At 36.1% G+C, this 72,089-nt stretch overlaps 1 protein-coding gene across 2 annotated transcripts; it reads left to right on the plus strand.

The window, feature by feature from the left end:
- Nucleotides 1-17,830: 17,830 nt before the first annotated feature.
- On the plus strand, nucleotides 17,831-30,187 carry LOC132268312 (uncharacterized). 2 transcript variants are annotated; one of them, XR_009469278.1, is made up of 2 exons: nucleotides 17,831-18,403; nucleotides 27,337-27,610. XR_009469278.1 is itself a non-coding variant. In XM_059769154.1 (2 exons), the coding sequence occupies exons 1-2, from the start codon at nucleotides 18,360-18,362 to the stop codon at nucleotides 30,080-30,082; spliced, it is 360 nt and encodes a 119-aa protein (XP_059625137.1). In that variant the 5' UTR covers nucleotides 17,850-18,359; the 3' UTR covers nucleotides 30,083-30,187. The 2 variants fall into 2 exon arrangements, 1 of the variants encoding a protein (XP_059625137.1); XM_059769154.1 differs by lacking the exon at nucleotides 27,337-27,610 and adding an exon at nucleotides 29,767-30,187 and having other exon boundaries at nucleotides 17,850-18,403.
- The last annotated feature ends 41,902 nt before the right edge of the window (nucleotides 30,188-72,089 follow it).

Genomic DNA, 72,089 nt, shown 5'->3' on the forward strand with positions numbered 1-72,089 from the left:
ACCAGGATGGTCCAAGGTACTCCAGTTCGGGATCATACTTTAAAAATGATTGGTTTTCTAAATGAACTTGAGATCTTTGGATGTAACTTAGACGGTGAACTTCAGTTGACATGATTATCGCCTCATTACTGGATTTATTCAACTCTTTTAGAGTTAATTATTCAATGAATAAGCTTGAGTACACAGTGGTTGAACTTCTGAATGAGTTGGTAACTTTTGAAGGGATAATCAAAAGTAAGTGTGACGACCTTAAATTTTTCAACCCAGTGTGTCGTGTGATGACCCGAAGCGGATCCAAAATGCGAAAGCAAAACAAAAACAAGTCCTTAGAGATGTACGTCATCTTTAAGACACAAGAATGGCCCTTTGAGGAATTTCGAGACTCAACGGAAGCAAAACGAAGATAAGGGTATCAAAACCCTATAAAAAGAAGGACCAAGGGTAATATGGTCATTTTACCCGAAGAGGAAGGAATTTGATTTCCAACAAGTCAAATGAGATAAAAAATATCCAAAAAAATCCTTTGATAACTTCACATGAAGTCCCAAGGCTAAAGGAAGTGAAATCCCAAATGAACCCTATCCGGTTCGAACCAAATCTGACACCCTCTCACTAAAACAAGGATATCTTGAACTAGGAGAATAATCTGAAACTGAAATTGGTACCATTGGACATCTTACTTTGACGTGGTCCATTTAGACTCAAGAACGGACTAATTTGGAGTTGAAACGAAAAAGTTACAACAGTTCAAAGTTGGAAAGCCAAAGCTGAACCTGCAAACAGGTTTTGGAAGACTTACATCGGTTCAGCATTCTTAAACCGGTTCAACATGGTCAAAACATCCATGCTGGACCAAAATCACATCTTGAACCGGTTCAACCCCTCTGAACCGGTTCAACCCAACCAGAATTGAACCCAAATAGTAAATATGCAGAAAAATGAGTTTAAAATGCGGTTTTCGATATCAAGACGACATTTTTCGAAAAAATGCCGTGAAGAAACTTCCCCCAAAATCACATTTTCTATGTGAGGAAATTGAGACCAGAATTTATTTCCTGAAGGAAAATCCCAAAATGCCCTTAAGCAAGATTTTTCAACAAAAATGCAAAATGAGACCAAAGGATGCTCATTTTACCAAGGAAGAGGTTTTTCTTGAAAATGATCATGCACGCAGACGTAACTTACCTATTAGGATGCGCTACAATGATCTACGGCTTAAAAATACTGCCGATGCAAAATCTGACCCCTCGACGACCAAAAAGGCGAAAAAGCACATGAAAAGGAAATTTTGCAACTTAAAATTATAAAATGGTTTCAAATTACCATTTGACCCTTGGACACACTTCATGCATGATTAAGGAGATCCTATAAAAAAATCAAAATGGAATTCCCACACCCGATGTAAACATGGTGAAGCAATGACTTGACATTTTTCAATATTTTCATAATATTTCTTGAAGTTGAAAGTTACATAGGATACAAGGAAATGTCATTGGCTTCCGGCCTCATCTCATACACGTCAAATATATTACAAAAGGTGTATTTATGTACACATTACATATATGGAATCAAATATAGTTTTGACATATGAGCTATAAATAGCATTTCATGCTAACATTTGCATGAATCATGAACAATAATAACTTAAAGAACTTCAATTCGTCGAAATGATCCAGGGATATTGTGCATCCCAAACCAAGACATCTGTACCTGACAAATCACCTGATAACTTTGGGGTGAGTAAACAAGTTACTCGTAGGGAATAAGCATGCATAAACTCAACTTTTTACATGATTACTACATTAACATGAAACAATTCAAAAGGATTATGCCACCTAACGTCTATATCAAAGGTGAGATTCAGGGAGCATCCTAAGCTACCTTAGATCATTTATAATATAAATCACATCCTTCATGTAATTCCAAACAACATAAGGGCATGCTATATAAAGCAACAAGATATAGATTCTCAAAACCATCAACTTGAAATCTAAAATACGAAAACGACAAAAGTGGGTCATGCCACCTAACATCTATGTTCCAAATGAATCTATAGGATCATTTCTAAACTACGTTTGAACATTTTAACATAAATGTACTTAACAACATCAAAGATATGCGATGATTCCTTACAAATCATAATGCATAAATGTACTTAACAACATTAAAAACATGCGATGATTTCTTACAAATCATAATGCACAAATGTACTTAAAACATTAAAATTATGCGATGATTCCTTAAAAATCATAATGCACAAATGTACTTAACAATATTAAATTGCTAATAATCAAAATCACAAGTCACAATTAAACATGATTGTCAACTTTGAATTGAATGCGAAATCAAATAGTGGAAGACTTGGATATCAAATCTTGGATAAAGCCAAGACCTAAACAGTTATTCTGGGCACTAACCCTCTGGGAATACCACCCTAGTGCGTACTATAAAATAGGAAGAACTCATACCTCTCGTACTAGAGTCAAACTCTAGCCATGTCTCTGTAACAATGTCCCAAGTAACTCCAAAATAAATAAATAAGTTCACAACTTATACCTAATTTAAATAATGCACGAAATCACATTCCATGCACAAGTAGGTTGAAATCACACAATCCATGTTATAGAATTTCAATTCTAAAATGGCATATATAATGTCAAATAGAAAGTGTGTAATTCATTACACAAGTCAATCATATATTCAATAGTGGAAACAAGTTTTCATGAATATAAATTTAACAACAATGTTATTCAATGCTTAAAACACAATTAAGTGAATACACAACAAGTCCAAAATCCATGATTTAAACATAGAAACAACTTCTACGATATAATTAAATCCATGAAACAATTAGATAGAATTTAATTAAACAAAAATAATTAAATTCTCTAGATTCCAAATCAATTCCAAATAACCTCAAATTAATATATGTTAAAGGACATAACATAGTCATCACATATATCAAATCAAAAGTGCAAGATGAGCAAGATATTATCATGTAGAATTTAATTAATTTAAATTAATTAAATCTCGATTTCAAAAGTTGTTCAAATGATCCCAAATTAATATATAACAAGCACTAAGTCATGGTCATTCCATATATCAAATCTAAAATGGAATACAAGCAAAATACAATTAAGTAGAATTTAAATCAAATTAAATTCATTAAATCTCTAGATTTGAAAACTTATTTAAATCATCCCAATTTAATAGATAACAAAGATCCAGTCATGGCCATGCCATATACCAAGTCTAAAATGAGTTATATGCAAGTTATGATAAATCATTACTTTCTCAAATTAATAAAAGACATGTATATAACTTATATTTCATACAAAAGCAAGTAAAACCCTTAGATAATAAACTATAACACCCCCTACCTCAATAGAGAATTGAATCTCTATAATCCCAAACAACCAAGCTCAAAATGGAAAACAAAACAAGGGTTTTGAAGAGGAGAGTGAAAGGAAACGTTGTTTTCCCAAGGTTAATGGTCTAAAGTGAGTAGAAGGAGGCCAAAATGAAGAAATAAGCTATAAACCAAGCTTTTCTCCAATGGTGGCTAGGTTAGGGTTTTGAGAACAAATGTAATGAAAAAGATGAAAGTGCAAATGGTGAATGGATGATCTAGTATTCCTCCACTCACTATGTGCTCTTACACTACGTCTCTCACACACACAATGTAAGACTAAAATGTGAGCCTACACTTGTCACAAATCCAAGGCTCCTTCCTAGGTTTAATCCTAAGCCTACACCTGTCAACCATCTAAGCCAACAAGTGCACCTATCCTAGGCCAACAAGTGGGTGAATCTCCACCCTTCAAATGTCACAAGATGATGCATCCAAGTCTCTCCACCTCAATGCCAACAAGAGGCTCAATAAGAATGTGACACTTGTCACACTTTCCAAAAATTGCAAAAAGTCATTTCCAAAATATCTTCCAAATTAAATTACAAAATGATCCCCAAGACGAAAAATAATTATTTTTCATAATTACACTAAAATCCCAAAAATCAAGAATATTTCCAAGAAAGTATGCATCCATGCCCTTTACGAAAAAGTAAGCAACTAGCATGTATTTTCTACGAAAGTAAAAATACAATTATCATGGAAATCAAATATCATGGATTCATGCAAAGCCAGAATCAAATCCGAGCACAAAAAGTGAGGTTGTGTAAGGAAAACTGATAAATGAGAAAAAGACAAAATAGGGAATAGGTCGAAAAAATGAAATCACTGAAAAAAGAAAGGAAGGAAAATGACCGGGTCATTACAACCTACCATCCTTAAAAGGATTTCATCCCCAAAATCAAGTCGTACTTGAAAGAGAGAACAAACTGGGATATCGAAAGTGAACCTCCTGTTCGAGCTCCCAGGTAGCCTCCTCAACGCCGTGATGTCTCTACAAGACCTTAACCAATGGATTAGTCTTGGTCCGCAAGACCTGTTCCTGTGAATCAAGAATCTGGACTGGACCCTACTCATAGGTCACCTCCTCATCAACAATAACATCGTCTATCATAAAACATGCGATGGATCCGGCTCGTACTTTCTCAATATAGAGACATGAAAGACGTCGTGAACCTTATCCAGGTCTGGCGGCAACGCTAAACGATAAACAACTTCACCGACGCGCTCCAAAATCTGAAATGGTCCAATGAACCTAGGATACAACTTGCCCGTCTGCCGAAATCTCAGAAGTCCCTTCCATGGAGAAATCTTAAGAAAGACATGGTCCCCTACCTCAAAAGTCAAGGATCTCCTCCTCCTGTCAGTATAACTCTCAAAGACAATATCGGGACCCGGCGACTATAGCACCTACCTCGGTCCAACAAACTGGAAATCTGCAAGGTCTTCCATACAACGCCTCAAAAGGTGCCATGCCAATACTGGTCTAGTAACTGTTATTGTAGGCAAACTCAACCAAGGGTAAGTAGTCTTCCCAACTACCCCCAAAATCCAAAATGCAAGCCCGTAGCATATCCTTCAATATCTGAATGGTACGTTTTGACTGACAATCAGTCTGAGAATGGAATGCCGTGCTGAAATGAAGCCCAGTATCAAGAGCCTCCTGAAAACTCTGCCAAAAGTGAGACGTGAATCTGGGATCCCTATCCGAAATAATAGATATTGGAACCCCGTGAAGCCTGACAATCTGCCTCACATACAACCCAATAAGTCTCTCTGCATCATCACTCACTGCCATAGGTAAAAGTGAGCCGTCTTAGTCAATCTGTCAACAATGACCCAAATGGCATCATTCCCTGCCTTGGATCTCGGAAGTCCCGTCACGAAATCCATAGTGATGTGCTCCCACTTCCATTCTGCCATTGGTAGTGGTTGCAACAAACCTGCCGGTCTCTGATGCTCTGCCTTCACTTACTGACAAGTAAGGCATTTAGCCACGAACTGAGAAATATCCCGTTTCATGCCTTTTCACCAAAACTGTCTCCGCAAATTGTGATACATCTTCGTACCGCCAGGATGAACTGCGAGTCAAGAATGGTGAACATCCTGAAGAACAACGTCATGACAAGATAAAAGAACAAACATCTTCCCTCTGTACTTGAGACCACTGTCTGAATGCAAGGTCCAACCCTCTACATTCTCGCCGCCTAAAATTCAAACATAAATGGACTTTATCTCCCTATCCTCCTGCTGTGCCTCAATAACTCTGCTAACAAGAGTCGGTTGAGCCACAAGGCTAAACAAAATAGCCGATTAAACATCCTCATACGACTGTAAACCAAGATCTGCAAGCTCTTCTAGCATCTTCCATCTGTAGACGAAAATGCTAGCAAGAGTATTCCGTGACTTCCTACTCAATGCATCAGCCACCACATTGGCCTTTCTCGGATAATACTGTAACTTAGAGTCGTAGTTCTCCATGAACTCAACCCATCTGTGCTGTCTCAAATTCAAATCTTCTGAGAGAAGAGATATTTGAGACTCTAGTAATCGGAGAAAGCCTCGAACTTCTCCTCGTACAAATAATGTCTCCACCTTTTCAGGGCAAAGATCACCACTGCCAACTCCAAATCATGTGTCGGATAGTTCAACTCGTGAGCCTTCAACTATCGAGACCCATAAGCTATTACCCGTTCAGTCTGCATCAGAACACACCCTAAACCTTCTCGCGAAACATCACAATAGACCACATAACCCAAACCACGTTTAGGTATGATTAAAACTGGAGCTGATGCCAATCTGACCATCAGCGCCTAAAAAATACAACTACAAGCCTCATTCCATATGAACTTGACTCCCTTGCGAGTAAGTCGAGTCATAGGTGCCGCTAGATGAGAGAAATCCCGAACAAATCTCCTGTAATAGCCGGCTAGGCCAAGAAAGCTCTGAACCTCAAACACTGTCTTCGGACATTCCCAATCCATCACAAAATTAATCTTCGACGGATCCACTGTAACATGATAAGCGCCGAATATTGCATATTCAAGCGCCCTTAATTGCATTAGTTAAGTCCATTGTTCGTTTAATTATGTAGATTACTTTCATTTGTATGTTTTTATGCATTTTCAGGTTCAATTGCAATAAAGGAGCAAGAAGGGTGTTTTGTAGAGTTTTTGAATATCAAGGTGCCAATTCTGAAATTTTGGCAGCAGTGAAGCCTGAACTTTGTTCGCCATTTTGACCTACCAAACTCAAGAACTGGACTTCTATCATAACATGAAAGATTTAGAGCTCTGAATCAGATTTCCAAATCTTCAAGTGGTTCGTCATTCGTAATTCGGAGCAGAGAGTTATGATCTTCTTATTAGAGGTGCTCAGAACTACCTGGCAGCAATGAAAGTCTGCCTTGTTCTTCAATTTTGACCAGACTTGAGAATTGGATCTCCACCAAAACATAAAGTTTTTAGAGCTCTGAATTAGCTTTCCAAATCTTCAAACAGTTTGTCATTCAGAGTTTGGAGCACAAAATTATGGCCGTTTTACCAAAGTAGGTCCGGGCAGAGCAAACCAAGCATAGGGCATTCTGCCCAATTTTCGAGTGCTCGAGGCCCTATTTCGAGCACTCGAAATTAGGGTAGAATTCTACACGACTCAGCCCACTTGTGCTCAGATTTTAGCCCTTTTGGATTGCTTCCTTTATGAAGTGGTTGGAGATGTTGGTTGGTAGCTTTTGGGGTGGATAAGTGATCTAGATAAGGGAAGCAAAGCCACTCATTATCTCTTAAGCTACATTTTGCAAGATAGAGGAGAGGGAAGAGAGCAAGAAAAGAGAGGAGTTCGTCAAGCAAAGGAAGGAGCATGAAAATGGAGTCTTGGATGGAGCTTCTTCCTTCTTCTAGCTTAGCAATGGGTAACTAACTCTTTCTCTAGGGAGGTGATGAAGTCCCTCCCTTGTAAGCATGTCCTAAGGTAGTCTATATTGGGGGATTGCAATGTATATTTATGGTCTTTTTCATAGCTAAGAGCACTTCATTTGGTGTAATGAATGTTTATATATGTATGGATGATTTCTTCAAGCTCATTATCTTATGTTAGGTGATGTCTTGTATTAATCTTTTTGCTTGAGTTTACATGGTGAGAATGGAAACAAGGTTATGAAATGATTTAATGGCATGTTGATAGGTGACTTTGATAGACCATTGCTTAGGAAATCCTTTGATGGTGTATGCTTAATCTCTAGCTCCATGTGCTTCATCATTTTGTCAAGAATTTGATAGTCTTTCATTTAAGTAAACGTGTATAAGCTACACCTTAGTTAGGTAGTCTAAACATATTTACCCTTTTGATGGATTATACTTGTTTGAGACCTAATGTACCTCTTGATTACTTACATGGCAACTATGTATTGCCATGTAGTTCTTGACCATCATATGTTGTTTTTCCCCTAATTTAGGTCCAATCTAGCATGTGTATAGGGATGGAGGCGGATTCACTTCCTTAGTCTTCTTTACTCGTCTTTCATCTCTTAAATTCTTGCAAGTTTTTCATTAATGCATATTTCAATTCATAGTATAAGTGACAAACAATCAACAACTCTTTATTACACCTCATCATCCTAAGAATGATTCTAGACATTTAGGTTGCTTTAGACTAGCGCAGTCCCAGTGGTTCGACTTACCTGACCAATAGCCCTATTTTACAATAATTCGTGCTATTGCGAAGGTTGATGTATTAACACCGCCCCTTGACACAACATGCATACATGGGGGTGTCCAGTGCACGTGCATAAGAAATAGGCAAATAAGCTGTGGAATTGGAGGAGGATTAACTTTAGAATCAGTGATGTACATCTTAAATTGTGTTCCATCCAAGTCTGTTTCAAGAACACCATATGAGCTGTGGTATGGACGAAAACCTAGTTTAAACCACACGCATATATGGGGGTGTCCAGCGCACGTGCGTAAGAAATAGACAAATAAATTGGAAGCAAGATCAGATGCATGCTTATTTGTTGGCTATCCTAAGGGCACAAGAGGTAGATTATTTTATGATCCCAAGGACAATAAGATTATTGTCAGCACTCACGCTGTGTACCTGGAGGAGGATTATATTATGAACCACATACTTAGTAGCTGAATAGTGTTAGAGGAGATGGTTGACACCTCAATTATACCCTGTATGGACATACCTAATATAAATACTGAGAATGATGAGACACAAGAAGTCCCTGTTGAAATACCATCGTCTAGTACATTGATTCCTGCACCGGTCTTTCGTTGTAGTGGGAGGACTATCATCCGACTCGACAAATTAATGCTTTTAGGTGAGGGCTTTTAGGCCGTCCCTGATAAGCATGAGTTGGACCCAGTAAGCTACACGGAAGCGTTGACTGATATAGATGTGGATAGTTGGAAAGATGTCATGAAATCAGAGTTTGAATCTATGTATTCTAACAAAGTATTGGAAATTGTAGAACTTCCTAGTGGGATTTAGCCTATTAGTTGTAAGTGGATTTACAAACGAAAGAGAGGAATGTATGGAAATGTTGAGACATTCAAAGCTAGACTGGTTGCCAAAGGCTTCACTCAACTTAAAGCTATTGATTATGATGATACATTATCACCAGTTGCAATGCTTAAATCTATTCGCACTCTTTTGGACATTAGTGCTCATTATAAATATGAGATATGGTAGATGGATGTTAAGACGACATTTTTGAATGTCTATCTTGAACAAGACATCTAAATAAGGCAACCAGACGGTTTCATGGTAAAAGGTCATGAGGACAGTGTGTGTAAGTTAAATAGGTTCATTTATGGACTTAAACTGTAATACCCTTATATTTTAAAGGATTTATTTATTAGGATTAATTACTTTTATTTTATTTAAAATGATTTGTTTGATTTAATTAAGATTATTTATTTTTTATTTTGTTTTAAATGATTTGTTTTATTTAATTGAGTGCTTAGATTAATTGTCTTATTTTAATTAAATTATATTTCGTGATTATATATGATGATTGTTTGTCTGTGTACTTGATTATTGATTGAATTGTTGGCGTGTTGATTTTATTAGTATGGTGTGACTTAGTTGTAAATTATTATTTTGTTTATGTGTTTCATGTAATTAGTTTTCTTTAATTTAAGTGTTTATTTAATTATTTTATTTATTTAAATTAAATGGATTGGGCTTAAGGGAAATTGGACTAAAGGATGTGGTCTTGGGTTTGGATGAAGCATTGTTGGGTTATTTAATAAAGGCTCATGGTTATGTGATTATTTAAATGATCATTTATATATATATATATATATATATATATATATAAATGTAATTAATTAATAAGTGTTATAGAAAGATATATATATATATATATTTATTATATATATAATATTATATAATATAATATATACATATATATTATTTGAGGAAAATTATTATTTCTTTTGTTTAGTAGTCATTATAGGAAAATGATTAGGGTATTAATGTGGTTATATAGACACATAAGATTACTTTATTAAAAAAGGTTTTCACGTTAGAAAAATAAGAGAGGCAGGGAGAGAGGAGAAAGAAGGCTGACAAGGAGGAGGCCGGATCTGAGAAAGAGGACGCCGGAATTGGAAGAGACAATTAAAGCTTGAGACATCGATTTCGTTTCGAAACCTCAGGCGAGTTCTTTTCTATCTTTCCTTTTAGAACTCATAAAGATTTCACTTTGAGTATCTAGTCTTTAAATTAAACTTATTAATTTAAATCATGGTTAGAATGGATTTAATCTAAAGCATTAATGATTAGTGCTCAAATGTTACACATTTTAGCATCTAAGTTAGAGTATTTTAGTTCATTCATCTATCTTACTTTCTCGTTTTAGTTTTAATCCTTATTTTTGTCTATTTCAGGCCAATAAGGTTCAAACAGGTTAAAAAGAGCCTATTATCTCCTTTTGGGAGTCTAGAAGAAAATTCGGAAAAAGTCAGAAAAAGTGCACTGGAGTAATCTCGATCGATCAAAGACTCAGCCACGATCGATCGAAGGTTCTCGATTCATCAAAGCCACGTTAGCATGCCAGCTCAGCAAAGAATAAGGTCAACAGAAGATATTTTCTTGCCACTTCATCTTTGATCAATCAAAGTTATCCTCGATTCATTGAAGTCTCATTCGATTGATCGAAGGCCCTATTGGCAGTGAGCTGTTTAATTCCCGAGCGCGCCCAAACTCCAGCTAACTTTTGGCTGCGGGATTAGACCAATAAAATGCCTATTTTCCGACTTGCTGCCTACTCAAAGAGGCTTGTATTTAAATCAAATTGGACCATTTTTGTTGGGTTTCCAACTTTTAGCTAAAATTGTTCATAGTTTAGACATAATTTTCTCTTTCTAGATTAGGGTTTTTGGAGCAAAAGAAGAGGCAAGAAAGGGGAAGAAGATGAACTCAACCATAGAGATAGCCCTTGAGGGTGGGACAACAATAACCATGAGTTGATAGATCACCGTCTTGGGGCTAGAGATAGCCTTAGGCTTACCTTTAAACTTTTGTATTTTGTTATTTTTAGGGAATTCTTGTTGTAAATAATGTTTTGACCTATGATTATATATAGATCTTGAGTTTCTACATGATTTATATGGATCAATTCTTTCAATTAATCTTTCATTTTATTCATATGTCTATGCATGATGGAATGGATGATTATGTCTTTACATTAGATTCTACAAATTTGATGCATGTCTATGTGTGTTGGAATTGTGAATTTAATGTGGTCAAGGCATGGGGCTTATTGGTTACTCTTGTGATTTATTTGATGGATTATACTTATGCTTGATGGGTTGTTTTACTTCATTAGCTTAATTAGTTTAATTTCTTTGTCATTAGTATAATTGTAGTGTAGTTGTCTTTAAATTCCTAGATAGGTAGACAATCCATACTTATGTTTGATGATCCATTTTTATGATTGCAAGTAGTACATTTATCTAGATTTTTGTGTGTATCAATTATGGGTTTATTGAATGGTTAATTGCTTAGCTTGATGAATTGTGCTACACATTAACTTAGGTAGATAATTTATGTTTGTTTTGTCATCCATGCTTATTGTTTCAATTGTTGGTGCGCCGCGCGCGCGCACACACACACATACACACACTTGTTTTACAACATTGAATCCCCCCTAAATTGACAAATGCTAGATGTTTAAAAAGGTGAAGCTTAGTGGTGAACTCTATGCCCTAAGACCTCTCTCTCATTCTTTACACCCTAATGTTTTTTTAGCTTGTTTACTTTACATGTTTTTAATTGAATTGTAGCTTAATTCAACCAACCAAACCTCTCTTTGATCATTCGACATACTAATCTGAATACCTTGCAAATCCCTTGGAACAATCCCTACTCACTTTGTGTTACGTTAATAGTATAAGTAGTAGTGATTTTTATAAATTTAAACTTGACCTCAAAGGTTATTTAAACCACTCTCACACTCACACATTTTGACATATGCAAGCGACCTTCTTCAAATTTTGGCGCCGTTACTGGAGATTAGAAACGTCGTTTTTGGAATTGAATAGGAATTAGTACTCTTTTGATCCTTATTTTTATTTTATTTTATTTTGTTTCTCACTTTGTTACTCTTTGATTAGGTACTTGGAGCTAAAGGAAAACAAGCAAAGGAACCTCAAAACAAGCATAAAAAGCAAGCAAGCAAAGCATAAAAAAAAAAAAGCATAAAAAAATTCTCAGATGCCTTAAAGCATCCACCTCTCTTGAAAAGCAATAAAGCAAAGCTAATAAAATCATTGATGTGTGTAGACAAGTTAAAATCAATCTTCCTCTCTTGGATGCAATTCAACAAATTTTGGCTTATGCTAAATTTTTGAAATATCTTTGCACCCTTAAGAGGAAGAACAAAAGCCAAGCACCGAAAAAAAGTTATTTTGACCGAGCAAGTAAGCTCAATTTTATAACACAACACCCTCCAAAAATTCAAACACCTCGGTTCACCAACCACTTCTTGCATTATTGGTAATCATGTTATCAATCGAGCTCTTTTAGATTTAGGAGCGAGTGTGAATCTTCTCCTTTATTCTGTTTATGTTCAATTGGGTTTAGGTGATTTGAAACCGATGTCGGTAGTTTCACAACTTGCCGACTGATCACTTAAGAAGCCCTGGGGTATCATTGATGATGTATTGATTAAAATTGACAAGTTCTTCTTCCTGGTTGATTTCATTGTCATTGACACGGAACCGGTCCCAAATCCTAAGAGCCAAATTCTTGTTATCCTTGGCCGTCCCTTCTTGGCTACCGCTAATGTCAACATTAATTGCAGGATGGGGATAATGAAGATTTCATTTGGTCACATGAAGGTGAAGTTGAATATTTTAAATCCAATCCCCAATTCTATGGACAAGCATGAAGATGTATGTGTTGTTGAAAAATGTCTTGAAAATGAATTTGAAAAAAATGAGTCTTTGCTTGGTGTTGAAACTTCCAATGGTTTGCTTTCAAAAATGGTTTCAAAAGATGTTGTTTTCAAATCAAGTGTTGGAAGGGCATGGAAGCCCAAAAGTTTTATTGATAAGGGCCCATCAGTCTCATTTGAATCAAATCCAACAAGTTCTTTTGGGAATAGTTTGTTGGGTGGGGTTTAAAGTTCCATTCACCCCATCAAGGAGGGGATGCATATAAAGATTTTTGATCCGGGTTAAAAGAGCCCAACGTCTTGCTAGAGACGTTAAAGACTAGTGTGTTTCGTAGGGTTTGCAACCCTATTCTTCCTCATTTCTCGTTTTGATATTTTCTGCGTCGTCTAGATATGAGTTGAATTGAAAAATCTAGTTTTCGGAAAATTTCCTGCATTTTGTGCACTTCTAGTGAAGTTTCGATCGATCAAACTCCAGTTCGATGGATTGAAATTCCACTTCGATCGATCAAACCCACTGAATTTGTGACTTTTTGTGACACCCCCAAATTTTCACGTGTAGGTTGGCCAGGCCCACATCCAAAAATATGGGAATATCAAAACAATTTAGTATTTAAATGAACACAGAATACAAGAAGAAGAATAAAAATGAATTAATCGCTCAATGAAATTCTATTAATAAAATAAAACCTCCTTTACAAAAATAAATTTCATGAATTTAAAATTCTAAAATACAACTCGAAAATCCTATAAGTCAAGGACCCCTAAACCATAAACTATTAATTCACTAGACATCTAACAATAAATAACAATACTAAAAAGTAAATAAGATGAGTAGATGAATGATAGTCTCCCAGCTGCGGATCCTCAACCTCGAGACTGGAACTTCTACTAATAACCTGAAAAATAAATCGTGGCTTAGACCCACGAGTAAGTTCCCTCTACCAAGCCTCTGAAAACCAATAAATAAAATATCTCTAACCAAAATCATCCTAATTAAAGTTTTAACCTTTAATATAAGATGATACATATATATTATATATATAAATATATAAAGAGTATATTCATTAATATATTCCTTGAAATCTAAGACTATAAACAATGATAAGACTACTTTTATATTTAAACTAATCATCAAGTACATTCTACTTTTAAGAGAAAACTCATTTAATCCTAAATTACATATTTAAATAGTTATTTAACCATTTAAATAATAAATAATAATCCAAGAAATACTTTCCTTTAATCCAAATCCTAATTTCCACATATGTATGATTTTATTTATAAAGATAATATAGCAAAGATTTATACTTTGACAACTCATCCATGCCTACACTAGTATTATTTTATTAATACTATAAAATAATATAATATCCTTTAAATATTAGTTTATTCTAATAAGAATATTTATCACCTTTAACTTATAAGAATAATATTTATAGATGTATATTTAATCATCTAACTTACCTATCAATTTATTTATAATTTGGCAAATCATCCATGCCTCTACAAATATTTATTTATGTTTTGGCAAATCAACCATGCCTCTAGAAGTATGTTTATTTATACGATAGCAACTCAACCATGCCTCTACAAGTAATACATTTATACTTTGGCAAATCAATCATGCCTATTAAATGACAATCTGTTTATGTCTTGGCAACTCATCCATGCCTCCAAAAGTATGTTTTTTTATCCATACTATTAATTAGCAATTCACCCATACTTCCCATGTATGTATTTTATTCATACAATTAATAAGGCAATTTATTTATGCATTTAACAACTCATCAATGCCTCCAATTTAACCACGTACCAAACTTTACAATTAACTATGAAATAAATCATACATAGGCACTCCATGCAAGTTATAAGCATATAATTAATTTAAATAAATAACCTATTATGATTTCATCAACACCACCATCACATATATAAACATGATAAATATCAATGAACAACTTATTACTTGATTAGGTTATATTTATTTATTTATGTGTGGCAGTATAAGACGTATGTTACACAATTAAGCAATGTCTAAATAACACGTTACATGTTAAATATAAATATTAAGAATTATTTAGTCAACATCCAACCCATACAAATTATCCAAATTGGTTAAAACAATTATGGGATAATATATATATATCTACAAAATTCGTACTATCTTCCAATCCAGTTTTGACAAGGTAAACATCTGTTTAACGAAATTTTCGTGAAATACAAAGTTGTAGATAATTGAATTTCCGTTCAACTTCGCAAGATTTGAGCCATTTTGGCACTCGAGGAAAGAGATACAGACAGAATACTAAAACGGGAATTGAAGAAAGTTTCCTAGTTGAATAATGATTCTTCCTTTTCTTCTAATTAATTTCTTCACATGCATTTATCTTATGTCTAGGTGATTAACATGCTAATTTAATCTATAAATTTTGATACCCAAGGTGATAAACTTATGGGTTCTAAGAGGAGAGTCAGAAAATAACTTGCCTGAAGGTTTCGAAACGAAACCGACGCTTCAACCTTGTTTGTTTCTGTTGGATAAATATATGCTTCATGTGATATTTAAGATATAACAAATCTTATACTAATATGTCATTAGATAATTAACAATATGTTAAGAAATCATTAATTAAATATGCAACTCTATATTTAATTAAATATGCAAAATAAATTAATAAAATCATAATAATCAATAAAGAACCTGGACCGAGGCTAGTATTGAATACTATGTCCTTAAGACAGATTTGCCCCGCTATGGTGCTAACGGACTCAGTGGCGTCTATCTCCCAGGATACAACGGTCTACATCCACCAGTAGCAGCATTACAAACTCGTGGATACGGCGAACCTCCTCCGTGTAATACTCTCTCTGACTCAAAAATGCATCTATGCTATATAAATGCTGAACTGGATGCAATTCGAATCAAATGGTTCGAACCAATCTTAATATGGGTCGATGAAATTGGATTAGGGTCTAAGTGGTTCGGACCACTTAACCTATGGTTTGAACCCACTTGGGTTGGGTTCAAGTCTAGAGAGGGAGATAGAAGAAAATGAAAATGAACTAATTGCAAATGATCCAAAGGGGGGTATTTATAGAAACAGATATACCTTTTCGGATTGGGTGTATCTCTTCATTATTGGACATAACCATTGCAATAGGTTGTAATGGTTCACATGGTGTCTGTTCACCACTAGACACATCTATTCTAATAGGTTGCAATGGTTCACGTGGTATCTGTTCACCAATAGACACATCCATTCTAATGGTTGCAATGGTTCACATGGTGTCTGTTCACCAATAGACACATCCATTCCAATAGGTTGCAATGGTTTCATTGGTGTCTTTTCGAGTGGGTGCAACCATGGGTTATGATGGTTCGGAAAAAGGTGTAACCCTTTGAAAAAAAAACTAAAAAGTGGTTTTTTAATTTAAAAGGTGTAACCCTTTAGAAAAACTAAAATATGGTTTTTTAATTTAAAAGGTGTAACCTTTTAGAAAAACTAAAAAGTATTTTTTTTTTTTTTTAATTAAAAAGCCAACCACCCAAAAAACCCACTCATTTGTGAAACCCATTTAAATAAGTCCAGCCCAAAATTAGGCCCAATCCAAAATTCAAAAAAAAAAGAATAATCTGGACTTTACAATTAGGCCCAAGCCCAAGCCCAAATCCTAAACTCAGCTTATTTAAATTTCAATTTGTTTCAACATTTTTTCCATGTGGGACAAACACTTCCCACATTTTGCATACCCATTTAGGCTTATCAAAACACCACACTTTGGAGCTAATTTCTCATTCATCCGGAAATGGATTTCAGAAAGTAAATATACCACGTTCATCTCCTTGCGGAGAGAAACGCGCTTGTCTAGAGATCCGTAAAAAATTATTAGCGGAATCTATTTCAAATCTCATCCAAAGTTTATGTTTTTAATGCCCCCGTTTCCAACAGTTTCTTCTAAATACGACGTCCTCTTTCTTTGATCCGGCCCTCTCGTTGTTAGACTTCCCTTCTTCTTTTTCTCTGCTTCTCTTATTTTTTTTCTAACGTGAAAAACCTTTTAACAATATAACCTTATGTGTATATTTATACACACTAATACCCTAATCCTATTCCTAGTATGATTACCCAAATAAAAATAATAATAACCGTAAATAAAATATATACACATATATTATATTATATATATATAAAATTATTTATGATATATATATATATATATATATATATATATATATATATATATATATATATTCCTCACACAATAAAAATAAATAATATATATTGCTAATTCAAATCCTCTACCATGTAGGACTCTAGTTATATTCATATACATGACACATATAAATATAAATAAATAAATAATATATATTGCAAATTAAAATCCTCCTTCATGTAGGACTCCAACTATATTAATATACATAAAACATATAAATATAAATATATATATATATTTATAAATCCTTTTTAACTATACTTACCATATATATGCATAAAGTCCTATACATATATACTTACTATAAATATATAAATATATATATATATATATATACACACACTCATGCATAAATCCATGGGCCTTTAAACCATCCCAAATCCTTTAAGGTTTCATTCTCCAATCCAAGATCCAAATCCTTTGGTCCAAATAATCCAAACCCAATCCATTAAATTTAAATAAATAAACACTTAATATTAAAACAACTAAATACATGTAGCATATAATCAAATAAAAATGAACAACCAAGTCATACTATACAAATAAAAATCAACACACCAACAAATCAATCAACAATCAAGTACATCATCATACCAATAAATCAAATAAACAAGTAAACAAATAATTAATTTAAAATAAATAAATCCATTAAATTCATTTAAAGACAATTAATTCAATTAAATAATTACTCTAAAATATAGAGGTATTACACTTTTCACCTTCCAATCCGATCGATCGAAATCCATCTCAATCAATCGAAATCCATTTGAATTGATCGAAGCTAAGTGTTCAATCGATCGAAGTCCTTCGATCGATTGAAAATGTGTCTTTTGAAATTCTAGAAAATGCTTTGGCCGTTCATCTTCCACCCTAAACCCTAATTTTTATTTTATTTTATTTTTCCTTTTTCTCCTTATTTTTCTTTTTCTTTTTTTTCTTTCTTTCTCTCTCTTCCTCCATTTCTCTTCTCTCTCAGCCAAACCCCTCTTCTCTCTCCCCGATTTCTCAAACTCTCCCTCTTATCTCTTCTCTCAATCTTCATCTCTTGATCTCCCCTACCCCACAATCGCGAGACCACCAACCCCAACCCTCTTCTCCTCTCTTGCCCACGAGCCCAAGGAACCCATTCTTGCCCAAGAGTGGCCAAAACCGGTATCAACCTCTCTTTTCTCTCTTGGATTCTCTTCTACCTATCTTCTTCAGCCGATTTAGGCCAAGGAGAGTTCGTTCCAAGCTCTGACGATTTTCTAAAAAATTTGGCAAGACTCAGGCGAGTCTCCGGTCATCTTCTCCGTTCACGGTAAAGCCGAAAAGCTTCGATTCCTCATGAGTTTCTCTCTCTTCACTCCCTCTTCCAATCTTTGGCCTGGGTAAGTTGATTTGCATTTTTTTTAAATTTTTATCTTATTGTATTTCATTTATTTTCTTTATTTTTTATTTTCATTTTTGTTTAATTTTTATTGTTGATTTTTATTTTTGTGAATATTCTATGTATATGAAAAATTAAAAAAATGGAAAATAGAAAATGGTATATATATATATATATATATATATATATATATACCATTTTCTATTTTCCATTTTTTTAATTTTTCATATACATTTGAATTGAAAAATCAAAATCAAAATTAAAAATATATAATGAAAAATTTGCAAAAACAATGACCTTTGGATTGTAACTGTTGCTTACTTTGTTTTTGGTTGAATGGAGGATGGAAAAATCAAAATTAAAAAAAAATATATATATATATATATATACCATTTTCTATTTTCCATTTTTTTAATTTTTCATATACATTTGAATTGAAAAATCAAAATCAAAATTAAAAATATATAATGAAAAATTTGCAAAAACAATGACCTTTGGATTGTAACTGTTGCTTACTTTGTTTTTGGTTGAATGGAGGATGGAAAAACATTGATGAAGAATGGAGTATGGTAGTGTAGTGTAGAAGGAGAATGGGCAATTATTGAATATAGATTTTGATTGTGGGCGGTGTCCCTTTTACCGTGTTGAATAGAACTTAAGATTTTGCCATGATTGAACTATGTGAATGCTTGAGAATTGTTTGACTAAATATATGCATGATTATTTGCCTTTCTTGAAATTTGTGAAATGCATATTTTAAGGGGAACCCATGCCGAATTTTTTTATTTTATTTTATTTTTTTATTTTTTAAATTGAACTTGTGTTGTGGTCTTACATTCTCTAATTGGCAATTAGTTAACTTTTGCAGGTTTGAATTGAAAAAGGGAAATTGCAAAAGAGAATTTAAAGTTAGATTTTTTAATTGAATTGAAAGTTGTCTTGTGATTCTTGAATGGATTTGAAATTTGAATGTCATGAATTTGGAAAGTTTGTTTCGGAATTTGAAATGGAAACTTACTTCTCAAAATGATTTTGATTTTATTTTTGGAAGAAATGGATTGAAAATGGACACTTTTTGAACTTGAAATATTCTTGACATTTTGAACTTGTAAAGGCATTGAAAAATTTGAATTTTTGTGATCATATGACGACCCTGGATTTTTCAACCTAGTGTGTCCTGTGATGACCCAAAACGGATCAAAAATGTGGAAGCAAAAGATAGAACAATGGTCTCTAGAGATACAACACTCCTCTAAGACACCAATGTGACCCTCAACGAGGTCACGAAACCCAAAGGAAGAAAATACGGAAGCAACATTTAAAAAACGGATTAGAATGAACCTAGGGGCAAAATGATCATTCCACACTAAAATGGGTGCCACTGTGCACACCATTGAAAAGACAACGAAAAATTAATAAGGATAGACTCAAGAATCACTTGATTCGGAGTCCGGACGACAAAGATATCAAGTTCTGAAGTCGAAAGAAGGGAAACCCTATCCCGGTTCGAACCAAAAACAGACACTACCTTACTAAAACTTGAATAACTTGAGCCTCAAGAATAATCTTAAACTCTAATTAGTAGCATTGGAAAGCTTATTTCGACGCAATCAATTTAGATTCAAGAACGGACCAATTCGGAGTTAAAACGAAGAAGATATGATGATTTGAAGTCGGAGGTGCAGTGCTGAACCAAGACACACACACCCGTGAACAGTACTTCGAGCACTCGAACAAGGACTTTGAGTGCTCGAAAATTGCCCTAAGAAATCTGCCCAAAGTTCTAGCGCTCGAACTCCCTATTTAGAGCGCTCAAACTCCTGTAGGCTGCTCCTAAAATGCTGACTTGAAATGCAATTTTGAGAACTTTCTGGGCCTTTTTGAGAAAAACACAAAGAAGAAACTACCCTCAAAATCATGTTTCCTAGCCAACCATGCCAAAAGAAAACTTTATTTTTCAAGTGAAAACCTCAAAATGCTCTTATGCTCAGTTTAGGCTCAAAACGGCAAAAAAATGTAAGTTTGCACCAAACATACTTTTGACCCCAAATGCACTTCTAGGCTGAAACGAATATGCACGCAAACCTAATAAGTGATTTTGAGCGCGCGGAAATGGTCCGCGGCTCCAGAAAACGACCGATGCAAAATCCAACCCCCTGACGGCCAAAAAGGCGAAAATGAATTTGAAATGGAAATTTTGAAAACCAAAATTAGCAAATGGTTGGAAATTACCCTTTGGCCCTTGGCCACACTTCATGCATGATTAATGAGATCCTATGGAAGAATCAAAACGGAACTCCCACACCCGATGCAAACATAGTGAGACAAAACTTAACATTTTTTCATTATTCTCATGATATTTCATGAAGTCAAAACTACATAGAATACAAATACATGTCATTGGCCTTCGACCTCATCTTATACATGTCAAATACATTGTAAGGAGTACACTCATATGCACATTACATGTTTAAATTCAAATATACATTTTTTGACATATAAGGCTACAAATGGCTTTTCAAGCCAACCTTTACAAGAAATGAAAATCTTCAAGTCCACCAATCATCCAAGCATGACGAGAATTGCAACCTTGATTCTTGTACCTGAAATATCCCCCAGTATCGTAGGGGTGAGTAACATAAAGCTACTCGTAGGAAATGAGCATGCATCGACCTACGTTTTACAAGTTTGCATGATTTAATTATTGTGATTCATTCCACCTAACGTCTATGTCAAAGGTGAGACTCAAGGAGCATCCTAGCTACCTAGGATTATTTCTAGCATCAATCACCTCATTCATGCAATTTTAGCAACATAGGGTCATGCTTACATAAAGCAACAACATAGGAGCATGCTTACACAAAGCAACAACATATAGATTCTCAAGGTAATCAACTTGAAGTTTAAAATGCAACATCAACTAAATATAAAAATTTAGCATAATTAGAATATCTAATACCACACATCAAGACATAGGTTCTCTAGGTTATCAACTAGAAATCTAAAAGTGTGAAATCAACTAAATATATCAATTTAATATGGATGTACTTAACAACATCAAAATCGCCAATAACTAAAACCACAAGTTACAATATAAATATGATTGTTAACTTGGAATTGAATGCGAAAACAAATAATGGAAGACTTGGACATCTAAGCTCGGAATTCTGCCGAGATCTCAATGGTTATTCCGGGCACTAACCCGCAGGGAAGACCACCCTAAGTGCGCACTACCTCAATGACTTAGAGGACTCACGTCCCTGTACTAGAGCCAAACCTTAGCCATCTTAACTCAACAATGTTCCAATATTCCAAAATTAAACCAAATAAGTTCGCAACTTATACATAACTTATATAATGCATGAAAACACCTTGCATGCACAAGTAGGTTGAAACCACACAATCCATGCCTTAGAGTTTCAATTCTAAAATGACATACATAATGTTAATTACAAAGTGTGCAATTCACTACACATGGCATCAATATATTCTATAAAGAAAACATGTTCTCATGAATATAAATATAACAACAAAGTTGTCCAATGCTCAAAACACAATCAAGTGAATACATAACAAGTTCAAGTCTATGATTTGAATATAGAAACAACTTCTAAAATACCAATAGATCCACGGAGCCATTAGATAGAATTTAATTAAACAAGGTGATTAAATTCTCTAGATTTCAAATAACCTCAAATTAATATATGTTAAGCAACATATCATGGTCTTTACATATATCATATCAAAAGTGCAAAATAAGCAAGATATCATCAAATAGAATTTAATTAATTTAAATCAATTAAATCTCTAGATTTCAAAAGTTGTCCAAATGATCTCAAATTAATTTATATCAAGCACTAAGTCATGGTCATACCATATATCTAGTCTAAGATGGATTACAAGCAAAACACAATTTACTATAATTTAAATCAAATTAAATCCATTTATTCTCTAGATTTGAAAACTCATCTAAATCAATCCAAATTAATATATATCAAAGATCAACTCATGGCCATGCCATTTACCAAGTCTAAAATGAGTTATAAGCAAACTACCATTAATCATAATTTCTCAAATTAATACACTACATGCATACAAGTTGTATAAGCATAAAAAACATGCAAGACAACAAACATATAACCCTATAACATTCCCTACCTCACTAGAGAAGTGTCTCTCTAGAATCCAAGGCAAAATCAACACAAAATGGAAAACCCTTCTAGGTTATGAAGGAGAAGATGAGGGGAACAAAATGTATTCCCAAGTTCAAGCTTGGAAATCAATAGAAGGCTCTCAAAAATCAAGGTCAAAGCTTAAGGCTTTAGGCTCCATCCATGGAGGTTAGGGTTTTCTTTACAAGAGAGGGAGGAAATGAAAAATGATGAGGATGAAATGTGAGTGGAGGGGATAGAGATCCTCCACTCACTATGTGCTATTACACTACCTTACACACACACACTAATGCAAGATCAAATTGTGAGCCTACACTTGTCACAAATCCAAGGCTCCATCCTAGGCTAAATCTCAAGCCTACACTTGTCAACCATCCAAGCCAACAAGTGCACCAATCCTAGGCCAACAAGTGGTTAATCTCTACCCTCCACATGTCCTCATCCAAGGCCTCAAAATGTTTCTACACATATCACAACAAGTGGACCAATGAGAGTGTGACACTTGTCATACTTTCCGGAAATTACAAAAAAATCCTTTTTGAAAATATCTTCCAAATTAAATTGCAAAATGGTCCCTAAGACGAAAAATAATTACTTTACAGTAATTACACAAAAATCCCTAAAGTTTAGTAAATTACAAAAAAGTTATGCATCTATACCCTTTACAAGAAAAGTAAGCACTTAGCATGCTTTTCTATAAAAGTGAAAATACACATAGTATGGATTTTAAATATCGTGGATGCATGCAAAACCGGAATCAAATCCGAACACGAAAAGTGAGGTTATGCTAACAAAGTGATAACCGAGAAAAAGATGAAAGTGAATAGTGTCACAAAAGTGAAAATGTGAAAATGACTCGGTCCTCAAAGGAAGTCGTCAATCCACCGAAAAGAGTCTCAGAAACCATTCTCGAGTACTCAAGATGACACTAAGTGACGAGAAACCGAACTCAGAAAGGAAAAGATCAACGGAAAAAAATATCCGTGAAAATCCGAGAAAAGGAAAGGAATGAAAATGACCGGGTCATTACAGATCATAATCCAACTTGTTTCATTTGATTGTTTTAATTATGAAATGTATGGATATGTTTTAAGTTGCCTTAATTGCTTGGAAGAATGGCTTGACTTGAAATTTTGTGCTTTTGAATTTGAAAATGCAAAGTCTTGTCTCAAATGCATAAAAATGTTTCAAATGGACCTCTTTGAAAAGTTTTGAGTTCCAATTGCCTTTTGCTCTGTAATGACCTGGTCATTTTCTTCCTTTTCCATTTTTCTTCAAATTTTGCAGATAAATTTTTTTTTCATTATCTTTTCCTTTTCGGGTTCGATTTCTACCTCTTAGTGTCGTCTCGAGTGCTCGAAAATGGTTTCTGATACTCTTTCCTTTGGATTGACAACTTCTTTTGAGGACCGAGTCATTTCCACATTTTTTTTGTTTTTAAACACTATTCATTTTTTGTCTTTTCCTTATTTTGTCCCCTTCTCGTTTTTCACTTTTACTTGCATAACCTCATTTTTTGTGCTCGGATTTGATTCTGGTTTTGTATACGTTCATGATATTTAAATTTCATGACATCTACATTTTTACTTTTGTAGAAATGCATATTAAATGCTTACTTTCTTTGTAAAAGCCATGAAAACAAGACTTTTTGCAATTATCCATAACTTGAGAGGTTTTTGGGTAATTAAGTAAAGTAATTATTTTTCGTCTTAGGGACCATTTTGCAAATTAAATTGGAAGATATTTTCAAAAAGGACCTTTTTACAATTTTCGAAAAATGTGACAAGTGTCACATTCCTATGGTGCCACTTGTTGATTTTGTGGTGGAACCACTTAGAGGCTTAATCTCATGACACATGGAGGTTGGAGATTCACACACTTGTTATCCTAGGATTGGTGTACTTGTTGGCATGGATGGTTGACAAGTGTAGGGTTAATATTTAATCTTGGAAGCTTACTTGGATTCATGACAAATGTAGGACTCACATTTGGTCTTGCATTAATGTGTGTGTGAGAGGTAGTGCAAGAGCACCTAGTGAGTAGAGAAGCCCACCAATTTAGCTTAGGGTTTACACATTTTAATTCATTCATCACTTTCCTCTCAAGAACCCTAAGGAAGCCACCATTGGAGAAAAGCTTGACTAGTAGTTTTGACTTCATTTTTGGTGCCCTTTCACTCACCTTAGAACTTTGAACTTAGAATACTTTTTATTCCCATCATCCTCTTCTTCAAAACCTTTGAAGGATCTAGCCTAACTCTTAGTTTTTCTTTGGTATCTAGAGATTCAATTCTCTAGTGAGGTATTGATCTATTATTTTGAAGTATTTTTATGTCATTATTGAGTGTTTTATATGCATGGAAGAGAATGACTTGTATTTTGCCCTTAAACTGTTTTAACTTGAAATTAATCTTATCAAATTAAATATAGAATATGAAAATATACTCAATTAGCTTTCATTTAGTTTTGGTTTCACATAATTTGGATTTAAAATGAATTGGTTATGAATTTTTGAAGTTGCAAGCTAATTGTTGGAAATTTGAAGCTTTTCCTTTTCAGTCCGGAAATGAATTTTTTATATAAAGTTTTGATGCTTCAATTGCCTTGAAATTTTTACTGGAACTTTCTCCATGGGTTTTACACTACTCAGAATTTTTTTACGATTTTAGAGCATTTATAATTTTTTTTAAAAATACGAAACTATCTGTTATCCATGTTTTTATTGCAGCTGGAAAACATATTTTTAGATGATTTATTTCACTAACCTTTTGACATTGGATCATGGCTTAAATTTTCAATTTTACACTCTCATATGTTTCCTTCCAAAATAAATTAGGTTTGCCCAATTTGGATGTCAAATGAATTTTTCATGAATTTTCAAAGTTGGAAGCTACGGGCTGAAAATGTGTTTTCTGGGCAGAAATTGTTTCAAAGTTGTGGGGCAAAACTATTTTAATTGGGAAAATATTTTGTTAAACTAAATTGATATTATCAAATTAAAGTGTTTAAGCTTTCATTGGGCTTTAGATTCATTCAATTTGGGTTAGAATTGAATTTTTTATGAATTTTACAAGTTGAAGGTAGCAAGCTGAAAAATTTGTTTTGCGGACCGAAAATTTGGGGTGATTTCATTTCGGTGGTAATTGGGATTTTTATTCCAATTGAGATAGGGAATGTTTTAGGATTATTTGTGTGTTGTATTGTGTGTTTGCCATGATTATACAACATATATGTATGCCTTGTATCAAATCTAGAAAGTTAGTAATTTTTATTTCTTTGTATAAGATTTAAAATTTATGATGATGTATAACTTTGATTTGAATTGTAACATGTTAGGAAATTATGCTTAGATATGTTGGTTAACATATATTAAATTTGGATCATTTGATTAAGAATTACAACTTTTATTTAATATTTATCTTTAGTGAAAGTTTAATTCACATGGTTGTATCAAGCATTAAATCAAGTTGTAATGTGGTATTTAAATAGGCCTTGGCATGTTCTCTAACATAAATTAAATTGAGGGCATTTGGAATTGTTTAAAAATCTAGAGGAAATTAATTAATTAGCTTGATTAATTTTGTTTTAAGTGTTTTAATCACTTAACTTGTCATTTGATGTTATATATATGATGACCATGACATGTCTTTCAATATATATTAAATTGAGGTTATTTCGATTAATTTGGAATTTAGAGAATTTAATTATTTATGTTTAATTAAATTCTACTTTATTACTCCATGGATTTAATTACATTTTGGAAGTTGTTTCTATATTTAAATCATGTATTTGGATTTAATGTATGTTCACTTGATTACTTTTGAGTATTGGATAACATAGTTGTTATTTTTATATTCATGAGAATATGTTTTTCCTTATTGAATATATTGTTGCTATGTGTAAGGAATTGCACACTTTGTATCTGACATCTTACATGTCATAGTAGTTGTGAATTTTGAGCATGTATTATATAAGTTTCCAAAATTTGGATTATGCTTGGTAAATAGTTGATATCTTGTATATACATGTTGATATATATACGTTGTTGCACAATTTGTTGATTTTGGAAACTTGGGGATGTCGGGACTTAGTTCTAGTACGGGGGATTGTCCCTCTATATAGTCTAGTGCACACATAGGGAGGTTACCCATGGGCTAGTAATCCTAAAGTAACTATGTTGTTGGTCTGATCCGGCGTGACGTCCGAGTATCCACTTTGTTTGATTTCATATTTCATTTCAAGTTGATAACTAGATGATATCGTAACTTGTTGTTCCTTATTTGATTTCCTATTTTGAGCTTAAGATGTAGCTTTGTGAAAGCATGCTTCATGCGTTGTATTGGAAGTTCCATTGTTGGTTAAATTGCATCGATATCATAATTTGTGTTTTGATGTTCAAATGTAGTTTAGGAATGACCTTATAGATTCATTTTGAACATAGACGTTAGGTGGCATGACCCACACTTGTTGTTTTCGTATTTTGGATTTCAAGTTGAAGACTTTGAGAATCTATATCTTGTTCCCTTGTATAACATGTTTCCATGTTGTTTGAATTGCATGAACAATGTGATTATGATATAAATGATCTAGGTAGCTTAGGATGCTCCCTAGGTCTCATCTTGATATAGACGTTAGGTGGCATGAACCCCTTTAACATGTTTCACCATAAGGTGATCAAATTGTAAAATGCTAGGTCGATGCATGCTCATCTCCTACGAGTAGCTTTATGTTATTCACCCTTATGATACTGGGGCATATTTCAGGTACAAGACTCAGGATTTGAAGATTCCATTGCTCCTTGGATGGCTTACAGTTTCTAAGTTTCTATTTTATGCAAGTGTTAGCATAAGATGCCTCTTTGTAGCCCTATTTGTTTGAACTTGTATTCGTTGATTCATATATGTAAAGTGTACGTAAGTGTACTCTTTTCAGTGTATTTAACATGTATGAAATGAGGCCGGAGGCCAATGACATGTATCTCATTTTCTATGCACTTTTGTTTTCAAAGTTTATTATGAAAATATTAGAAAATGTTAAGCCATTGCTTTATAACTTTCGCATCGGGTGTTGGAATTTCATATCTTTTCTGCCCGGACTTAGAATCAGACGATTCTTGAGTCTAATTTTGTTCATTTTTCGTTGTCCTTCCAATTGTGTGCATGGTGGCATCCTTTTCAGTGAGAAATGACCATTTTGCCCTTAGTTCATCTCTTTTCAGTTTAGGCATTCTTGCTTCATTTGCTTGGCTCATTTGAGTTCCGTGGCTTCATGGAGAGTCATTTTGGGGCCTTAGGGATGACGTACATCTCTTGAGGTCATTTGGCTTCTTTCGCTTCCACATTTCGGGTCCGTTATCGGGTCAACTTCCGGTTCATCACTAACGCACCGGGTTAAGAAATCCGGGTCGTTACATGCTCAAAATTCAAGTACATTGTTTTGGTAAAATGATCTTTAAATGTTAAAATGCTTTGTGATCACACTTGTTGGGTTTCAAATGATTAAAAAGGAAATTTTTGAACTTTGTTTTGAAAAATGAGAAGTCGAGTTGCATGATTCCTTCTTTTGTTATTCATTCATTGCATGATTCTTGTCATGAAGCTTGTATACAATGCAATTGAATGTTTTAACTCCATAGTTTTAAAAAATTCTAATTTTGCCCCAAAAATGTAGAGTAATTCCAAAGTTGACCAAAATGCAGCTGTTTGAGTTGAAGCTTGTTCCATTTGGTTCCTTTCCATCCATTTGCATGCTCTAAGTGCCTTTGAACTTGTTTGTGATGCAATTCTTGATTCTTGCCATGCTAGGGCACAAGTTTGTTATTTTCTGACCTTCCTTATCATGATTTTGATCTTCTCTTGCAAAATGAGATGAATTCCCATTCCAACCTAACTTTTTGAAGTCAAATGATTCAATTGTTGCTTAATGACTTTGAAACTTATCAAACGTGATCTCTTTTGAATAATTGTGCGCCCTTTGAAATAATTGCAACTTGTTGGTTATTTATACACCATTTTGCACACACTTATGTCATATTGACAATTTTTAATAGTTTTGTGCATATTCAGAACATATCTTCTTGGAATTGCTCTTTGACTAAGTTTGGGGGTGTGTCATGGTTATTTGAATTTAAAATGCATGATTTGGATGATATTTCTGTTCTTTGGCCTTGGTATCACTTCTTGAGCTTAACTTGAATTATGAAATACAATTTGAACCAAGTTTGGGAATATGTCTGCTTTATCTGGATATTTATCTGTTGAATGCCATTTACTTGATCTTATACACTTGTGATCCATTCCTGAGAGCCAAGTAAGGGCTTATGACCGAGGTTCTTTTTGGTCCTGATTTTGATTCTACAATGGTAAGCTTCTTGTAAACTCAAGTATTTGACCATTCTTTGCTTCATTTAAGCTTAAAGGGGGTCGCGAGCCATAAACGATCATTTTTCTGCTTATCTATTGCTTAGAGGGGGTCACGAGCCATAAGTGATCATAGGATGTTGATTTTATTACATTAGAGTACAGGATATTTCTTTGTCTAGAGTCTGTTGATATTTGTACATCATTCAGATATATGGCATCTCATTGCATACTATGTCAAGGATTCATTCTTGAACTTGTCTGTCATGACATGCTTTGGATTGAAGTGTTTTGCAACCGTACATTCCACTTAGTCTTTATTACATGACATGCATACTTCTTGAGTCCTAGGTTGACATTTGCCATGATTATATGCTCCATGTTATCCTGTTTCATCCATTTGATCTTCACTGTTGCACTTGTAGACACTTTCACTTAGGAACTGATACGTTGTCATCCTAGGGTCTACTTGTCATATCATTGCAGCATCTACATGAGTTTTAGGTTTGTGAATGCACGTTGCATCATTTATGCACAGCACAGCCTATATTTGTCCTGTTGATCATATTTCTGCTCAAAATGTTCCAAATGTGACCTTTCTGCCCTCTATGCCAGCACTGTATTATTATGTATATCTGAGATTGCTTATTGTGCTTTAATCTATTTTGTCTAGCTGAGATACTTGTGAAGCCTTTTTAATCATTTCTTGCACAAGCATGATCTTATTTGTTTATTCTCTATTTCTAGTTGATTCAGGCATGATTTGTGTTTTCATTATCAGTTGCTTACCTTATCCTCTACCTGTGCACTGATTTATTCTTATTGCTTTTGCAGTTGCAGCGCCGATAAAAGACTCTTGCTAGGAAAAGAGTACAGAGAGTTCCACAGCCTCCTCCATCTCCAGAGGCAAAGTCTTCGTCGTCTTCATCTTCTGCATCTACAGCAGCCCATTCCGAGCCATCTTCTATGGAGGCCGAGCATCCTATTGTTCGAGAGGTTCCAGCTATTTCCTAATCTCGGTGGAAGCTGGAACCCAAGTACAAATTCGACCGTGATTTATTTTTCGAGTTGGACCAGACCAAGTGGTCTTATGATGAGCTTGTTCGGATCTTATGATAAACTTGTTCCGAGGGCATCGATGCTATCATGACACCGGCAGACACAGTTGTCCATCCTCGGTTGGTTGCATTGTAATGACCCGATCATTTTCATTCTTTTTCTTTTTACTTAAATTTTACGGATAAATTTTTTCTGTTGTCTTTTCTCTTCTGTGCTTGGTCTTCCGTCACTTAGTGTCATATCGAGTGCTCGAAAATGGTTTTTGAGACTCTTTTCTTGGGATTGACAACTTCCTTTAAGGACCGAGTCATTTCCACATTTTTCATTTTTCGTCACTATTCACTTTTTGTCTTTTCTCGGTTTCTTTTTTTGTTGCATAACCTCAGTTTTAGCCCTCGGATTTGACTTCGGCTTTGCATGCATCCATGATATTTAATTTCTATGATATTTACATTTTTACTTTTGTATAAAAGCATGCTAAATGTTTACTTTTCTTGTAAAGGGCATGGATGCATAACCTTTGGTAATTTTCTTAAATTTTTGGGGTTTTAGTGTAATTACGAAAAATAATTAATTTTCATGTTAGAGACCTTTTTGCAATTAAATTTGGAAGATATTTTCAAAAAAGAACCTTTTTGCAATTTTTGAAAAGTGTGACAAGTGTCACACTCCTATTGCTACATTTGTTGACATTTTAGTGGAACCACTTGGAAGCTTAATCTCTTGACACATGGAGGGTGAAGATTCACCCATTTGTTGGCCTAGGATTGGACCACTTGTTGGTTTGGATGAGTGACAAGTGTATGCTCAAAATTAAGTCTTGCAATTAATTTTGGGCCACTTTGGGATTATGGTTTTAAAGAAGGGTTTTTGTGCAATTGACTAAGACTTGTGTGTGTTGACTATGGTGTAGGATCACATAGTAAGTGGAGGATTTCTATTTCCTCCACTCACACTTTATCATATTATATCATCATCTTCCTCACCACAAAACCTAGCCACCATTAGAGAAGCTTGATGCTTAAGCTTTGAAAGTGATTTTTGAGGCCCTTCCACTCACCTTCGACCATTAAGCTTGGAATATTTTTTGTTCCCCTCATCCTCCTCTACATAACCCTTGAAGAGTTTGCCATTTTGTATTGATTTGCCTTAGATTCTAGAGAGACACTTCTCTAGTGAGGTAGGGAATGATTTATTATTATTTTTTGATGTGTATACCATGTTTTGTATGAAATCTAGGATTTAATTTAATTATTCGTTAGTTAAAAATTAATTCACATGGTTATATATGATGAAGAATTAATCACGGACTTGATATTTGATTAGGCCTTGTTTTAATCTATGTTATATATTAATTTGAGAAATTTTGGAGTTGTTTTGAAAACTAGAGATCTATTGAAATTTTATGTAATTAAATTTTATTTAATTACTCCATTGATGTAATTAAGTTTTGACTTTATATTAGTGATTATCATGTAACGACCCTGACTTGGAGGCCCGGATCACTACACGGGTCCTTACTCGAACCCGAGGTTACCTAGGTTCATCACAACATTTCTATGGTCAACACACCATTACAACACTTGAGTAACACTTAGAGACGATCCCATGAACACTGGTATGCTCAAGGTGACAAAATCCGGGATGAGAGAAGAAACTTGCCAAACAACCTCATTTCGGGTCGTCCGAAATGAGCTCCAAAGCTTCGGTCGTCTGAAGCTCTGTTTCAGACGTCCGAAGAGAAGATGTTGAGAGGGTAAGAGGGGTTCGGTCGACCGAACCTCATTTCGGTAGACCGAAATGAAGATCCCGCGAGCACCCTCAACTGTTTCGGTCGACCGATGCACCATTTTGGTTGACCGAAATGGAGATCCCGAGCCTGAAAACCTGCATCCTAGGAGCTGCACTTAAAAAAGAATAAGGAAGCTTAAATGGAACTTCAACATGGCTACACTTGGTTTAAACATTGCGAAAATACATCGTACATTAATCATGGACGAAACACCAACTCTTGATCCCATAAACCCACATTTAATTATAATTCGTTTACAAGGAAATATACATCATAGTTACATAACCAAAAATCTATGAATGTACAAGAGAATGTCCAATTACAAAAGTAGCAAAAGTAGTCTTCTAACAACTTTCAAGCTTGAGGTGGATTGTCATCCACCGGTTCATTTCCAAGACCTGAAAAAAAATAATATATTGTAGGGTGAGCATAAAGCTTAGCAGGTGACACTTAAGACACATATCTTGTGTCCTTGTGAATCCAATCAAAGCATAGGCCAATGGGAAATGGGGATCATGCAACATAGGGGATTAATACAACATACAAGTCAAATCCAAGCATAATCAATGCGATGTAGTGAAATGCAATGCATGCAAATGTCACTCCCCATTTTCATCATTCAAAACCATCACTTTCAAATTGTTAATACAGCCCGCCCTTTGGTAACCCCGCCACGACACGAGAGGAGGATTTGTTACTGTCCCTGACCCTTGGTAACCCCGCGGTGTCATTATGGGGCCAGCTAGCTCAACCACGCTAGGGTGACTCCCTAGTCCCCTCTAGGCTATATTAACCTCTGGCCCGTTGGTAACCCCGCAGCCACCGGGTTTGCATAAAATCATTTCATCAAAACACTTCCCTGAAATTCCCCATTTTCATGTTTCAAGAACAAACTTCTCCCGTTTCATGCAACCCAATGGTACATGCATGTATATATGTTCCATATTTCCAACATTATGGCATTTAAAGAATTGCAACATCCAATCAAACATATATCATGTTCAACATTTCTAGATAGGTCATCAACATATTAAACACAACAAAATACATCTAAGCATGCTTTTCACATAAAACAGCTCATGTACACAAACATATATTTCTCTAGACAACATCTCATATGATCATTAACATAATTAATTCTCAAATAAAGCATGTTAACACATAAGAGAGATGTAATTCACAATGGACAAGAAAGAAGTGGATTAAGAGCCCCTATCTCAAGATTGCACCAAAACCCTTAAAATAGGTCCACAAATTTGAACTCCAAGGAGGGTAGTAAATCTGGAATTTCAGGTATGGATGCGTAGAGCTCGTCGTGCTCTTCGTTTTGCCTCAAACGACACCTTAATCCGATAAGAGATGAGAGAGAAATCTTGATTCAAAGATTTGAAACTAAAGTGAAAAAGAAAATGAAGAAGAAGAGAGGAAGAGAGAAGTGACGGGGAGAGAGAAAAAATAAGAGTAAAAATGTGGTCTCTAGACCACTTTGTGCATAGTGGTGGGTCCCACCACTCATTTTCTTTTCTTTTCACTTTTTCTTTTGCTTGAAAATACACCTTACACATATGAATGCACCACCAAGCAGATACTACATGATTCCATAAATTAAAATGCACCAATTGCAATTGGACCCAACCACAATCCCGAACGCAACATGCGAAATGACCAAAATGCCCTTACATCAATGAAATTCCGGAAAAATGGAAAAGGCTGAAAATTGGAAACGTTACAATCTCCCCAACTTATAAGGATTTTGTCCCCGAAATCAAGCCATGCCTGGGGAAGAAAACAACTCTGGGTACTTGGAGCGAACCAGCTGCTCAAGCTCCCAAGTAGTCTCCTCAAATCTGTGGTGTTGCCAAAGAACTTTCACCAACTGCACCGTCTTGCGCCTTAACACCTTTTGTTGTGTGTCAAGGATCTGCACTGGTCCCTCTTCATAGGAAACATCTTCATCAACGTCCACGTCAACCCAATCCAAAACGTGAGATGGATCTGGTTCGTATTTCTGTAACATCGACACATGAAAAACATTGTGAACCTTGTCCATCTGTGGTGGCAAAGCAAGTCTGTAGGCCACTTTTCCTACACGGTCCACAATCTCAAACGGTCCAATGAATCGTGGCGACAACTTGCCACTTTTCCCTAACATTATCGATCCTTTCCGTGGAGAAACCCTTAGAAAAACATGGTCTCCTACCTTAAAAGATAGCGGTCGTCTCCGCCTATCTGCATAGCTCTTCTGTCGGCTTTGAGCTGTGAGCAACCTTTATCTAATCAACTTAATTTTCTCGGTAGTCTCGAGTACAATGTCGGGTCCTAAGCCAGCTGTCTCGTCTACCTCAGTCCAACAAACTGGAGATCTACAAGGCCTACCATACAACGCTTTAAATGGAGCCATTTTAATGCTTGCCTGATAACTGTTGTTGTATGCAAACTCAATAAGTGGAAGGTGATCTTCCTAACTACCTCCCAAGTCAAGCACACATGGCCGAAGCATATCCTCCAGAATCTGGATAGTACGCTTTGACTGGCCGTCCGTCTGTGGGTGAAATGCCGTACTCAGGTGCAACGCTGAGCCAAACGCTGCTTGAAGTCCTTCCCAAAGCTTGGAAGTGAACTTTGCATCCCTATCTGAAATAATGGTTACTGGAACTCCATGTAACCTTACAATCTCCTTCACATAAAGAACACCAAGTGCTTCTGCGTCATCCGTTGCCTTAATAGGTAAAAGTGAGCCATCTTGGTCAATATGTCTATGATGACCTATACGGCCTCGTTGCCTCTCCGTGACCTCGGAAGACCTGTCATAAAATCCATAGCAATATGCTCCCATTTCCACTGCGCTACAGGCAATGGTTGTAGTAATCCTGCCGGCTTCTGATACTCTGCCTTCACCTACTGACAGGTAAGACACTTAGCCATAAATTGTGCAACGTCTTTCTTCATCTCATTCCACCAATACTGGCATTTCAAATTGTGATACATTTTGCTACCACCTGGATGAACTGCAAAGCGGGAAGTATGAAACTCCTTTAAGACGTCCTCACGACAACCTGTGGAAACCACCAACAAACCCTTGAACCGTAGACCTCCATCTTCATGCAAGGTCCAATCTTTCATTGTCTCACCACTAGAGATCAAAGCGTGAACGACATCCAAATCTGGGTCCTGTCTCTGTGACTCAATCACTTGCACAACAAGAGTAGGCTTAGCCACAAGACTAAATAAAAATGCCGACTCACTACAAACCTCATCATCGAAACACTGCAATCCCATCTCTGCCAGATCATTAAGCATCTTCCATTTCCGAATGGCTAAACTTGCCAAAGCTCCACGAGATTTTCGGCTTAAGGCATCAGCTACCAAATTTGCCTTACCCGAATGATATTACAAGTCAAAGTTGTAGTCCTCCAAGTACTCAACCCATCGTCTCTGTCTGTTGTTCAAGTCCTTTTGAGAGAAAAGGTACTTGAGACTCTTATGATCCGAGAACACCTCGAATCTCTCACCATACAAGTAGTGTCTCCAACACTTCAAGGCAAACATGACTGTCGCTAACTCCAGATCATGAGTAAGGTAGTTGTACTCATGAGTCTTTAACTGTCGAGACCCATAAGCCACTACTCTACCACCTTGCATCAACATACACCCTAAACCATCATGTGAGGCATCACAATAGATCATATAACCCAAGCCACGCTCAGGTAACACCAACCCTGGAGCAGTAGTCAACCTTGTTTTCAATTCTTAAAAAGATGACTCACAGGCTTCATTCCAGACAAACTTGATCCCTTTCCGGATCAAACAGGTCATAGATGCTGCCAAACGGGAGAAATATTTCACAAATCTCCAGTAGTAACCCGCTAAACCAAGAAAACTGCGGATCTCAAACACATTCTTAGGTTGCTCCCAATTCAAAACAGCTTCAATCTTTGATGGATCCACTGACACTCCGCCTTCTGAAACAACGTGTCCCAAAAACTTCACCTCTTGTAGCCAAAACTCACACGTCTCATATTTGGTATAAAATCGGTGCTCCCGTAAAATCTGTAACACAACACTTAAATGGACCTCATGCTCTTCCTGAGTCCGTGAGTACACAAGAATGTCATCCACAAAAACTACCACAAACTGGTCCAAGTAATCGTGAAAGACACGGTTCATTAAGTCCATGAATGCCGCTGGCGCATTAGTCAAGCCAAAAGGCATAACAAGAAACTCATAGTGTCCATACTGTGTACGGAACGTTGTTTTCGGGATATCCTCATCCTTAACCCGTAACTGATAATAGCCAGACCTCAAGTCAATCTTCGAGAAACAACTAGCTCCCCTTAACTAATCAAACAAATCATCTATCCTTGGCAAAGGATACTTGTTCTTGATGGTGGCATGATTCAACTTCCGATAATCAATGTACAACCTCAAAGAACCATCTTTCTTCTTAGCGAACAGGACCGGTGTGCCCCACGGTGACACACTCGGTCGGATGAAACCTTTCATCCTTAAATCATCAAGCTGTCTTTTCAACTCTTCCAATTCAACTGGTGCCATAGGATACGATGCCATAAAAATCGGCGCGGTACCGGGCATCAAATCAATAGTGAACTCCATTTCTCGGTGTGGAGGCAACTCCGTTAAATCCTCTGGAAACACGTCCAGAAAATCACGAACAACCATCGGGTAATCTGTTTCCACAATACCATCTTCTTTGGCTAGAAGGCTAGCCAAGAAGTAATCATTACGTCATTTTCCACGAATTCCATACAACGATGAAGGCTAGGAATCACTCCGATCTCCCATGAAAAAGAAACAATCTCCCTCAGGAGTACAAACTGTGACTCTTCCTCTGAAAGAATCAATTATGGCATGAAAGAATGCTAACCAATCCATCCCAAGAATGACATCAAAGTTAGTCATCTCCAGGAGGATAAGGTCAAAAACAAAAGCTTGCTCGGCGATAACAATTGAATAATCCCGCACAACTTGGCTCAAAGACACAGAAACCCCAACTGGCGTATCAACTGATAACGCCCGATCCATAAAACTGATCTCTAACCCCGATGCAAGTGCAAATGAAGACGAAATGAAGGAATAAGATGCACCAGAGTAAAAAAGAATACAAACCCAAGAACCAAACACAGGAAAGATACCTCAGAGAACTGAAGGTCCAGAAGATGCGTCAGCCGGTGTAAGCGTAAAGACACGTCCCTGCGGTGCCTGTGCCTGAGAACTACCACCCTGAACACCAGACTGCTGCACTGACATAGTAGGAGTGTCCCTCCTAACTGGTCGTGAACCCTGAGAAGACATGGCAGGTTAAGGTGGTCTGAAACCTGACTAAACCGTAGCCGACTGTGACGGCTTCTGTCGTGACCCTCTGCCACTACCAGTGCTTGCTCCCTGACTTGGACAATCCCGAATCAAATGACCCTGCTGGCCACACCCAAAACAAGCCCTTGGAGCTGAAGAAACTAATGACGATCTCATGGGACAACTAGACTTGTAGTGTCCAGGCTGCTGACATTGATAACAAACAACTCTACTCTTGTCAGATCCAGCTGGCATAGGAGTGGTAGGAGCAGATCGTGTAGACTGTTGCCCCTGAAACTGAAACGAACTTCCTCTGTTCCTCTTCCAAGAAGATCCCTCTGAAGATGGCCTTACACCTCTCTTTTGCTTCAATTGTTCTCTTCTTGTATCTTTCTATTTATTATCAACCTCCAGCATCAATGCCCTTTCCACTGCTTCAGAGTAAACCCTAATGAACTGTGCCATGATCAACGGCCTCATCCGATCATTAAGACCAGAAACAAACTTCCGAGTCTTGTTAGCTTCATCTCTCGCCATTTCTGGAGCAAAGCGAGAAAGTGAAGTGAACTTGTTCTTATATTCCGCCATTGACATGCTCCCTTGAATAAGGTTATGAAACTGGTCTTGTAACTCCCATCTTTTGGAAAGCGGAAAATACTTCTCGTAAAGCAGTTCCTTGAACTTATCCTAACTCACCTCCTCCACCTTGTACCGGCTCGTAACCGACTTTCACCAAACCTTAGCATCCTTAGCAAACTTGTAAGTAGCTAGAATGATCTTCAAATGATCCTCCGTCACATCCATTAAGAGCAACTGAGTCTCAACTTGATCCAGGTAGTCGTCTGCTACTATCGGATCTGCACCGCCTTCAAACATTATCGGCATCAACTGAGAAAAACCTTTAATGATCTTGAGACACTTTTGAGCTGGCGTCTCTTCTACTTGAATTGGGGGTTGAGGTGCCAACCACTGATTAGCGACAATTGTTGCCCTTAAGGCACCTTGCAACAATTGATTCAACACCTGTTCCGCAGAACCTTCACCCACTTCTACGGGTGCTTCAACATTTTCCCTCCTTGTGGGAACAACCCTTGGTGGAACCAAATCCCTAAGTAGCATGTCCTCATCATTTAGCTCTTTCGGATTGGAGCTAGAACTCTCACCAACATCACCCCTTGTTGGCCTGGGGCCAACTTCCCTTGCTTCCTCACGTCGTGACATCGTATTATAAGAGGAGAAAACGGTTCAATGACATGACACTAAGGTCCACTGAAAATGACTCAACATGAAATGGCGTCATACTAACACTTAGCATACACAGCTATGCAAGAAACAGTTTAACATTAACAAGTAAGCAAGTAAGCACGTAAGCACATAGACAGTTAAGCATGTTTCTTCAAGTAATAAGCAAGTAGCAAGTAATCACATAAACAATGCAATTTAACGCCCCATGCAGGCCTCTACCCATCGTCCTAAAGGTTTTCGAACATCGCTCTGATACCATTCATTGTAACGACCCTAACCCGGAGGCCCGAACCGCTACACAGGTCCTTACTCGAACCCGAGGTTACCTAGGTTCATCACAACATTTCTATGGTTAACACACCATTACAACGCTTGAGTTACACTTAGAGTTGATCCCATGAACACTGGTATGCTCAAGGTGACAAAATTCAGGATGAGAGAAGAAGTTTGCCAAACAGCCTTATTTCGGTTAACCGAAGTGGAGCTTCGGTCGTCTGAAATGAGCTCCAAAGCTTCGGTCGTCCGAAGTTCTGTTTCAGACGTCCGAAAAGAAGATGCTGAGAGGGTAAAAGGGGTTCGGTCGACCGAACCTCATTTCGGTCAACCGAAATGAAGATCCCGAGAGCACCCTCAACTGTTTCGGTTGACCGATGCACCATTTTGGTCGACCGAAATGGAGATCCCGAGCCTTAAAAACCTGTATCCCAGGAGCTGCACTTGAAAAAGAATAAGGAAGCTTAAATGGAACTTCAACATGGCTACACTTGGTTTAAACACTGCGAAAATACATCGTACATTAATCATGGACGAAACACCAACTCTTGATCCTATAAACCCACATTTAATTATAATTCGTTTACAAGGAAATATACATCATAGTTACATAACCAAAAATCTATGAATGTACAAGAGAATGTCCAATTACAAAAGTAGCAAAAGTAGTCTTCTAACAACTTTCAAGCTTGAGGTGGATTGTCGTCCACCGGTTCATTTCCAAGACCTGAAAAAAAATAATATATAGTAGGGTGAGCATAAAGCTCAGCAGGTGACACTTAAGACACACATCTTGTGTTCTTGTGAATCCAATCAAAACATAGGCCAATGGGAAATGGAGATCATGCAACATAGGGGATCAATACAACATACAAGTCAAATCCAAGCATAATCAATGTGATGTAGTGAAATGCAACGCATGCAAATGTCACTCCCCATTTTTATCTTTCAAAACCATCACTTTCAAATTGTTAATACAGCCCGCCCTTTGGTAACCCCGCCGCGACACGAGAGGAGGATTGGCTTGTGTCCCTGGCCCTTGGTAACCCCGTGGTGTCATTATGGGGCTAGCTAGCTTAACCACGCTAGGGTGACTCCCTAGTCCCCTCTAGGCTATATTAACCTCCGGCCCGTTGGTAACCCCGCAGTGACCGGGTTTGCATAAAATCATTTCATCAAAACACTTCCTTGAAATTCCCCATTTTCATGTTTCAAGAACAAACTTCTCCCGTTTCATGCAACCCAATGGTACATGCATGTATATATGTTCCATATTTCCAACATTTTGGCATTTAAAGAATTACAACATCCAATCAAGCATATATCATGTTCAACATTTCTAGATAGGTTATCAACATATTAAACGTAACAAAATACATCTAAGCATGCTTTTCACATAAAACAACTCATGTACACAAACATATATTTCTCTAGACAACATCTCATATGATCATTAATACAATTAATTCTCAAATAAAGCATGTTAGCACATAAGAGAGATGTAATTCACAATGGGACAAGAAAGAAGTGGATCAAGAGCCCCTACCTCAAGATTGCACCAAAACCCTTAAAATGGGTCCACAAATTTGAACTCCAAGGAGGGTACCAAATCTGGAATTTCAGGTATGGATGCGTAGAGCTCGTCGTGCTCTTCGTTTTGCCTCAAACTGCACCTTAATCTGATAAGAGATGAGAGAGAAATCTTGATTCAAAGATTTGAAACTAAAGTGAAAAAGAAAATGAAGAAGAAGAGAGGAAGAGAGAAAGTGATGGGGAGAGAGAAAAAATGAGAGTGAAAATGTGGTCTCTAAACCACTTTGTGCATAGTGGTGGGTCCCACCACTCATTTTCTTTTTTTTTTCACTTTTTCTTTTGCTTGAAAATACACCTCACACATATGAATGCACCAACAAGCATATACTACGTGATTCCATAAATTAAAATGCACCAAATGCAATTGGACCCAACCACAATCCCGAACGCAACATGCGAAATGACCAAAATGCCCTTGCATCAATGAAATTCCAGAAAAATGGAAAAGGCTCAAAATTGGAAACGTTACATATCATGATTTAATCTTTGTTATATATTAAATTGGAAGGTTTTGAAGATGTCTTGAAATACAGAGATTTGATTATTTTTATTTAATTAAATTCTATTCAACTATTTCAATGATGTAATTAAACTTTTGAGTTGATATTAGTGATTATCTTGACATGTTGTTTAACATATATTAAATTTGGAATATTTGGATGAATGTTGAAATCTAGAGAATTTAATTATTTGTATTTAATTAAGTTATGTTTTTCTACTCATGGCTTAAATTAAAGTATTAATATGATATATGTAATGACCACGATGTGATCTTTGACATGTATTAATTTGAAGCCATTTGGAATTGATTTGGAATCTAGAGAATTTAATTATTTTTATTTAATTAAATTCTATTTAATTGCTCCATGGATTTAATTATGTTTTGGAAGTTGTTTCTATGTTTAAATCATGTACTTGGACTTGTTGTATATTCAATTGGTTACATTTTGAGTATTGGATAACATAGTTATTATATTTATATTCATGAGAATATGTTTTCCTTATTGAATATATTATTGTCTTATGTAATGAGTTGCACATTTTGTATTTGACATCTTTCATGCCATAGTAGTTGTGGACTTAGAGAATGTATTGTATGTGTTTCCAAATTTGGTTGTGTGTGGTAGATAGTTGATTATCTTGTATATACGTGTTGATATATATGTTGTTGCACAACTTGTTGATTTTGGAAACTTGGGAATGTCGTTATTTGACTATGGCGAGGATATGGTTCTAGTACGGGGGATTGTCGCTCTACAAGTCTAGTGCACACATAGGGAGGTTACCCGTGGGCTAGTAACCCTAAAGTAACTATGGTGTCTGTTTGATCTGGTGTGACGTTCAAGTATCCACTTTGTTTAATTTCGTTCTTCATTTCAAGTTGATGGCTTTGAGAATCTATATCTTGTTGTTTCGTTTAACATGCTTCTACGTTGTTTAATTGCATGTATGACATGATTTATGCTAGGAATGATTTAAGGTAGCTTAGGATGCTCCCTGAGTCTCACTTTAACATAGATGTTAGGTGGTATGTGAAGAAATTGAGTCTATACATGCTCATTCCCTACGAGTAAACTTGTTTACTCACCCCGAAGTTACTAGGGGTTTTGTTCAGGTACGAAGACTTGGTTCGTGATGTTCATTATTGCTTGGATGATTGTAGACTTGAAGGTTTTAATTCTTATAAAGGTTGGCTTAAAATGCCACTTGTAGCCTTATTTGTCAAAATGTGTGTATTTGATTTCATTTATGTAATGTGTATATAAGTACACTCTATGCAATGTATTTGACTTGTATGTAATGAGGCCAAGGGCAAAGACACTTATGTGATATGTATGCAAATTTTTAACTTCATTGTTGCTTATGGAAGTTAGGAGATTTCATGCATTGAAGGGTCATATTTTACATACAATATGCCATGAGGCCGTAGGCTATTATAGTACGTCTACCTTATCATATTACATATGCTTGCATGTTCACTTTGGCACACAAGACCCTTCTTGATGAAACAAAAACTTAAGGTTACATTTTTTTTTTTTTTTTTTTTTTTTTTTTTTTTTTTTCAGTTTTTACCTTATTCTGTCCAGGGGCATTTTGGGTATTTCATAATGTGTTTTTTTCATTTTCGCCCACATAGTTGGGTAGAAAACTCGATTTCGGAGGGTGTTTCTTCTTTGTGTTTTTCCAGAAAACATCATCTTGGTCCTCAAAAACCCATTTTTTTTTTATATATATAAAAAAAAATCATTGTTGCTAGGTTTTTGCTGATTTTTAATACAAGTGTACTTGGTACTATTCATCAACTTTTTTTTGAAAAGTGTGACGACGGATCCGAAACTTCCGGGGGGTTTTGTGGGTGTATTTTGAGATTGCATTTTCAATTTAGGCAATTTAAAAACCTCCCAAAGCCCCATTTCCTTTCCTTGGGCAGCAGCTCAGAAGGATTTTTATCCTCTTGACCTGATTTTCTTGGGGGCATTCTGGGCATTTTACAATGCATTTTTTTTTTTGTTTCTGTTCAGCTTGACAGGTAGAAAACTTGATTTTAGGGTGGGTTTTTTCTTTGAGTTTTTCCAAAAAAGTCCGTTTAGATGCCCGTTTTTACTTTGAGTTGCAGCAACAGTGGGTCGACAACACTGTAGCTGTCATGACCCTCTTTTTGTTTTTGACCTTTCTTCCTCGAACGGACTCCAAATTGAGTAAAATGTTTTTTGGAACTTGACTATATTTTTGCTGTTTTTCCAACGGTGTGCTCGGTTGCACCCGGATCTTTCTGGATAATTACCAGTTTACCTTTTTTGCTTCGTATGTCCGTTTTTTGTTGTTTTGCCGTTTCTCCTTTGTCTGGCTCCGAATCATGCGATTCTTGAGTCCATCTTGATTAATCTTTCATTGTCTTTCCATTGGTGCTATTTTTGTCTGGTTTTCTTGTAATTCGCTTCCGCTACTTTCTTTTAAGTTCCGTGACTTAACCGGAAGTTATGGATGTGTCTCGGGAATAATATACATTCCAGGGACGTCATTTTCATGTAAAATGACTAGTTTACCCCCAGGGGCTTATTTGTCATATTTCCAATCTTTTTCTTCCGCGTCAGTTCTTATTGAGTTCCACGACCTCATGGAAGGTCTTCAAAGTGTCTTAGAGGTATGTTGTACCTTGGGAGATCGTTGTTTTGTTTCTTAATTCCGCATTTTGGATTCATTATCGAATCTACGTTCGGTTCATCACAAGACGCGTTGGACTAAAAACCAGGGCCGTCACATGCATTGTTCTATCAGCACCTCCGGATGGATGAGGATGACAGACTTCGTTTGAATACCACTATTGACGATCAGGAGATCGATATTTCTCTCTCAGCCATAGCTGTTGCTAGCCGATGCCCCTACTCATCTCCATTGGCTACTGATTCTCAGGATCCATTGTATCCTAGTGCTTCACCTTATTCTTCTGAGCTGACTGTAATAACCCGGTCATTTTCCTTCCTTTCTTTTTTCTGAAATTTTACGGACAAATTTTTTTCGTTGAATTTTCGTTTCTGAGTTAAGTTATTCATCACTTAGTGTCGTCTCAGGTGCTTGGAAATGGTTTCTGTGACCCTTTCCTTTGAATTGACAAGTTCTTTAAGGACCAAGTCATTTCCACATTTTCATTTTTATGACACTCTTCACTTTTCGTCTTTTTCCTGTTTGTCACTTTGTTGGCACAACCTCATTTTCCATGTTCGGAGTTGAGTTTTGACTTCACAAGTTTTCACTCCAGTTGATTTCTTAGAAACGCGTAGCTTTACTTTTGAAGAAAAGCTCGCCGGTTGTTTCTTTCTCCCACAGGGGCGTGGATGAAGGGATTCTTCAGAAACATTGATGTTTCTTGGGGTGTTTTTCATAAGTATATTTTAGAGATATTTTGATTAGGGGTTTTTAAGAAAATATCTTTTGGAAGATACTTTCATTCTGGACAGTTTTGCAGTTATCCTTTTTTGTAGGGGCCATTGTGCAATTAACGAAAGTTATTGCAAAATGCCTCATTTTGAGCCTGGATTCTTGTACAGGATTTATTTTTACTTTTTGTCGAGTCATGTACTCTTAGAATTTTCTTTTAGTCATTTTCCTCAGTTTTAGGGTTTTCGGCCTCGGTTGCCGCCGAACTTGTTCGGGGCATATCTTCCTGCACGGGACTCAGTTTTTGACGCTGTTTCTTCATTTATTCATTTTTTTTTTTTCATTTTGGTTCTTTTTTGTTCATGTTATTTTACCATTTGAGCGCGTCTGCGCAAATTCCACTTTTCTGGACCTAGCGGGACCCTTTCGGGGCACTTTTAGGGTTTTACTATAAATAGGGGGTTATAAAAAAATTAAAACATTTCCTCCCTTCTTCTTTGGCCGGCCAGCAATAGCCATGGCAGCCCAAGGGGCTGCCAGCTTCTTTTTTTTTTTTTTTTTCCACTTTCTTCCATCGTGTAAAATGTCATAGTGCCTTAGTGTTTATCGTAGGCCTTGGCGAGGCGTACCTTTCCCCCTTATTAGAAACCATTTTCGACCATTTTTGAGTTCAGGTTTGGATTTTCATTGTGCCTCGAAGGTTATAGTTGCTTCCCTCGTTGTCCCCGACATAACCTAGAAGTATCGTCGGATTTGGAGCACTTTTCATTCGGTGGGGATTTGAGATTTCATATTAAATTGAGGTAAGGGATGTTTTAGGCCTTTATAAATGTTGTATTTAATGTATTTCATGCTTATACAACTTGTATGCATGCTTGGGTATTTTATTTAGAATTTAATTTAATTATTTTCTTTGTATAAGATTTAATTCTCATGGTTGTATATAGCTTGGAATTAAATTATGGCATGCTATTAAACTAAGCCTTGATATGTTCATTAACATATATTAAATTGGAAGGATTTGAATAAGTATTGCGACTTTTATTTAATCTTTCACTTGTATGAAAATTTAATTCACATGGTTGTAACTAGCATGGAATCAACTTGTAATGTGATATTAAATTAGGCCTTGGTATGTTCCTTAACATATGTGAACTTTGAGAATGTTTGGAGTTGTTTTAAAATCTAGAGAATATTAATTAATTAGGTTAATTAATTTTAAGTGTTTTACTCACTTAATTGGATTTTTAACTTTATATTGTTGATGAGCTTGGCATGTACTATCATATACATTAAATTGATAATAATTGAATAGGTTTTGAGACTTTTATTTAATTATTTTCCTTGTATGAAATTTAATTCACATGGTTGTACCTAGCTTGGAATGAACTTACAATGTGATATTAAATTAGGTCTTAATATGTTCATTAACATATATGAAAATGAGAATATTTGAATCAGTGTGGAGAACTTAATTTAATTATTTTCTTATATGAAGTTTATTTTACCTAGTTGTGAGTTAGGTAGAAATAACTTGCAAAGTGTTATTAAACTAGGCCTTGCCATGACCTTCGACTTGTATTAGTTTTAGAATATTTGGAGTTACTATGTAATCTTGAGAATTTAGTTATTTAATTTAATTAAATTCCATTATATGCTTCCATTGAAGTAGTTAGGTATTGAAGTTGTTTTCATGCTTAACTTGTAAATTTGAAACTTGTCGTATGATTACATTATAGTATTCCATGAGTAGAAGTTATAGTTTAACTTGCTTATATACACATTATATATTTGACATGTTGTACGTCATTGTAACTTGAAGACATAGGATGAATATTTTGTGTTTTACTTGACTTGTTTGTGTATGGTAGTTGACTAATATATTGTGTATATGTTTTACACCTTGATGCACACCTTGATGCACAACTTGATGATTTTAGGAAAGCTTACGAGGACATTGTAATATGTTACGGCTAGGGCATGGCTCTAGTATGGGGGATAAGAACTCCCCCTACAACATATAGTGTGCACTAGGTGGTTCCCTGAGGGTTAGTAACCCTAAAACACCAATATACGGTTTGATTATGAGTTTAGTGCGCACTGGGTGGTTCCCTGAGGGCTAGCAACCCGAGATCAACTTGCTTGGTCATTGAGACCGTATGTTCTTGTCTTTCCGCCACTACTTGATTTCGCATTCAATTCTAAGTTGTTTTAATATGGATTAATTTATAGCTTGCGACGTGGATTTTGACATTTCAATTAAGTGCAGTATACATGTGCTTAGTATACTTGCATGTCTTATTTTTTAATACAAGTTAATTGTACTAAATTATTATAACTTGTTGTTTCCATAATTTAGATGTCAAGTTCTTAACTTTGATAATCTATGCTTTGATGCATTGTATTCGAAGTTCTATTGTTAGTTAAAATTGCATTGAAATTGTAATTTGTGTTTTAATTGTTCAATGTAGCCTAGGGTGATTCCTTAGACTCATTTGAAACATAGACGTTAGGTGGCATGAACCGTTTCGTTTGTTTTATGCATTTTAGGTTCTAAGTTGATAACTTTGAATACCTATGTCTTGTTGCGTTGCACTATATGTTCCTATGTTGTTAAATTACATGAATGATGTGGTTTATACTAGAAATGCTTTAAGGTAGCTTAGGATGCTCCCTGAGTCTCACCTTTGACCTAGACGCTAGGTGGCATGACCGTACGAATAGATTTGTATCAACTTATTAAGTTTGTAAAACGTTAGGTCTATGCATGCTCATCTCCTACGAGTAGCTTTATGTTACTCACCCACGTAGTGGGGACATTTTTCAGGTACAGGAATCAAGGTTCGAGATTCTCGGTGTGTCGTAGAACCAAAGCGCAAAAGCATGGAATGAAAGCATGTAGTGTGGCCAAGTTTGAATTTATAAAATGCCATTACCCCGACTACTATTAATGTAGCTAGAGTGAGTAGGGATGGTCCCAAGGGATTATACGTGTTGGAATTTAACTTCGAATCTAGTGGATCACAAGATTGCAAATGAGAGATTGATTATTTGATTACTCTAAGATTGAAATTAAAATGCAAGTAAAATAAACTAGTTAGGGATTTAAGAGATGAGAAGTGAGGTCTTAGGGTGCATTAGAATCACTACCAAGCTTGTTCACCAAACCACACACTTTCAACTAATTTGGGGAAAACATTCTTGTGAACAAAATGCGACTACCAATTGCAATATTAAGTATGGACCATCAAATTCATGTATGAATTGTCTACCTAACCGACAAATAAACTAAGTGTAGCACAACCCATCAATTCTAAGCATGACCCATCAAACTAGCCACAATTATAGCACACATTAATCTAGAGAATTAATGAATTTGCAACAATAAGCCATGGAATATCAAATCAAGTAAAGATTGTCTACCTACCTACAAGCATGAATTAAATTGTAGAACAACCCATCAAGCATAAGAATAATCTATCAAATTAATTGACAAACCCATTTAATGAAAACCATGCATAGCCATCACTAGATCCTTAATTAATCACACATAGACATGCAACCAACATAGAGAAGCTAGTGTAGAGATAAAATCCCAAATAATCACACATAAGACAATATGTAATCACAAAGAGAATCAATAGGAAGAATTAAACCATATGAATCATGTGAGGCATAATTCCCAATTTAATCACATATAAATATGTAAATAAACTAGAGAATTAAAAGGAAGAATTAAATCATAAAAATCATAGAAATAAACCAAGATTCATTTTATTTAAGACTATAACACTGATTACAAGATAAATTTCCCAAAAAGTATGAAAGAGATAGAGGTTTAGATTACAAACTTGGGGCTCATCCAAGCCCCAAGGAGAAGTCTTGCCAATCATGGAGGAGGTGGGTGTGATCTTGGAACCCTCAAGGGCAATCCCCAAACATGGCTCCATCTTCTTCCTCTTATTCTTTGTTAAATTCTAGAGAGAGAGAGAGAGTGTGTGTAGATGTTGAGATGTGTTCTTGGAGCCTCCACTCTTCTCTTTTCTTCTAACCCTAATCTCTAACTTTTCTAGAGAGAGAAAATAAAAATTACAATGTAAAAGTAAAAAAATAAAAAGCTCTCTTACAAAATGGTTCATTTAGATTATATACAAGCCTCTTTGAGTAGGCACCAAGTCAGAAATATAGCCTATGATTGGAGGCAATTCGCAGCTACACAAGTTAGGTAGAGATCGGCGCGCTCGGGAATTAGACAGCTCACTGCCAACAGCATTTTCGATAGATCGAAGATTCTTGATCGATCAAACACTTAGCTTCGATTGATCGAAGCTGACGTGTCATCAAAAATATCTTCCGGGCCTTATCCACTTTGCTGAGTTGGCACCGCCTCATTTTGATTGATTGTAGAACTCTTCGATCGATTGGGATTCCCTTCGATCAATCGAAGCTTATCTGGTGCATTTTTCTTGGCTTCTTTCCAACTTTGCTCCTTAGCTCCAAAATTGATTTAAATAGCTCTTATTAGCCTGTTTGAACTTTATTGATCTAAAATAGGCAAAAACACAAATAAGTACTTAAATCATGAAAGTAAGATAGATGAATGTATTAAAATACCCAAGCTTAGGTGCTAAAATGCGTCACATTTGAGCACTCATCACACCCCCAAACTTAGATATTGCTAGTCCCTAGCAATAAACTACAAGGAGAAGAAAGAAATAAACATCTAAGTAATTACGAACTAGAAAGCAATGAAATGATAGCACCACTTTCGTAGGGAACACGATTGCATTTAGCGTATGCAACAAGCCTTTTAAACCAATAGGTTACTCCTAGTGGACGAGTGAAGTCTCGTAAGGGTTTCCAGAAATGATACCCACAAACATTGAGCTCTTTCTCACTAAAGAGAGGAACCAATATACAAAACAAGCATTGGGAGAAAACTACCTCAAGTATGTAATTTTTCAACCCTTTCCAAGCAATCTCCCAAAGTCTCAACATCAAGCAAACAAGTATGGTCCTCCACGCATTAAGACAATGATCATGCAAATTAAAATAACTCTAGAATCCTTTTATAGTGAACCAGCATCAAATATGTTGCTATCTAAGCCAACCAAAGAAATAATCACATCTGGCCTCAAACTAGCACACAAATCTAGTACCGATCATCAAGACAAAGAATAGACCTTTTATTAAAGCTTTATTCATCTAGGTGCGCTTATTATTTTCACTCGATTTATTTTATTTTATTTATTATTATTATTTTTTTTTACTAACTTAGATGATCAAAGATGGAAGCATGGTGGAATGTGTTGATTTATTAAGCTTTCTAGCGATTCATGAGGTCGAACGTTAGGTCAATGACTCCCAAACTGGACGACTTTAGAGTATTAGGTGGTTAAACACCCCTAAGGATTTACAAGCTCAAATCAACTAGGCTACAAATCAAAACAATATCCATCTAATTATTTCCCACTTCTCACATTTTGGGAGAAATCCTCACTTTTTTTTATTTGCCTTTGCAAATTTTTTTTTTTTTTTTTTTCAAGTTATTAACCTAGAGTTTGGGCCCTCTACCTTTCGGTGTAAGAAATTCAATGCTTGATGAGGCTAGAATCCCGGCTACTTAATGAAATGGGTTTGCTATTTACCTTTATCAAGAATGAAAGCTTTTAATGCACTACTAGCTCAATTGGGATATAACCAAATCAATAGTCAACAAAGCATGTCCCCCACAAATGAATGCTAATGTGCATCTGTGCTAGTGTAGAATCCTAGAGTGAATCTCAAAACAATCACAAAATCAGGATGATGTGGACCACAAATGCAAGCAAGATATCAATCTTTCAAAAAAATTTACTCCTAAATGGCATCCACAAAGCATACAAGGAGTATTGGACTCTCAAGTCAAGTAATTTTTAAATTCTAAGTATCATGGTCCTCAAAAGATTAAAATCATAGCTTAAATGGATCCCAAATCTTAATCATGCAAGTAAGTCTCAAACTTAAGTAGAATGCAACAAATTCACCTTTCCCCCAAACTTAAACCGCACATTATCCTTAATGTGCAATGAGGACAATGGAAAAGACATAAAACTCGATAATGATCCATTGGGAAAAAGTGCAGCCCAAACTTGGAATCAACAACCTACTTGAATAACCACACTAGCAAACTCACATCAAATATCAAAGGGATAAAGATAACCAAATCAAGCATTCTAAGGCAATATAGCATAATATGAAAGAGAGATATGAGATCAAGCACAATAGAAAATATGAAAGTAGCATGACTACACATAAGGGCACAATGGTGAATTTTTTATTTATTTTATTTATTTTTATTTTTTATTTTTCATTTAATGAAAGCAACTATAAACAAAATGCAAGAAAAACAAAGAATAAAATTCATGAACAAAATACAAAAAGCAAAATAAAGAAAGTAAAATGCAATGAAAGAATATGTACAATGCAAGAAATGAAAAACAAAAAGTAAGAAAGGGTGCAAGAACAAAATAATGAAAAAAAAGAAAATAAAGTCTTTTTATTTTATTTTATTTTATTTATTTTTTGACATAACAAGTATGTACACACACACACAAAAATAAAATAAAAAAACATGCAAGGAATGAAAATGTAAAGAAATAAAGAATGCAATTTTTTTTTTGTTATTTTATTATTTTATTTATTTATTTATTTTGCTTCGATTGATCGAAAATCCTTCAATCGATCGAGATGAGCCACGATCGATCGAAACCACCTGAATGTTGAGGCCAGGGATAAAAAATTTTCGATGCAATTCCGATCGATCGAAATTATTTTCGATTGATTGAGACCATTTTCGATCGATCGAAATAAGCGTTAATCGATCGATAAAGTCTTTGATCGATCGAACTGGGCACTGCCTGGGCATAAAATGCTGAATTTCAAAAATTTTCAAAGGCAGAAATTTTTCTAAGGCCCCAAAATGCATGAATAATCAATAAAGCTCAATGGAACATATCTAGACGACGCAAGAAATAAAAAATAAAAAGAAACGTGGAAGGAATAGAGTTGTGAAACTCTACGAATGCTAGTGTTTAACGTCTTTAGTAAGACGTTGGGTCGACTCACTGGTCGAAAGTATCAAAGACCGGATATGAAACATCCTTATTGACCATCTTTTTTATTTTCTCATTTAATGCCTCACTTACAACAATGAAATCATCCTCCAAAAGAATGACTTGAAAAGAAATGAAAGAAATGATTTCGTTCCTTTCATCCACGGTCTTGAAAATAAAATCAATGATAAGCGGCCTTGCACTTGGCAAGGCAAAGTCTTTCAAAGACTCAATTGGATTGATAGGAATTGCACTCTCTTCATCCCTTTTCTCTTCTTCAATAATCACCATTTCCTCACCTTCCAAGTTAGCTAAGGAGTCCATTAGAGAGTTCACTTCATTTTTGGAGCTTTCAAGGTCAAAATCACAATTTTTATACATTTCAAAAAGGCATGTCTCAAGAGGGTTTTTGGAGATAATAGAAGAAAAGCTCTCTTTAACAAGTTCCTCTTCCTTCTCTTCTACCTCTATAGTGGTCAACATCTCCTCACTCTCTAAAGTATCAAAGGCTGGAATCAAATTATGATCAAAATAAGAAAAATCCTTATAAGTCATATTGTGCTCTATTGGACTGGCCATTAGTGGACTCATTAATTCCTCAATTTGCTGACTTACCACTTCTTCCTCTTCACTCTCATCATCCTCATTTATATAAATTGAAGTTCTTGCCATTTTTTCATTTGCCTCTTCCTCTTGACGAGAAAGAGTACTTGAGCTTCAAGGCTAAAATTTGAGAATGTGAAAGGATAAGTTGAGTTTGTGAATTAAGCCCATCAAGTAGAGCTAACACTTTTTCTTGAAACTCGGGTGAATAAGGTGATGGAGGTGGTTCTTCATAAAATGGAAAGGGAGGGTAATAGTCACAAGGAGGATTTAAAGAATGATCAAGTCCATAATAAAATGATGCAAGTTCAACATTAGACTCAATCTCATAAGGATTAAAATATGATGGAGGAGCATAAGGTGAAGGGAAGAAATTCCCCCCCAAACTTGGATCAAACAATGGCTCTATTCACATTAAAAATCCAAATGCAAGAAAAAAAAATTTTGGCCTCCACACGGGCCGATGCTTGGACTTAAAATAAAGTAATGAAATTAGCCTCAACAAGGGCTATCACAAGCATGCAAAGAAATGCACAATTAAAATACAAGAGTTCCAAGAATTGCTCACAACGGTCCTTAAGCAACTTCAAATTCTAATGCTAGCTTTAAGCTCCAATGATTTCTTTAAGATCCAAAGATTGCCTTCCATGTAGTCAAGTACATAATTGACAAATAATATCAAGAATGAGAAATGAATATACAATGGAAAATAAAAAAAAATAGAAGCAATCAGATGAACGCTATTGTCTAGTTTAATTCCAACAAAATCGTTAATCCCCGGCAACGGCGCCAAAACTTGGTGTGTCGTAGAACCAAAGCACAAAAGCATGGAATGAAAGCGTGTAGTGTGGCCAAGTTTAAATTTATAGAATGCCACTACCACTACTAACTATTAATGTAGCTAGAGTGAGTAGGGATCGTCCCAAGGGATTATACGTGTTAGAATTTAACTTTGACTCTAGTGGATCACAAGATTACAAATGAGAGATTGATTATTTGATTACTCTAAGATTGAAATTAAAATACAAGTAAAATAAACTAAATTGAGTTAGGGATTTAAGAGATGAGAAGTGAGGTCTTGGGGTGCATTGGAATCATCATCAAGCTCGTTCACCAAACCACACACTTTCAACTAATTTGGGAAAACATTCTTGTGAACAAAATACGACTACCAATTGCAATATTAAGCATGGACCATCAAATTCATGTATATGTCTACCTAACTGAGAAATAAACTAAGTGTAAGACAACCCATCAATTCTAAGCATGACTCATCAAACTAGTCACAATTGTAGCACACATCAATATAGAGAATCATAGAATTGCAACAATAAGCTATAGAATATCAAATCAAGAAAAGATTGTCTACCTACCTATAAGCATGAATTAAATTGTAGAACAACCTATCAAATTAATTGACAAACCCATTCAATGAAAACCATACACAGCCATCACTAGATCCTTAATTAATCATATATTGACATGCAACCAACATAGAGAAACTAGTGTAGAGATCAAATCCCAAATAATCACACATAAGACAATATGTAATCACAAAGAGAATCAATAGGAAGAATTAAACCATATGAATTATGTAAGACAGAATTCTCAATTTAATCACACATAGACATGTAAATAAACTAGAGAATTAAAAGGAAGAACTAAATCATAGAAATAAACCAAGATTCATTTTATTCACAAGACTATAAGACTAATCACAAGATAAATTCCCCAAAAAGTATGAAAGAGATAGAGGTTTAGATTACAAACTTGGGGCTCATCCAAGCCCCAAGGAGAAGTCTAGCCAATCATGGAGGAGGTGGGTGTGATCTTGGAACCCTCAAGGGCAATCCCCAAACATGGCTCCATCTTCTTCCTCTTTTTCTTTGTTGAATTCTAGAGAGAGAGAAAGTGTGTAGATGTTGAGATGTGTTCTTGGAGTCTCCACTCTTCTCTTTTCTTCTAACCCTAATCTCTAACTTTTCTAGAGAGAGAAAATAAAAATTACAATGTAAAAGTAAAAAAAAAAAAAGCTCTCTTACAAAATCGTTCATTTAGATTATATACAAGCCTCTTTGAGTAGGCACTAAGTCAGAAATATAGCCTATGATTGGAGGAAATTCGCAGCTACACAAGTTAGGTAGAGACCGACGCGCTCGGGAATTAGACTGCTCACTGCCAATAGCATTTTCGATCGATCAAAGATTATTTATCCATCAAACACTTAGCTTCGATCAATCGAAGTTGATGTGTCATCAAAAATATCTTCTGGGCCTTATCCACTTTGTTGAGCTGGCACCGCCTCATTTTGATCGATTGTAGAACTTTTTAATCAATCGGGATTCCCTTTGATCGATCGAAGCTCTTCTGGTGTATTTTTCTTGACTTTTTTCCAACTCTGCTCCTTAGCTCCAAAATTGAGCTAAATGGCTCTTATTAGCCTATTTGAACTTTATTGACCTGAAATAGGCAAAAACACAAATAAGTACTTAAATCATGAAAGTAAGATAGATGAATGGACTAAAATACCCTAACTTTGGTGCTAAAATGCGTCACATTTGAGCACTCATCAATTCTCATTATGCTTGGATGATTTGTAGACTTGAAGGTTTCAATTCTTGTAAAGGTTGGCTTGAAATGCCACTTGTAGCCTTATATGTCAAAATGTGTATATTTGATTCTAAACATGTAATGTGTACATAAGTACACTCTTTACAATGTATTTGACATGTATTAGATGAGGCCATAGGCCAATGACATCTAATTTGTATTCTATGCATTTTCACTTTCACGATTTATTATGAAAAAAATAGAAAAATGACAAGTCATTGCTTCACCATGTTTGCATCGGGTATGAGAATTTCATTTTTATTCTTTCATAGGGTCTCATTAATCATGTATGAAGTGTGGCCAAGGGCCAAATGGTAATTTGACATCATTTGTTAATTTTGGTTTTTAAATTTTCCATTTCTAGTTCATTTTAGGCATTTTTTGCCGTTAGGGGGGGGGGGGGGGTCGTATTTTGCGTCGGCCTTGTCCAGGAGCCGCGGAACATTCCCGCGTGCCAAAAATCACTGTTTACGTTTGCATGCTGATAAGCGCCGAATATTGTATATTCAAGCGCCCTAAATTGCATTAGTTAAGTCCATCGTTTGATTATTTAAGTAGATTATCTTCATTTGTGTGTATGTATATATTTTCAGGTCCATTGGCCAAAAAGAAGCAAGAAGGATGCTTTGTGGAGTTTTGAACATCAAAGGTGCCAATTCTGAAATTCTGGCAGCAGTGAAGCCCGAACTTTGTTCACCATTTTGACCTTGCAAACTCGAGAAATGGACTTCCATTATAAAATGGCATATTTAGAGCTTGGAATCAGCTTTCCAAATCTTCAAGCGGTTTGTCATTCGGAGCTCGGACCAGAGAGTTATGGCCTTGTTACCAGAGGTACGCAGAACTGCCTGGCAGCAATAAAATTCTGCCTTGATCTTCATTTTCGACCAATCATCCTTGAGAATTGGATCTCCACCAAAACATGAAGTTTTTAGAGCTCTGAATTAGCTTTCCAAATCTTCAAACGGTTCATCATTTGGAGTTCAGAGCGCAAAGTTATGGCCGTTTTACCAAAGTAGGTCCGGGCGGAGCAAACCAAGCATAGGGCATTCTGGCCAATTTTCGAGTGCTCGAGGCCTTATTTCGAGTGCTCGAAATTAGGGCAGATTGCTTCACGAGATCAGCAGTGGAGTCAGGACTTTGCTTTCCATTTTGACCCAGAAAGCTCGAGAACTGGACTTCCATCATAACATGAAAGATTTAGAGCTCTGAATTAGCTTTCTAAATCTTCAAACGGTTCATCATTCGGAGCTCGGAGCAGAGAGTTATGGCCTTGTTACCAGAGGTGCGCAAAACTGCTTGGCAGCACTGAAGTACTGCCTTTCTCCCCATTTTCGACCAACCAGACTTGAGATTTGGGTCATCATCAAAACATGAAGTTTTTAAAGCTATGAGTCAGCTCTCCAAATCTTTAGACGGTTCGTCATTCGGAGTTCGGAGCGCAAAGTTATGGCTGTTTAACCGAAGTAGGTCTGGGCGGAGCAAGGCAAGATTGGAGCATTCTGCTCCAATTTCGAGTGCTCGAGCCCTTATTTCGAGTGCTCGAAATTAGGGCAGAATTGCATCCGGAAATGGCCCATTTTCAGCCACTTGCATCTTGGGTTCCTCAATTCTAATTTCCCTCTTTAATGGTTGGTTGGAGATGTTGGTTGGTGCGGATTTTTTGAGCCTTATCTCTAGAAGATAAGAGAGGGAGGCCACACATTTACATAATCCTACATTTTCTACAAGATTAGAGGAGAGAGAAGAGAGCAAAAGAGGTGTGTTCTTCAAGCTCCAAGAAGGTTGCACGAAAATGGCCATGAAGATGGAGCTTCTTCCTTCTTCTAGCTTAGCAATGGGTAACTAACTCTTTCTCTAGGGAGGTGATGAAGTCCCTCCCTTGTAAGCATGTCCTAGGGTAGTCTATATTGGGGGATTGCAATGTATATTTATGGTCTTTTTCATAGCTAAGAGCACTTCATTTGGTGTAATGAATGTTTATATAAGTATGGATGATTTCTTCAAGCTCATTATCTTATGTTAGGTGATGTCTTGTATTAATATTTTTGCTTGAGTTTACATGGTGAGAATGGAAACAAGGTTATGAAATGATTTAATGGCATGTTGATAGGTGACTTTGATAGACCATTGCTTAGGAAATCCTTTGATGGTGTATGCTTAATCTCTAGCTCCATGTGCTTCATCATTTTGTCAAGAATTTGATAGTCTTTCATTTAAGTAAACGTGTATAAGCTACACCTTAGTTAGGTAGTCTCAACATGTTTACCCTTTTGATGGATTATACTTGTTTGAGACCTAATGTACCTCTTGATTACTTACATGGCAACTATGTGTTGCTATGTAGTTTTTGACCATCATATGTTGATTTTCCCCTAATTTAGGTCTAATCTAGCATGTGTATAGGGATGGAGGCGGATTCACTTCCTTAGTCTTCTTTGCTCATCTTTCACCTCTTAAATTCTTGCAAGTTTTTCATTAATGCATATTTCAATTCATAGTATAAGTGACAAACCAACAAAACTCTATATACCCCCTCATCATTCTAAAGGTAGTCTAGACTCTTAGGTTGCCATAGACTAGCGCAGTCCCAGTGGTTCGACTTACCCGACCAATAGCCCTATTTTACAATGATTCGTGCTATTGCGAAGGTTGATGTATAGTTGATCAACCGATCACATGCATGATCCTTTTCAAGTTTAGAGTCATATTTCACAAAATGAGCACTTTACAGATTTATTTTTGACATTTTCTGCACAATCTGATCTTAGGGCATTCTGGACATTTCACAGTAGTTTTATTTTTTTTTCTTTTGATATGTTCAAATAGAAAACGTGATTTTAGGGGGGGTTTCTTCTTCGTGTTTTTGCAGAAAATGTTGTCTTGGTACTGTAAATCCCTTGTGAAGTTCAGTTTTCTATTATGCATGTAGCAGCTTTTTAACCCTCTTGACCTATGCTGATCTAGGGGCATTTTAGGGATTTCACAGCGTGTTTTTTTTTTCATTTTCTTCCATGCCTCTGGGTAGAAAACTTGATTTTAAGGGGGGTTTCTTCTTTGAGTTTTTCCAAAAAAGTCCGTTTCGATGCCCGTTTTTGCTCTCAATTGCAGCAGCAGTGGGCTGACAGCAATAGTAGCTGCCATGGCCCTTCGTCGGGCCGCCATGACATCGTTTGTTCTTTTGGTCTTTTCGCCCTCGTCCGGACACCGAATGGGATGATTCTTTTTTTTTTTTAATCTCATCATTTTTTTTGCTGTCTATCCAACGGTGTACTCGGTTGCACCCGGATATTTCTAAAAAATTACCAATTTACCTTTTTAGCTTTATTTTCTCATTTTTCTCTGTTTTGCTGCTTCCTCTTTGCCCAGATTTCGAATCATGCGATTCTTGAGTCCATCTTGATTATTTTTTTGCTATCTTTCCATTGGTGTGCTCGATAGCACCCGATTTTATATTTTCAGAAATGAGCATTTTGCCTTTGGGGCTAAATTTGTTCGGTTTTCTTTTAATCCGCTTCCGCTACTTCTTTTGAGTTCCGTGACTTAATTGGAAGTCACGGATGTGTCTTAGGAATGATGTACATTCCTAGGGACGTTTCTTCCTTGTAAAAAGACTAATTTGCCCTTGGAGGCCTGTTCGGTCTTTTTCTGATCATTCGATTCCGCATTGTTCTCGTTGAGATCCGTGGCCTCATGGAATGGTAGCTATATTATCTTCACATGCTGCTTTTGAGGGCAACACCTTTGCAGACCTGGTCGACATTGATCCCCGATATTGGTTTATTGATTCCGTGTTGCACTTCAATGCCTTTCCATCAGGCCATGGTACTCAGATGCGAAAGGGGATTTTTCAGGCTCTATACTGCTTCAGCCAGGGTTACTTGATTTTTATTCCTGCACTTATCTGGGAGCTCATCCACAAGTTCTGGAAAAATATGAGTTTTACACACAATTCTAGAGCAACAATTTGGCCTTTACCTTTTGGCCACCTGATTACTCAGCTGCTGCTTGACCAGGCTATCAGTTTGATCTTGCTGAGATTCCAGAGACTGATGTAGAGAGAGATAGGAGAGCCTAAGATCAGATCAGGTGGAGAAAGACCTACAACTCATGCCTCAAGAATAGAAAGAACATGGTTATGAAAAGATAAAAGTAATAGTAGAGAGCAGTAGAGGTAGATGCAGATATGGAGGATACAGCTAATGGATCACCTCCCAGATAGAGACGTCGCACTACTACTTCAGCTTCTACCTCACAACTCGATGTACCTACTACATCTCAGCAGGATGGCCTCTTTCTTGTCCCTCCAACCGAGCCTATAGCACAGACCGACACTCGATCTTGATATACCAACACTGATTCCAGTTACAGATCTATTGTCCTTCAACTGCACACAGACTTCATTTCATTCAGAGCTGATGTGATCGGGCGACATGAGGATATCCCTAGGCGGCATGATGATCTGGTGAGGAGACATGATGATTTACTGAGGAGGTACGATGATTTGAGAGCAGATGTGTGACGACCCAAGTTTTTCAACCCGGTGCGTCAGTGATGAACCGAAAGTTAATCCGATAACGGATCCAAAATGCGGACGCAAATGATAAACCAAGGTCTTAAGAGATAGGAATCACTCCTAAGACACAAATGTAACCTTTCATGAGATCATGGGACCTAAAGAGAGCAGAAGCGGAAACAAAGGTCAAAAAGGACAAAATTCGTTATCTGAGGGGGAAAATGGTCAATTCATAATTTAAGAGAGCAACTTGACTCTAAACAAGTCAAATAAGGTGAATACATTCCAAGAGGTTTCGAGAACATTGGCCAAGAATCCCACAAATTGCCCTTTCCCGGTTGAAGTGAAAACCGACACTACTCCACTAAAACATGAATATCTCTCACTGTGTTTGGAATCTGAGAATAGTATAGGTACCATTGGAAAGCTGACTCAAAATCCTTGAGTTTAGACTTAAGAATCACCCTATTTGGATAAGGAACGAAGAAGTTATGGCCTTTCGAAGTTGGACCATTAGTGCTGAATTGAGATCTGGAAGTGCTGGTGCACAGGGGCTATTTTGGTTGACCGACTTAGAGTTTTGGTCGACTAAAACTGGTCACAAAAGGGATCGATTGACTGACTTAGAGTTTCGATCGATCGGACCTCACAGAATGTTTTCTGAAGGCTGGTTTTTACTGTTCATTTGGTCACAAAAAGGGTTCGGTCGACCGACTTAGAGTTTCGGTCGACCGAAACTCCTCAAAATGCTGCTGAAAGCTCCTCCAAACATGTGAAATTGCAATGGAACCTATGGGATTCACTCTACCCACATGCATAGATCAAAATTTGATTCATTTTAAGGAAGATTGAACATATGAACATGTCAATTACAAGAATTTTATATGGCAAACCTCCAAGATGGTGAAAATACATTTTTGAAACAAAAGTTGGCACCAAATGGATACAAGTACTAATTTAAACATGCTTGCCCCTTGGCCTCCATACATATATGCTTCTAATATAAAAAATAAGTACTTAAGTATCACTACACATTAAGGTAGCTACATTAGCCTAAAAAATACCATACATCCATGGTATGCAAAAATATAACATCAAAAGAAAAGCATGCTAAACACTTGCATGTCAATATACAAAAATGTTCCAAATTGCTCATTAGCCTCTAAGGATGATGAGCATCCAAGAACATAGTCTCCTTACCTGAAAAAAAACCCAACCCACTAGGGTGAGTAATCAAGTTACTCGTAGGAAGAAGCATATGCGTATACCCTAAAGTTTCAATATCATTGCAAGATCAATATAGACGAATACAAGGGAGCATTCCACTTAACGTTTATGTTCAAGGTGTTCTAAGGGATCATCTTAAGCTAACTTAAGTGAATCTAGCAACACAATATCAAAATGGATGTACTTAACAACATCAAATCGCATGAAACTAAAATAACAAGTTACAACTTAAACATTGATTGTCAACTTGGAATTGAATGCGAAATCAAAAAATAGAATCCTTGGACACCTAAGCTCGGAATTCTACCGAGACCTCAACGGTTATTCCAGGCATTAACTTGTGATGACCCTGGTTTTTAGGCCAGTGTGTCCTGTGATGAACCGAAGATTGACCCGATAACGGATCCGATATGCGGAAGCAAAAACAGAAAATAAGACTCTAAGAAGTTAAAGTGACCTTCCATGAGATCGTGGAACTCAACAAGAACTGATGCGGAAGCAAAAGATAGAAAATATGACAAATAAGCCCCTAGGGGCAAAATAGTCATTTCTAAAAACTGTAGATTCGGGTGCCATTGAGTACACCGCTGGAAGGACAACGAAAAACTAACCAAGATGGACTCAAGAATCGCATGATTCGGAGTCCGAACGAAGGAGAAACGGCATGACGAAGAAAAACGAGCACTTAAAGCAAAAAAGGGTAAACTGGTAATTATCCAGGAAGAACTGGGCGCAACCGGGCACACCGTTGGAAAGACAGTGAAAAATTAGTCAAGTTAAAAAAAAAATCACTTGAATCGGAGTTCGGACGAAGGAGAAAAGCCCAACAGAAGAATTGACGTTGCGGCGGCCCGACGAGGGGCCATGGCGCACACGGCGCCCATGCGTGAGCCCACCGGCACCCAAAGACATGGCTGGTGGCAGCCCTTGGCTGTTGCTACATTTTTTTTGATTTGCCCAGAACTAAGGCTTGAAACGGAGGTCAAGGCGAGTTTTTCTGGAAAAACACGAAGAAGAAACCCCCTCTAAAATCGAGTTTTCTACCCGAAATCGCGGACGGAATCGAAAAAACTCACTGTAAAATCCCCAAAATGCCCCTAGATCAGAACTGAACAAGAGGGTCATAAAGCTGCTAAATGAAAACTGGAAGCTGAAACTTCATGAGGGATTTCCGGTACCAAGACGACATTTTCTGGAAAAACACGAAGAAGAAATCCCCCCTAAAATCATGTTTTCTATTCAACCATGTCAAAAGAAGAGAATAAAACTGATGTGAAAGGTCCATAATACCCCTAGATCAGAATATGTAAAAAAAATGCGAAATGAATTCACAAGAGGCTCAAAACACAAACGATAAGGTTTTGCTCGGAAACGACCATGCACGCAAACGTAACTTACTTATTTGGATGTGCTACAATGGTCTACGACTTAAAAATACCACCGATACAAAATCCGACCCCCCAAAGGGCAAAAAGGAAAAAATGGAACTTGGAATGAAAACTCGGAATCCAAAAATACAAAATGGGGTCAAATGACCGTTTGGCCCTTGGCCACACTTCAAACATGATTTATAAGACCCTATAAAAGAACGAAAACGGAATTCCCACACCCGATGCAACTATGGTGAACCAATGACTTGTGATTTTTTAAGGTTTTCATAACTTTTCAAGAAATCAAAAGATACATAGGATACAATATAATGGTCATTGGCCTCCGGCCTCATCTCATACATATCAAATACATTGAAAGGAGTGTACTTAAGTACACAGTACATACATGGAATCAAACATACATATTTTGACATATAAGTCTACAAAATGACATTTCATGCTAACATTTGCATGAAATGGAAACTTGAAAGCTACTCGACATTCAAGGAATGCTAGGCTTCACGAACCAAGTTTTCGTACCTGAAATATGCCCTAGTATCGTAGGGGTGAGTAACATAAAGCTACTCGTAGGAGATGAGCATGCATCGACCTAGCATTTTACAAATTTATTACCTTAAGGTGAAACATGTTAAAGGGGCTCATGCCACCTAACGTCTATGTCCAAGTGAGACTCGGGGAGCTTCCTAAGCTACCTTAGAGTCTAAGAAACAAGAATCATGATATACATACGTGTATGAAACGAATCATCATTGGGTTAATCTAAAGAACACGACAAGAAGAATGCTTGAGCATATATTAACATGAATTGCATTTTCAATACAATTGAACTAGGTCTAGAGTAATCCATACAACATAACAAAAGCATATTTGAATACAAGTTAACAAGAATCACATTATCCATGCAATTCAACAACAAAAGAGCATGTTATACAATGCAACAAGGTTTAAGTTCTCAAAGCCATCAACTTAGAATCTAAAGCACAAAATAACAGTAGTGGTTCATGCCACCAAACGTCTATGTTATAAATGAATCAATAGGATCAATCTTAAGCTTTATTAGAATGTCAAAACACGATTTTCAATATCGATGCAATTTAACCAACATTGAAACTTTCAATACAACGCATAAAGCATAATTTCGCAAAGTTAACATCCTGTAACTTAAAATGGAACGACAAATAAGAAACAACAAGTTACAACATCATCTAGTTATCAACTTGAAAATGAAATGCGAAATCAAACAAAGTGAATACTCGGACGTCACGCCGGATCAGACCGACAACATAGTTACTTTAGGGTTACTAGCCCATGGGTAACCTCCCTATGTGCGCACTAGACCATATAGAGAGACTATCCCCCGTACTAGAACCACGTCCTAGCTATAGTCAAATAACGACATCCCCAAGTTTTCAAAATCAATAAGTTGTGCAACAACGCATATATTAACAGGAATATGCAAGATAATCAACTATCTACTAAGCACAACCAAATTTGGAAACCTATACAATATATGCTCTAAATCCACAACTAATATGATATGATGAATGTCGAATCTTCAGTGTGCGATTCGTTACACGCTATGCATGAAAGATGTTAAACACGAAGTGTACAAATCATTACACAAGGCAACAATATATTCAATAAGGAAAACATATTATCACGAATACAAACATAATAACTATATTATCCAATGTTCAAAACATAACCAAATGAATATACAACAAGTCTAAGTCCATGATTTGAATATAAAAACCACTTCTAAAACACAACTAGATCATGGAGCAAATTGAAAGAATTTAAATAGATAAACACAATTAAATTCTCTAGATTTCCGATTCAATTTCAATTAACCTCAATTTAATACATGTTAAAGGGCATGGCAAGGTCATCACCTATATCCATTCTAAAACTCAATTAGGTTGTTAGAACAACAAAGTAGAACTTTAATTAAATCATGCTAATTTAAATCCCAAGGTTCTAAAACAATTTCAAATAGTCCCAATTTAATATATATTAGTAAACAAGTCATGGCCAATACAAATATCAAGTTAAAACCTTAATTAAGCTATTAGGACCACAAAATAGATTTTAATTAATTCTTTTAATTAAGATCTCTAGATTTTTAAACTTAACCAAATGCTCTCAATTTAACATATCTTAGAGAATATGCCAAGGACTAATGTAATATCACATTACAAGTTTATTTCATTCAATTTAAGACCATGTGACTTAACCTTTCACTAAAGTTAAATATAAATTAAAAGTTACAATTCTCATGCAATTAATCCTAATTTAATATATATGAACAACCACACCAAAGCTTAATTTTCTAGCATGCCACAATTCAATTCCAAGTTGTATATCACCATGAGGATTAAATCTTAAACAAGGAATTTAATTAAATGAAAGGTTTGAAAACCTAACCGAATATTCTAAATCAAACATATGTGAAGCTATATGGCATGTAAGTCAAGAATATCAAGTCGAAATTTAAATAGAGTGAATAGTACACTCGGGGCAAATTAATTAATCAAATTAATTAATAATTACTAATTTTCAAAACACCACTAATTACTTTCAAATTCAACTATGTTGGAGAGCATGCAAAGGCCTAATTTAATATGCTAACACATATTGATTTTAAGCTAGTTAAGGCCATGTGAATTAATCTTTCACCTAAGATAAATATTAAATAAAATCTTTAATACTTATTCAAATGTTCCAATTTTAATACACGACAATGAGCATATCAAGGGGCAATATAAAATCATGCTACATGTTTAAACCAAGTCATGAGTAACCGGGAAAATTAGATCCCGTACAAGAAAAATAAATAATAAAATCTCTAGATTTTATATTTAATTATGCAAACAAGTAGTATAAGCATCACAAGCATGCTATATAACAAGAATTTAAACCTAGAACATCTCCTACCTCAATTTGAGATAAAAATCCCAATGGCCCACCAAAATAAAAGTGCTCCGAATTCGACGATACCGAGAGGTTTTGTAGGGGACAACACCGTGAACATAACCCCCATCAAAGCCCCATGAAAATCATAACTTGACCTCAAAACCAAACTCAAGAAATGGTCAAAACTGAATTCTAATAAGGGGGAAAGGTAGAGCACAGCGAGGGGAACAACAAACTTTAAGGCCGAAGACTTTCAATCAAGGAAAAGTGAACTAAAAGAGGAGAGAGAAGATGGCAGCACCCCTTGGGTTGCCATGGGAGCTCCAGGTAGTGCATGAAGAGGGGAAATGAAATATCTCACCCCCCTTTTATAGAAATCTCAAAAAGTGCCCAGAACGGGCCCCGTCGGGTCTAAAAAAGTAAAATTTGAGCAGACGCGCTCAAATACCAAAACTTTGTGAACGAAAAAGATTCAAAATGATAAAATATGAACAACGGAAGTAACGGTATCAAAAACCGAGTCCCGAGCAGAAAGTTATACCCAAAACAAGTTTGGCGAAAACCAGGGCCAAAAACCCTGAAACTGGAAAACATCGTCCAGGAGGAAATTCCAAGAGTACACAACTCGACGAAATGTGAAAATGAATCTTGTACGAAGATCTAGGCTCAAAACAAAACATTTTGCAATAACTTTCATTAATTGCACAATGGCCCCTCCAAAAAGTGAAAACTGTACTTATGGCCCAGAATGAAAATATCTTCCAAAAATATTTTCTTAAAAACCCCTGAAATAAAATATCTTCAAAAGATATTTATGAAAAACACTCCAAGAAAAGAAAATAATTTCAAAGAACTTTGCATCCATGCCCCCTATGGACACCGGGAGCAACCAGAGTACTTTCTTGCAAAAGTAAAGATACGTATTTCGTGGAAACCACTCAAGATGAAGGCACGTGAAGTCAAAAACCAACTCCGAGCATGAGAAGTGAGGTTGTGCCAACAATGTGACAAATGAGGAAAGTACAGAATAGGGAAAAAGACGAAATAGGGAAAAGGACGAAAGACGCATAGTGTCCGAAAAGTGAAAATGCAGAAATGACTCGGTCCTCAAAGGAAGTTGTCAATCCACGGAAAAGAGTCTCAGGAACCAATTCCGAGCACTTGAGATGACACTAAGCGACACGAAATAGAGCTCAGAAAAGAAAATTAAACGAAAAAAAAATTCATTCGTAAAATTTCAGGAAAAAGGAAAGGAAGGCAAATGACCTGGTCGTTACAAACTCGCAGGGAAGACCACCCTAAGTGCGCACTATCTCGATTGGGGAGAACTCATACCTCCCGCACTAGAGCCTAACTCTAGCCATGTCACTTGTAACCATGTCCTAAGGGAATCCAAAATACAACAAGTTCAAAACTTATACATAATATTAAGGCATATATATATACCACCTTCCATGCACAAGCATTTTGCAACCACACAAACCATGCTTTAGGGTTCCAAGTCTAGAATGACATAATATATGACAAGTCTTTAACATGATAAAATATGCAAAACAAAACCACTAACTTATCAATTTAAATCATGCCTCAACAACAAGCTTTATGTACTAAATCTTAGCATTTTAGCTATAAGCTTCTAAAACAATCATAATTACCAATAGTAATCTACTAGAATGTAGGATTAACATCACAATAGTATAATAATTCAAGTCAATAAGAGTTCTACATGACATCAACAATCCTACTCAAGATACATATACAATATACATGCTTAATCAATAAAATCCTAAGTCAATCATAAGGATTTCCTATAGTATGCAATACTACAATTCTAAAAGCATGTACACAATATATATTAAACCCCAAAGGATTTTAAAACACTTAAAATATAAACATACTACCACCCCTACCTCAATAGAGAATTGAATCTCTATAATCCAAGCAACCAAGCTCAAAATGGAAAACAAGTTTAGGGTTGATGAAGAGGAGAGTGAGGGGAAACTTTTGTGTTCCAAGGTTCTAAGTCTAGAGTGAATGGAAGGAAGCCAAAAATGAAGTCAAAGCTATGAACCAAGCTTTTCTCCAATGGTGGCTAGGTTAGGGTTCTTAGAGAACAAGTGAAAATGAAAGAGATAAAGTGTGAAATGGTGAGTGGAAGGGCTAGAAATTCTCCACTTACTATGTGTTCTTACACTACCTCAAACACACACACACAATGCAAGACTTATTTTGGTGCCTACACTTGTCACAAATCCAAGGCTCCTTCCTAGGCTTAATCTTAAGCCTACACTCATCAACCGTCTAAGCCAACAAGTGCACCAATCATAGGCCAACATGTGGGTGAATCTCCACCCTCCAAATGTCAAAAGATTACACATCCAAGTCACTCCACCCCATTGCCAACAAGTGGCACCATGAGAATGTGACACTTGTCGCATTTTTCAAAAATTGCAAAAAGGTCCTTTCTCAAAATATCTTACACTTTAAATTGCAAAAAGGTTCCTAAAACGAAAAATAATTATTTTACATAATTACACTAAAACCCCAAAAATAATGAATAATTACATTAAAGTATGCACTCATGCCCTTTTATGAAAAGTAAGCAACTACAATGTATTTTTCTACAAAAGTAAAAATTCAAATGTCATGGAAATCAAATATCATGAATGCATGCAAAACCGGAATCAAATCCGAGCACAACAAGTGAGGTTATGCAAGGAAAAACGATAAACGAGAAAAAAACGAAAAAGGGAAAAGACAAAATAAGAAAAAGACGAAAAAAGAAAATCGCCGAAAAGGAAAAAGGAGGAAAAAGACCGGGTCATTACTAGATGTTGCCAAAGTGAGGCATGAGCTTGGACCATTGCGAACTAACCTTACAGCTTCTCTCACTCGCCATAGCCATCAGATGTCTGGCATGTTGCAACATATTACTGATATGATGACTCCAGATCCTATTCCCTGATTCTGCCATTATCTCTTTCCTACTTATTATCTGATACACTGTTGTTACTGAGATATATTGTGTGACGACCCTGGTTTTTCAGGCCAGCGTGTCCAGTGATGAACCGAAGGTTGACCCGATAACGGATCCGATAAGCGAAAGCGAACACAGAAAACAAGACTCTAAGAAGTCAAAGTGACCTTCCATGAGGTCGTGGAACTCAATGAGAACTGATGCGGAAGCAAAAGGTCAAAAATATGACAAATAAGCCCCCAGGGGCAAAATAGTCATTTTTAAAAAATGTGGATTCGGGTGCCACCGAGTACACCGCTGGAAAGACAGAAAAAAATTAACAAATCTAGACTCAAGAATCACTTGATTCAGAGTCTGGATGAAGAAGATATGAAACTCCAAAGTTTCATAAAAACCAACTTTCGAGTTTAAAATCAGTGCGGCAAGGGTACTTTACAAAGGGTAAAATAGTCTTTTCAGATAGAATTGGATGCAACCGTGAATACCGTTGGATAGACAAGCAAAAACTAATAAACTTAGACTAAAAAATCACTTGATTTGGAGTCGAGACGAAGAAGATATGAAGCCTCAAAGTTTCAAAAAAATTAGACTTATTTTCCGAGTAAGAAATTTGGGCAGGAATAGTGTTTTAACAGCAAGCACCAATTAAATTTTTTTCCAGAACCGAGGCTAAAAATGGACCCTTAAACGAGTTTTTCTGGAAAAACACGAAAAAGAAACCCCCCTTAAAATCATGTTTTCTACCCGACTATGTAGAAGAAAACAAAAAAAATATGATGTATAGTCCCTAAAATGCTCCTTGAACAGCCTAGGTCAAGATGGACCCAAAAAGCTACTACAAGCATTTTTTTCCGGAAATAGCCAGAACAGAGAGTAAAAACGGGCTAGTAGATGAATTTTCTTGGAAAAACACAAAAAAGAAACTTCCCTCAAAATTGAGCTTTCTACGTGACGCATGAGAGAATTAAAAAAAAATGCAATGTAGAATGCCTGAAATACCCCTCCATGAAATCTGGTCATGGAGGTCCAAAAAGCTGCTAAAAAAAAAACAGAAAGCTGAATTTTGCGATCAATTTCTGGCACCAAGACGACATTTTCTGGAAAAATACAAAAAAGAAACCCCCTCTAAAATCATGTTTTCTATTCAACCATGTTGAGAGAAGGAAATAAAACTGAATTAAAAAGTCTAGAATGCCCCTAAATCAAAATATGCAACAAAAACGCAAAATGAAATTGTAGGAGGCTCAAAACACAAACGATGAGGTTTTGCCCGGAAACGACTATGCACGCAAACATAACTTATTTATTTAGACGCGCTACAATGGTCCATGGCTTAAAAATATAGCCAATACAAAATCCGACCCCCCAACGGGCAAAAAGGCAAAAATGGACTTGGAATGGAAAACATGGAATCCAAAAATGTAAAATGGAGTCAAATGACCGTTTGGCCCTTGGCCACACTTCGTACAAGATTAATAAGACCCTATGAAAGAATGAAAATGGAATTCCCACACCCGATGCAACCATGGTGAAGCAATGACTTGCGATTTTTCAAGGTTTTCATAATATTTCATGAAGTTAAAAAGTTGTATAGAATACAATACACATGTCATTGGCCTCCGGCCTCATCTCATACATGTCAAATACATTGAAAGGAGTGCACTTATGTACACATTACATACATGGAATCAAAGAATACAAATTTTACATATAAGTCTACAAAATGACATTTCTGCTAACATTTGCATGAAATGGAAACTTAAAAGCTACACGACATCCAAGGAATGCTAGGCATCATGAACCAAGTCTTCGTACCTGAAATATGCCCCAGTATCGTAGGGGTGAGTAACATAAAGCTACTCGTAGGAGATGAGCATGCATCGACCTAGCATTTTACAAATTTATAACCTTAAGGTGAAACATGTTAAAGGGGCTCATGCCACCTAACGTTTATGTCCAAGTGAGACTCAGGGAGCATCCTAAGCTACCTTAGAGTCTAAGCAACAAGAATCATGATATACATACGTGTATGAAACGAATCATGGTGGGGATAATCCAAAGAACACGACAAGAAGAATGCTTGAGCATAGATTACCATGAATTGCATTTTCAATACAATTGAACTAGGTCTAGAGTAATCCATACAACATGACAAAAGCATATTTGAATACAAGTTAACAATAATCACATTATCCATGCAATTCAATAACAAAAGAGCATGTTATACAATGCAACAAGGTTTAAGTTCTCAAAGCCATCAACTTAGAATCTAAAGCACAAAATAACAGTAGTGGTTCATGCCACCTAACGTCTATATTATAAATGAATCAATTGGATCAATCCTAAGCTTTATTAGAAAGTCAAAACATGATTTTCAATATCGATGCAATTTAACTAACATTGGAACTTCCAATACAACGCATAAAGCACAATTTCGCAAAGTTAACATCTTGTAACTTAAAATGGAACGACAAATAAGAAACAGCAAGTTACAACATCATCTAGTTATCAACTTGAAAATGGAATGCGAAATCAAACAAAGTGGATACTCGGACGTCACGCCGGATCAGACCGACAACATAGTTACTTTAAGGTTACTAGCAAATGGGTAACCTCCCTATGTGTGCACTAGACTATATAGAGGGACTATCCCCCGTACTAGAGCCATGTCCTAGCCATAGTCAAACAACGACATCCCCAAGTTTCCAAAATCAACAAGTTGTGCAACAATGCATATATCAACACGAATATGTAAGATAATCAACTATCTACCCAGCACAACCAAATTTGGAAACCTATACAATACATGCTCTAAATCCCAAGGTTCTAAAACAACTTCTAATAGTCCCAAATTAATATATACTAGTAAACAAGTCATGGCCAATACAAATATCAAGTTAAAACCTTAATTAAACTAATGGGACCACATAATAGATTTTAATTAAAATCTCTTGATTTTCAAACTTAACCAAATGCTCTCAAATTAACATATGCTGGAAAACATGCCAAGAACTAATGTAATATCACATTAGAAGTTTATTTCATTTAATTTAAGACCATGTGAATTAAACTTTCGCTAAAGTTAAATATAAATTAAAAGTTGCAATGCTCATGCAATTAATCCCAATTTAATATATGTGAACAATTATACCTAAGCTTAATTTTCTAGCATGCCACAATACAATTCCAAGTTGTATATCACCATGAGGATTAAATCTTAAACATGGAATTTAATTAAATAAAAGGTTTCAAAACCTAACCGAATATTCTAAATCAAATATATGTGAAGCTATATGGCATGTAAATCAAGAATATCAAGTCGGAATTCAAATAGAGTAAATAGTGCACTCGGAGCAAATTAATTAATTAAATTAATTAATAATTACTAACTTTCAAAGCACCTCCAATCACTTTCAAATTCAACTATGTTGGATAGCATGCTAAGGCCTAATTTAATATGCTAACACATATTGATTTTAAGCTAGTTAAGGCCATGTGAGTTAATCTTTCACATAAGATAAATATTAAATAAAATCTTTAATACTTGTTCAAATTCCCTCAATTTAATATATGTCAATGACCATATTATAGAGTATTATATTATCATGCTACATGTTTAAAACAATTCATAAGCAACCGGAAAAATCAAATCCAATACAAGAAAATTAAATAATAAAATCTCTAGATTTCATATTTAAGCATGCAATCAAGTTGTATAAGCATCAATAGCATGTTATATAACAAGAATTAAACCTATAACACCTCCTACCTCAATTTGAGATGAAAACCTCAAAGGCCCACCGAAAAAAAAGTGTTCCGAATTCGCCGAAACCGAAGAGTTTTGTCGGGGTCAACACGATCTATATGAATCCCCAAGAAGCCCCATGAAAATCCAAACTTGGCCTCAAATCGAAACTCAAAACTTGGCCAAAAACGGTTTCTAATAAGGGGTAATGGTAGAGCACGACGAGGCGAACAACAAATGCTAAGGCCGAAGGATTTCTACTAAGGAAATCAAGTGGAGGAGAAGAAAGAGTGAAGGCAGCCCCTTGGGCTCCCATGGCTACCAGCCAAGAGGAGGAAGAAGGTCTGAAAATCTGATTTTAAAAATTAGGGCAACATATTTATAGAAAATCTCAAAAAGTGCCCCGCCGGGGTCCGGAAAAGTGGATTTTGAGCAAACGCGCTCAAACGGCAAAAATCCATGAACAAAAAAGATTTAAAATAAGAAAATATGAACAACGGAAGAAACGGCGTCAAAAACTGAGTCCCGAGCAGAAAGTTATTCCCCGAACAAGTTCAGCTGCAACCGGGTCTAAAAACTCTGAAACTGGAGAAAAATGACCAGAAGGAAATTTTATGAATTTATGAGTCAACATAAAGTGAAAATGAATCCCGTACGAGGATCCAGGTTCCAGACGAGACATTTTTGCAATAACTTTCGTTAATTGCACAATGGCCCCTACAAAAAGGGTTAACTGCAAAATTGCCCTAGAATGAAAATATCTTCCAAAGGATATTTTCTTAGATGCCCTTGAAATAAAATATCTTCAAAAGATATTTACGAAAAACACCCCAAGAAATGAAAAAGATTCTGAAGAATTGTGCATCTATGCCTCTGTGGACATCGGGAGCAATCAGAGTACTTTCTTGCAAAAGTAAAGATACGTAT

This window comes from Cornus florida, unplaced genomic scaffold, assembly GCF_030987335.1.
Source record: "Cornus florida cultivar Cherokee Brave unplaced genomic scaffold, ASM3098733v1 CherokeeBrave_3.0.0_Hap2_Chr08, whole genome shotgun sequence".
In the NCBI taxonomy this organism is placed as follows: Eukaryota; Viridiplantae; Streptophyta; class Magnoliopsida; order Cornales; family Cornaceae; genus Cornus; species Cornus florida.

Coding starts and splice junctions, on each gene's coding strand:
- LOC132268312 (XM_059769154.1), top strand. CDS start 18,360: ATGAGTTTCTCTCTCTTCACTCCCTCTTCCAATCTTTGGCCTGG. Junction 18,404..29,766: donor TCTTCCAATCTTTGGCCTGG/GTAAGTTGATTT, acceptor TTGCTTTTGCAG/TTGCAGCGCCGATAAAAGAC.